The 72,089-nt window shown below is 36.7% G+C and overlaps 2 protein-coding genes across 3 annotated transcripts in view; one reads left to right on the top strand and one right to left on the bottom strand.

Annotated features, from left to right (window-relative positions):
* The window catches only part of SNX24 (sorting nexin 24), a 247,367-nt gene extending 237,063 nt beyond the window's left edge, over nt 1–10,304 (top strand). For both annotated transcript variants that reach the window (XM_069087816.1, XM_069087815.1), the window contains 4 exons: nt 2,313–2,407; nt 4,442–4,474; nt 5,012–5,076; nt 9,188–10,304. In XM_069087816.1, coding sequence (XP_068943917.1) covers nt 2,313–2,407; nt 4,442–4,474; nt 5,012–5,076; nt 9,188–9,258 — 264 coding nt within the window. In that variant the 3' untranslated portion in view covers nt 9,259–10,304. The remainder of the gene's footprint in view (nt 1–2,312; nt 2,408–4,441; nt 4,475–5,011; nt 5,077–9,187) is intronic.
* A 27,397-nt stretch (nt 10,305–37,701) lies between these two features.
* Nucleotides 37,702–63,716, bottom strand: PPIC (peptidylprolyl isomerase C). The gene is made up of 5 exons (XM_069087813.1): nt 63,508–63,716; nt 47,390–47,503; nt 46,687–46,780; nt 39,254–39,438; nt 37,702–38,373 (listed from the first exon to the last, which is right to left on the bottom strand). Exons 1-5 carry the CDS (start codon nt 63,622–63,624, stop codon nt 38,245–38,247), a joined length of 639 nt encoding a protein of 212 aa, XP_068943914.1. The 5' UTR covers nt 63,625–63,716; the 3' UTR covers nt 37,702–38,244.
* Nucleotides 63,717–72,089: the final 8,373 nt, after the last annotated feature.

The raw sequence follows: 72,089 nt of genomic DNA, 5'->3' as shown, positions 1-72,089 counted from the left end.
GTTGATACTTGATTGAATTAATTTTTGTTTTTTTTCTCAAAGCTATGTTGTATTATAAATAGAAATGAGGGATGGATATTTTATGTTGATACTAATATAAAACTTAGCTAAATTTAGCTAATTAAAGTAACCTGTATTGCCTTTAAAATTTACTTTTAGTTCTTTTCCAACAAACCTTTCCAGAGAGAACCCAGGAAACTCATTCCTCTCTACTGGATTGAATATTTATCTAACTGAATATTACCTCTCACCAACATAGACTTCCTTCTACCTTCTTTGGCATTTTCTTTGTAATTCTTTTATGGAAAAAAATGGCAGCATGCTCATTGTACACTAAAAAGGTGAATATACTAAAGTACTTTTATTAGAAGCAATTGTCACTATACCTTACCTAAAATAATGCAGCCATACATTATTTCTCATTTTTAGATTTCGACCACAGAGTCCTACCCCTTCATTTAAAAAATGAGGAAACTGAGACATAGGGAGGATTGGCCCAAAGTCTCGCAAGTAGTAAGTGACTGAGATGGCATTTCAGCCCAAGTCTTTCTGACTCTCAGTGCAGCACCCTATACATTATGCCATGCTGTCTTTCATTGAGAAAATCAGGTTTGTAGAAACTAGGCTAAATTCATTCTGGGCATGTTGCAACGATGTGGGATGGTGTTAAAAGTATAAACAGATTTTCTTTTTGCCTGTCTTCTCTCATTAATGATCACATTCTGACTGTAACCAGTGCATTGTAAGCCAATCCATCATGAAAAATAAATAATTCACCTTGTTAACATTCCCTAAATCTTTGATTAATAAAACCAAAGTAGCCCTCTGAATACGTGAGAGATGTCTTTTTACATACCACAGTGATGGATGACACATCTAGACATCCTGGAAATGAAGTAGTTCAGGTCATTTAAAGTGTCCCACACTTGTTATTGATTTAATTTATTTTAAAAGGTGAGGATAGAGATAAGAATGTTATGCTCTACCACCCTCAAAAATAAGATTATTATTCAAGGTAATTAAGTGAATAAAGTTTTCTTGAGTGGATGATTTTGTGATTCTGCCACATTATGTTAGCTTATTCAAGTAGGTGTTTTCTAATGTACTTAAATGGCTATCAAAAAATAAAAATAATAAACCTGAATCACTGCAATTTGTCACAAATAATACAACTCTTTGAACTGAATGCATACAGCAGATGCTAATATTTTTCAAGGATGGTTGATGAACTTTGGCTGTTGAAGATGTAAATTTTGGTAACATTAAATTCTATGCAATTTGGTTCAATTTGTGTAATGTCTCTTTCTCTCTCTCTTTTTTTTTTTGGAGGGGGGGCAGCAAGGGAATGGGGGTTAAGTGACTTGCCCAAGGTCGCATAGCTAGTAAGTGTGTCAGGTGTCTGAGACTGTATTTGAACTCAGGTCCTTCTAACTCCAGGGCTGGTGCTCTATTCACTGCACCACCTAGCTGCCCCCAATTTGTATATTCTCTCTGTGTTCTCTAAAAGTTATATAAAATCCATATTGTAATACATATTTCTATTGACTTTCACCATAATTTTAGAGGAATGTGCCTACCCTAAATATCAATGCTACAGTATATGATAACAATCATACTTAAACATTCTACTATTCATTCATTCAGACATTCATTAAATATTTACTTTATTCAAGGCTGTTCTAGGTACTTTCATTTCATGAATCATTTTGCCTTTGTCATTGTGTACCTAACAATGCCTTGCACATAGTATACTATTAATATAAATTCCAATCAGGTATTGTGTGGAGATATTAAATGTTTAATTGCACAATGACAAAGGCAGAATGCTTTAATGACTGAACAAATTGATAACTAAGAGGTTCAGACTGATTTGCCTGACAAAAATATTTCTAGGCTTGGCTGAATTTATAGTACTCTCCCATGATCATTGTATGGAGTGTTTGTTCAAATGGAGGCATCAGATAATGCAAATCCAGTAACCTGAGCAAATCCATATTAATTTTTCAGTGTTAAGTTTAGTTTTGTCTAATAGTACTGCTAGTTTGTAAGTCTTAGGGGATTTCTTGGAATACCTCTTGATAATTATGTAAAAAGGAGTATCTGTGAATCATTGGGATTCCTGGTGGTTGAGATGGACAGGAGCAGTGTAAATTGAATTTGCAGGCAGTAATACTTGTGAATCTGAAAATGGTGAATGGATAGAAACTTTTGTGACTTTGTCTTTTAAGAACGTTACCTGTGATACTTGACCTATGGTTTCTTTCTTTTCTTTTTTTTTAATGGCTTATGGTTTCTATATTCTGCTTGTGCAGGCTGTCATTTTGGAAAATGAGGAGCTTCCGAAATTATTTCTTGATTTTCTAAATGTACGGCATTTACCCTCTCTACCAAAGACAGAAAGTTGTGGGTAAGATTTGTCTTTAACATACTCAATGTGTTTTTGAAGTATATTTCCAATCATGGGATTTGGCAAAACAGTATAATTAAGAAAATAATTTGAAACTATAGAATTTTTCAAATTAGACACTTAGGTTCATTTTAGAGTGTGATGTAGAGATGTATGTAGTTAAGTTTGATTTTCCCAGAAGTTCATTTTAGTGTTTCCCTTTTGCCTCTGGGAGAGCATTAGCAGTAATCTGCCTAGAAACAGAAGGGGAAAGGATTTCCTTTTCCACCTGTGTTATCATCCTATCTTCGTTTACCCCTAGTTTTTTTTTTACAGTATTCAGTTTTATTTTCAGTTTCATCTAGATAATGTGCTGACCCTTACCTAAAGTGGGCCCACCTCCTACTGCATGGTGGTGACAGGACAACTGGTTTTGTACAATTTTCATGAGTAGAGCAAAAACTCGTGGATGTCACAATAAGGATCAACTGCATTCATAACGTAAACTCTGTAGCGCTGAGTTTCCTCATCAGCAAAGTTAGAGAGGTAGACTAAATGACCTCTAATGTCTCAGCACTAAATCATATGAAATTTATAAGGATACCTACTCTTTCACCTATGTTCTTTTGAGGTTAGATAGTAGCCCATTACCCACTCAGGATGTAGAAGAAAAAAATTGTTCTTTTGCCCCCTACATGTAATTAAAGACCTCTTAAGAGAGATAGCCATTGAGTCATGCTTATATTTGGGGAAGAATTTGACCTGTTTCAAGGTAATTCATTCTTCTACAAAGAAGACGTTAACATGTTAGTTAATTGAGCTAATGTCTTTACTTGAAAGGGCAGCTAGATGACTCAGTGAATAGCACTGGGCCTGGAGTCAAGAAGACCTGAGTTTAAATCTGCCCTCAGACACTGACTAGCTGTGTCGTATATTTGCCTTAATCCACTAGAGAAGATAACAAGCTACTTTACCAAGAAAACTCCCTGGACAGTGTGGTCCATAGGGTCACAAAGAGTCAAACACAACTGAAAAATAAAATTTACTTAAGCTTAATTATTATGGTCCCTTAACTGCCTCTTTTCCTCTGTGAAAATGTTTAAAGAGAGAAGGATTGAGATACTAAACCTTAGATGACAGGTGACTGGATGGTTGATATCATAAGTAATTCCAATGAGAATTTGAAACAACCCAGATACTTCATAGCTTTGTGACCCTGGTCATATCACTTTACCTTTCTGGTCCTCAGTTTCCTCATCTCTAAAATGAGGGAGTGTGACTTGATAACTTTTAAGATTCCTTCGGACTCTGTCTATGGCCCTATGACTCTCATTGACTATCTTGATATAACCACTCAAGTGACCTCCTGCCCAGATAGCTATATTCCCTAGGGTGACCCAGCTATACCTGTCAGTCATCATCAGGCCTAAACCATCATTTATAAAGAAAATCAATTGTCAAAGTCTCTATAAATCCAAGCAGGGCAGACAGATTTGTTTTGATTAACCCATGCCCATTGGATAACTCATTGTAACAGGAATGTTGTTAAATCAGAATATTGTACCTGCAAGTCTCCAGTAATCAACAGAGGGAACACTAAACAAATTACAGAGGCTTTCACGACTTTATGCCTTTGTCCATATGCCTCAGAACCAATACCTAGATAGTTTTCTTTGAGTCATGTATGTTTTAGTGTACATCACCAACCAATTACAATAGTTTACTGGGAAGTTGAAGTCTGTGTGTTAATATATTTTCATTGAGTTGATAGATATATCATTGTATCTCGAAAACTTTACAGAGAGAATGTTTTGAAACCATTTGTTCTTGACCCAAACCCATAATTCGTAAGTATTTCCAAGTAATTCTGTTAGGCAAAAATGAAATTAAGTCAAACCCCATTGTTTAGGGTCCAGCTGTGTATTGAAAGTATTTACTTATTTGATAAATTCCTTATTCTGTTTAAGGGGTCTCTTCAGTGCTCTACAAATGCATGCTGTTATTCTTTAATTTATGGACAATAATCTGTTCTCTCCATGCTTTTTATTTTTATAGCTCTTTTGAGGAGACAGAATCTGAAGAGTCTAGGTGAGAGCTAATCAAGTATTGTGTAAATTCATTAAAGGATTATTATTTACTTAAATATTTTAAATGTTGATGACTTACTTTAGTATCCTGATACTTGGTGGTGTTAGCATACTATTGGTCCCTGTAATAAAGACACTGAAATAATTAGTTATATATGAAAGAGTATGGATTCCTACATCATTACATGCAGCTGACAAAAATACTGATTTGCCAGTTACTTATGCTGCAACAGAGACAGTTTTGTGGTGTTTTGTTTTGCTTGTAAACTTTTTAATACTAGTTTATAATAAAGATTATGTGTTTGTTTCAAATTGCATAGGCATGGCAATGTTAATTTGACCTTCCTAAAATTAAACTTGTTATGTAGTTGGAGATATGTCTGTCTGTGTTATATATAATATGTATGTATGTGTATATATATAAAAAAATACCCTTCCTGACATCATTGCAAAGCAGTTTGATCACCTCAAAGCTAGTTTGTAGTATTTTCTGTTTACTCTCCCTTGATGCTGACATTCCTGTTCTTGACCTTTCCAGCAAACTGTCCCACCAGCCAGTGCTGCTGTTCCTAAGGGATCCATATGTCTTGCCTACAGCCAACGGTAATCAAACCTGTCATGTGTTAACAGCTCTTTACTGATCTGACCATGCACCACATAAACCATGTTTTTAATACAGGACTTACAAAATGACATTGGTCCAGAGCCTAATAATCTGACAATAAAGTAGTGCTTTTTGTATAACAGACATTTAGAATACAAATTGGGGCAGATCTTTTATGAGAAAGTCATTTTCTTCTCTAATAACAATATTATGAAATGCAACAATTAACTAAAACTAATTATATTATTTTATTGTTTTAAATGTGGTTAACTATGGTTAATTTCATTTTCAAGTTTGAAATAGAAAGATATAGTTATTTTTAAATGTGTTACTCCTAAAACTTAATCTCTATATTGCAAATGCACCGTGATTTCCATTTAGATAATATTTTCATATCATTGGTAGCCTTTAGGGTTATTTTTTTAAGAATTCATTTTTAAATAAAATTCATTAGATTAATCACAAGCCACCACCAATTTCAAGAGGATTTGTCAGAAGAAAGAATTGCCCTCCTTCATTCATCTGTGTTAGGAATTGTTTAAATTCTCAAATTGTCCACTTAAAGTGCTTTAATAATAATACAGCACTTTATAGTTTACAAAGCTCTTTCATATTCATTATCTTGTTTGATCTTCACAACAACCCTGTGAATAATACACATATAATTATTCCTATCTATTCCTATGAGGAATTAGAAGTTCTGAGAAATTGCTTGGCTTGGCCCTGCTTGCACGTGCTGGGTAAGTGACAGAACGAGAACTGGAATCCACGTCTCCCGCGCACTAATCCAGTGTTTGGGGAATTAGAAAAGTGTCCTTTTCATAGTTAGGTGGCGCAGAGTAGAGAGCACCACACCTGGAGTTTGGATGCAGCCTCCAATGCACACCAGCTCTGTGACCCTGTGCAAGTCAGTCAGTTAACCTCTCTCAGCCTCCCTTTCTTCATCTATAAAACGGGGGTAACAATAGCACCTATTTCACAGAGTTGTTATGAGAATCAAATGAGGTAACATGCACAGCATTTTTCAGACTTCAAGACACTATGTATGCGTGTATAAACATAATACATATTTTATATGTATCTGTGTGCATATATGTCTGTGCATGTGTTATGAGTGTGTACGTACACACACAAGCTAGTATTATTTGATATAATCTATATCTGGCATGTGGCCATCTAGAAAGAATTGTTGCTACCTTACCTTTATCAGCATCTCTGCACTTCTTCCAACTATGTTTAGGTCCAAATGTTAGCAATGTTCAGACTAAGAGCCCTATAGTACTGTGTACTCCATCCTGGAGTAGTACAGTTTCCTGAGTGAAGTTAGACTTATACTAGACTTGAAGAGAGTGTAGGACTCAGACTGGCAGAGAGGCATCATGAAGACATTCCCAAAAGAGCAAACAAGTGGAACGAAGGCAAAAAAAGTAGGAATGAGTATGCAGTGTTAATAAGTCTGTTAGCAAGTGCTTGCCTTCTTCATATTGAAGAGTGGTAGAAAATGAGGTGAAATCAGTAGTGTTGGACCAGATGAGGGAGGGCCTCAAAAACAGAAAATTTAGGTATCCCAGATTTATTCATAGTTTTATTCAATAATACTATCATTTGAATTCTTGGTCTTAAAGATATATTGTTACTGACGGATATTTCAACATGTCCAGCTTCATTAACCTTACAGAAGTATAAGCAGGAAAAAGAACTACTCAGATCTTCAGTATTCAAAGTAAAACTTTTCTCAGTCATAGTTTCATGTTCAGCCGTGCCTTAAAATTGTTTTTACAATCTTGCCAGAGGAAAACGAATGAAGAAATAGCTCTTGACCTTATGAACCCTTAAATATTAATAAACACACAAAATTAATAATAATAACTAGAATTTACATGGTGCTTTCAAATTTGCAAAGCACTTTACACATATTATCTTGTTTTAGCTTCACAACAGCCCTGGAAGGTAGGTGCTATTATTCTCTTTTTACAGTTGAGGAAACTGAAGCTGGCAGGGTAAGTGCCCAGGGTCATGCAGCTAGTACATGCCTGAAGCAAGTTTTGAACTCTGATCCATATAACTCCAAATCTACTATCTAAATCCAAATATATAGTTCAACAACTATACATTATTGTATTATTATAGAGAGAATATTCCCTCTGGATTAAAAATCATTCAAGTCATATCTTTTTTGTATATGCTTTGTTTTTTTTCTAGGTATTTTAAAACCTTTGAAGCTTTAATTTAGGTCAAGCATCTCTTATTTTAGAATAGAATCTCTTCTTTTGCCAAGTGCAATAATGATGCCAGAATATTTATCTGTAAAAAGTGGTTTTTAGAACTTATTTATAGAGGTTGGCACTTAAATATTAAAGTACTCCTAAAAGCAATTTTTCACTAATTGTTAAAGGAAAAAAGAATTTTGAAGATTGGGTGTATTTAAAAAATTATTGAACTGTATAAAACCTTGATAACTAGAGTATGTCTATAAACAGATATTCTGATGATACACATATTCTGTAAACTTAAATTTTATAAATTATACAAATATATAAATTGTATAAATCTGCTTAACAGGGAGAATGTAGAGGACACTACTGCTGTCTTCGAATAATTCACAAACTTAATGATACTGTCCCAGCTCCCTGCCCAGTGACAGCCCTGGGGTCAGGATTTGTCAGGGACTGTGGCTGAACAAGTTTCATGGTAGTAAATGATCCCCTCCCAACTTGGGTGTCAAATGGTTAGAGATCTGTAATAGACATATTCACATGGAATAGATGTAGACTTGAGTCTAGCTCATTAGCTCAGATTGTTACTGATTTAAATATACATGTATATGTGTGTGTCACTCCAACTAACACACACACAAACATACACACAAACATTTGCACCCCATAGTGAAAACAGATAAACATAGAACTAAAAGTTTCAGTCGATTTTGTTGTCCCAGCCTTCCTGCATGAAAGAATTCTGATGTGAATCAGAACTCGGTGACTAACAAATACCACTAATGCTACTTCTAATTTGCTTTTTTCAGCTGGAAATCAAGCCTCTTAAAGTTAGAATTTTTTTCTTAATACCTTTATGCCTTCTGGTTGACCAGATCAGAACTGAAAATCCTGCAGTTCAGGGTTGTGATTTGATCCAGTTATCCTATAGCAAAAATAATTTTAAACTTCCCATCAGGAATTTATTTCCAAGTATTATCATACTTCTTCAGGTAGCATGAAGATATTTACTATGAATGACATAGTTTTTCTGAGAGCAACAGAGTACAAGAATGAGAGGTCAGAAAGACCTGGTTCCACATCTAACTTTTGTGACCATAGGCAGGTCACGTCACCTTCCTAAGCCCCAGTTTCCTTGTATGTGAAATGGGGATTATAATACCTGTCTCACCTACATCACAATCTCCTATGGACTACCATGTGTATGAATGGATTTAAAATGAAAACTTGAGGCTAAATAGCTTGGTTTTCTTGTTCACCTAATCCATTCATATTCTACCTGCTCTGGAAAACAACATGTAGGAAAAGGCTCTAGCAGTGAGTTTCCTTTGCATCTGCTCTGGAAATGTGGCTGGTTTTTCAAGTATGACAGGTTGACTTTTTTAGGAAATTTGCCCTTTTAAGTTAGGAAGACAGGATAGCATCTTATTGCTCTAAAGAAGCCTATTTGATAGCACTAGCATCCTCAAAATGACTTGGACTAAATGCTGCTGTAAACCACAATGGAAAACCTGCTCTGAAGTATTCCCAGTAGAAATCTTGGAATTCTTTCAAGTATATTGAGATTTTGTTAGAAATTGAATTGCCAGTGTAATCCATCTTCCTTGTGAGAAAAGATTCAGATAAAGAGCTGGAGCCCAGCAGCATTAAGTATTAGAACATCCCTTAAATCAATAAGCTACAAATCTGGTGGCGCATTCATGTAGTGCCTAGTGCTGAACTAAAAGTGGCTTTAGTGCTGAAACAGCATTCCTAATAGCTCATCCTGAACATGGATAAACAGGAGACGGATGCCATTTCTTAAATTATAGTGAGCCTTACCTTGTTTAGTTTTTTCCAAAAAAATGTTGTATTGATGCACATGAGAAATAAGTTTTTTTCTTTTGTTTTTCAGATGATTTTCCAAATGTAGTTATTGAAGGCGTTCTCCATGGGATATTTTACCCTCATCTACAGCCCAGGTAGAAATCCTGTGTGGCTAAAGAAGCTGAAGCAAGTTTCAAAGTCTTAGTCAAGGAAATCGATATCTCCCAAATTACCCAAACTCTGTGACATAATAGCTATAGTCATTGCTGAAATTCATAGTCCCAGCTACATGCAGGGAAGTGGATGTTTCCTTTGAAATTGTGCTTTTTAAAAATAGAAATTGAACTTGGGGTTTGGTCAGCAAAGGCAAAATTTTTAAGAAATAGGATATAGCAGCCTGCCTAGAAGCACATAAAAAGGAGGCCTATGGAGAATGTTCTTAGGAATGCTGCCTCCTTGAAAGCTCTTGTGCAGTATGAATGAATTCTTGTCTGCATCAGCAACGCTGTAAGTTAAATGAGGGCCACATACTGAAGGCTGAGACAAACTGAGACTGACAGAATAACTTTGCAAACTTTGTTTACTTTGGGTTTTGCAATACACTAATCTTGTTACCTTGGGATTTTCCCAGCTGACTAAAGGTGTATACTGAAGAGCCGGCACCAAAAAAGGTTGTCACAGAAACATTGGGGCAAATAAATGTGAGAAATTGGTTAAACTGGAATTTGAGAGTAACTTGAAAATATTAGCATATTTGTATTGGCTCTCCCTGTCTCCCCTCCCTGCCCCCCACTCCTCAACATATCCAGTTCCTATTTGATTGGTGAAAAGTAAAGGCATATATGCTTGCCACCTGAACTTGGGCATTTCAGCTGAAAATTAAATAGCAAATACATTTTAAGGTGGTTGATATTAGTAAGCTCCTGGGTGGCAATGTATGTAGAAACAAATTTAGAATTCTAACTAATGAACTCCACTACTGCTAATAATAGTCTAATTGCATAAACTCAAGACCTGCCTGCATTTTTAAGATAAATTATACAAAGGGCATTTTACACTGCTTCACAATGAAGACAAGTAGAATTGCCAAGTAATAAAATAACATCCATTTAGAATAACAGGCTTTTCCAATGTTGGAGATATACTAAAATAGTTTGTATATTACTGAATACTGGGCTGTAAAATAAACTTAAGATACAAGAAAATATTTGAGTTGATCTTTTCTGCTTGAAATGTGAAAAGTATTTTATAAATATATTTCCACTTGTACAAAATAAAAGTCAAGTTACCTTATTGTACACTAGGGACAGAATAGGTGCTCATAGTTAGTGATTGACGATGCAGTGACAGATTTACAAATAAAGTCCCAACAAGCTATAGAGGCACAGAAGCCAAGCAATCTTTTTTTTTTTATAAAAGTAAACTTAAATGTAGCCTTATAGACTTTAATTAGTATAATTGCAATTAGCCTAAATTAATTATAAACTATAGATTTAAAATTACAAAAATGTCTATAAAATGTCTAAGATTTTAGAGTCTTCTGCTACTTCTGGGTTTCATTTGGAAAATATGACAAAGTCCATCATGGAAAGGAGTATATTTTGGAATAATGTGAGAGGTAATAAAAACTGATGAAGAAAGAGATGAGGTAGAGATAATAGGAGAAGAAGGAAACTAGGAGAGAAAAGAGATAATTTGATGGGAACTTTCTTCACTAGCTCTGGGAAGCTATGCTATCTTCCACATGCCCCTTGCTTCCATACTGTGGCCATCACTAAGTAACATCCCTCTTCTAGCAGCATTCTGTTATGGGCTTATGATCTGTCTCTTGAGTTTCTCATCTATTTCCTCTTTCTGTTGAGGTGAACTATGGTATATTCATTTATCAAAATGACTTCTGTCACTCCCTCCTCACCCAGGGTTCCCTACCATGTTTCTTCCCCTCAGGTTCCTACATTTCCTCACATGAGTATACTTTCTGAATAGATAATGCTACTTCATCCCTCATTCCTTTTACCTATCTTGTCTTCTTTTGAATAAAGTATCCCCATCCAGAGCCATATTACAGGCATTGGCTTCATCCCACAAAGTCTCAGTGATACCTGTGAAATCAAATTTACCTCCTTGTGTTAGAACCTCTGGTTCTTTTTGCATGTTATGTTGCCTAATCCCTACATGTTTGTGTAGAAATATTTGAGCTCCTGGGTCTTATTTCTCCAGTAGATTGTAACCTCAGTCATCCCCTCTGACATCTTCAGCCTCTCTCTTTCTACTGGTTCCTTCCTTACTACCTTCAAATGTGTCGAAGTCTTCCTTATCCTCAAAAATCTTTCACTTAGACCCTCAAGCTATCTTCTCCGTTTCTCACCCAAACTCCTTGAAAACGCTGTCTACATTTGGTGCCTCCACTTTCTCTTGTTCACTCTTCAACACTTTACTCTCTGATGATTGAGCTTCCTCGCTCAATTGAAACTACTTACTCCAAAGTTACCAATAATCCCTTAATTGCTAAATCTTTTTTTCTTAGTCCTCATCCTTCTTGATCAGTTTCCTGTATTTGATACTGTTGACCACACTTTCTTCCTGGACACTCTCCCCTCTCTGGGCTTTCATCATACTCCTCCGACCTGGTTTTCTTCTTACTTTGTCTGATCACACCTCCTCAGTCTTTGCCGACTCATCATCCATATTGTGCCTTCTAACAATGAGCGTTCCTCCTATGCCCTCTTCTGTATCTACACTCTCATTCAGTAGCCTCATCAGCACGTGTGTGGCTAATTATCATTCCCAATGCTTCCTCTAATATTTGGTTCCACATAACCACTTGCCTCTTGGATATTTAAAAATAGAACTCCTAGAGACATCCCACATCCAAGATGTCCAAAACAGAACTTGTTATCTTTCCCTAGACTTCCGTATTTCTTTCAAAAGCACCGATGTCCTTTCAGTCTCCCAACGTCATAACCTCAGCATTTTCCTCTGCATTCTCCTCACTTGTCAAGCTTTGCTGATTTATAGTGCCTCCTATCTCCCATCCAATCCTCTCTACTCACACAGGTGCCACCTTAATGCAGATCTTCGTCCCCTCTTACCTACATTACTGCAGCAACCTCCTAATTGGTGTCCTGCTATGCCCTACTCTGTTCTGCACAACTGCTGTCAATATACCTTTTCCTTAAATACAGATATAACCATGCTCTTTCTTTATACAGTCAACTCTAGTGACTTCCTATTACCTGTAAGAGAAAATATAATCTCTGTTTAGCTTCACAACTTGGCCCCAGCCTGCGGTGACATTGTGATATAGCTGAGCTCTTTCCTCTGTTCCTCACTTACTGTACTCAGTCACCTATCTCTGGACTTTCTGCACTGGCCAGCCCCATATCTTGAATCTACTATCTATATATGCCATATAGAATCTTACTTTTCCTTGGAGATACATTCTGCATGAAGCCTTTCCTTATTCTCCCCAACTGCTTGTGCTCTCCCTCCCAAGCCACCTTCTATTTATATACTCATTTTTGTGCTTGTCTCCTCCACTGGGATGTCTGCTTGTTAGTAGACATTGTTTAATCCTTATATCTCTTCCACTTTGCTCAGTGCCTGGCAAACAGTAAGTGCTTGATTGTTTGTTAATTGACTCGTTACAGGCTCATTTCTTGCATTTTGTCTCTCATGAACTTCTGGGTATCTCAATCATTTTTCTTCTTTCATTATCGCTATTCACTATTATATCTTGATTGGTAGTAAAAGTTTTTTTTTTTTCCTTCCTCCAGTATTTTTGACAAGAAAACCCCAAACAGGGTCACAAAGATTCAGACGTGATTGAAACAACTGAACAGCAACAGGAAGATCATTGGGAAAAGTAGTTTAAGTTGAGTTATGAGATAAAAAACCAGATTGCAAAGGTTTGTCATAAATGAGAGGTCAGAAAAAACACCAACGAGTATAATCAGTTTTTTCTGGTTTTGGTTGTGGAAAGAGATTTAGGATGAGAGCTTAATGGGTAGATTATGTTGAAGTTTTATTTTTGTTTTTTACTCAACGGGGTTATTGGGAAGTGTTTGTAAACTACAGGGAAGGAGCCAGGAGATTGAGAGACAATATTGGTGGAGAATGGGGAGGATTGAAGGGTCAGAAAAGCAGAAGAGACATGAGGAGATGACGTATACAGCCCTGGTAGAGGGCTTGGCAACGAAAAGAGAGACTTGTTCCTTCAGGACTGGAGCAAAGAAGAGAATGGGGATGCTGTTGAGGGGATTTGATGTGTAGAATAGGGCTAAGTAAGAACTCTCATAGTTTCTTTTTGTTTTGTTTTGTTTTCTGTAAAGTACGTGGCAAGTACCCTTGGTGAGGAGGGCTGATAGAGGTGTCTTGAAAGAAAGGAAGATTTGGAACATGTGGTGGAGAGTAGAATTAGGGAAGAGTAAGAAGACTGGCATGCCACCATAAGGACCTATTTGAGATTATATAACAAGTTTTTTTTTTATCAGATTTAATCTAATTATTATTTCAACCATTGACATTCAGTGCATGAAATAGGACCAAAAGTAAATGGTAAATTTGTTTTACTTATCTTTTTTTTTAAATCTCCATCTTTACAACTACATTTTCCTTAGCATTTTCTTCAGGTTCCTACCCCTTAATTCTTTTCTTTCGTCAGAATGAGAATTTCTTCAACTCATGTTGTTCTTCATCTTGACCTCGTTTTCTGAAATTTCTTCTCTCCTATACTTAGCCTCAGTTCCTCTTCACACATCTGACTCCCTTAAAATCACCTTTTTATTTCTTTCTAATTCAGCTCAAGTTCTTATTTCAATTCCTGCTCTTTTCCTGAAACTTTCTGAAACCTAGTCTTATCTATTGTTCTTTTCCAAATATTCCACATTTTTTTCCCAAACTTCATTAAACTTTTCCTACCCAAATTCAACCTCTGACCTTCCTCATAAATCCAAATGGCTGCAAATATTCTCAAGTCAGTCAACCAATATTTATTAAGCATTTACTTTGGTCTAGGTACTCTGCTAAGATATATAAATATAATTACAATAACACTTTAAGGAAATAATAATTGAATTAAACAATTGGAGGAATAGTCATTACTCATGTTTGGACTGCATCAATATAATAAAAATTAAAATACTACCTAAATTTACAGATTTAGAACTATGCCATACTTCCAAGGGAGTAATTTATTAAGTTTGACAAAATAATAAGGAAATTCATTTGGAAGAACATAAAGTCCAGAATTTCAAGGGAAATAACAAAGAAGCAAAAGTGGTATGAAAGGGAATAGTACTTGCAAACGTCAAATTAGAAAGAAGTTATCGAAACTTTTTGGTTCTAGTTAAAAATAGAAAACTAGACCAGAAATAAACCAGACAAGCAAGAATCTGAAACAATTGAACCCCGAAAATTCAGTAGTTAAACATGAGATATAAACTATTTGGGCAAGGACAAACTATTAGTGATAAGTTCTTAATGAACTGGAAAGTGGTTCGAAAAAGAATATTTAGGACATTGTCTCATACTATATGCAACAATAAGTTCCAAATGGATATTTGATTTATGTATAAAGGTTTTCATCATAAAAACAATTAAAAGATAAATTATTTATATGTGTATATATATGTATATGTATAAAATATACATAAAGAGAGTATTATATATATTCATAACTGTGGTTGAGGGGAGATTGTTAACCAAACAAAGAATAAAAATCACAGGAAATTGAAATTACTCAGTAATGCCTTCTATCCAATGAGGATAGATATATCTAGATATAGACTACATACAAATACACACACACACACACACACACACACACACACATATATATATATATATATATATATATATGTATGCTAAATATATACAAAGTGTTTAATGTGGGGGCCAGGGAGACTAAGCTTAGTGAATCGGGAAAGGCAACATGGAAGGTAGCCCTTGAGCTGAATTTTGAAGAATATAAGACAATCTAAGAGGGGATAATTAAGGTTATATGTTCTAGACAGAGGGGACCAGTGCAAAAGAATGGATTAGGGGATAGAATGCCATGTGTAAGGAATAGCAAGAACAGGAGTAATGTATAATAAGTCTGGAAAGGAATTTTGGGGACAGGTTACAAAGGGTTTTGAGCCAAAGCAAAAAAAATTATATTTTATCCTGAGTGCAATAGGTAGCTATTGGAGTTCCCTGAATAGGGGAGTGACATGGCCAGAAATTAGAACTGGGAAAAATTACTTCAGTAGCTATGTGGAAGATGGATTACAGCAGAGGGAGACAAGGCAAAGGGACCATTTCAATAGTGTAAGAGAGACATTATCAGGGCCTGAACTAGAGTAGCATCTGTGTGAATAGAGAGAACAGATGCAAAATAAGTTGTAGTTAAAAATCTAAAATTTACCTAGTCCAATATGTTAACACGTTTCCTTGTTTAAAATGCAATAGGCATTTGTCAACCATGAAAATCCGGTTAAAATAACTTTGCTCTTTAGTTTCAACAAAATAATACTAGAATAAAAGTCTATAAAATAATATTGCTTCTGAAGTGAAATTGTAAGTTTCTTTCAACAGGCAGTTTAATGGAAAACATTCCTGAATCCTTTCCTGACCCCAGGACCCTTTTAAAATTCAAATCACCAAACCTACAGAGTACCAGGTGGGTTATGCCAAAGGTGTCTGCAGAGGACTTCCCTGGTTCCAGCTACTGCAGCACCCAGAAGACAATCTTTGCTCCCCCTGCATAGGTAGAAATAATAATAAGATTTGGCAAATATATTAGTTACGTGGGGAGAGTGAAGAGTAAAGGATAACATCAGAGTTACAAACCTGGGAGACTAGAAACATGGTGTTGTCCTTAAAAGAAGTAAAGAAGTTCAAAAGAGGGGAAAGTTTGGCATGAAAGATAATGAGTTCAATTTTGGAGATGGTGAATTTGAGAGGTCTATGCAGGAGGGTGCTAATGTTAGCTCACCCTCGTTTAAGAATTGATTTTACACTTTGGGAAATTCACATGTCATACATATACAAATCAGGGTTTGATTGGTTGTTTTGCTGATTGTCTAGACTTAAGGAAGTAATAGAGAAAATGTTAATGCAAGTTAAAATTAATATTCAGAGAGGTGGTACCCACTCTGCCTATGGGGACATACACTTTGAAATGTCCAGTAGACATATGAAAATGCACAACTGGAGCTAGATATATCGATCTGGTAGCCATCAGCATACAGATGATAATTAAAGCCATGAAAGTTAAGGAGAAGTAACTAAATGAGGAAGTATAGAGAGAAAAGAGAAGAGCGGCCTGGAAAGATTCCCATAGTTGAGAGGTGTCATATGAATGATGAATCAGTAAAGGAGACTGAGAAGGATGGTCAGAGAGGTAGGAGAACTAAGAGAGAGCAGTGCCGTGAAAGCCAGGGGAGAGGACGGTCAGCAGGGTCAGGTGCTTCAAAGAAGTTGCGAAAGTTGAAAATTGAGTATCAGAAGATCACTGGTGATTTTGGAGATAGCTATTTCAGCTGAGTGATGAGATTGTAATCCAGATTGCAGTGGGTTATGAAATGAGTAAAAGTAGAAGCAATTAATTGCTCAACAATAGCTAATAATTGTTAAAATTTATATAGTGCTTACTTTGTGCCAGGCGCTGTGCTATAAGCATTTTATAATTATTACTTCATTTGATCCTCACAACAACCCTGGGAGGTAATGTCGTTATTCTTATCTACATTTTATAGATAAACTGAGACAAGCACAAGTTAACTGATTTGCCCACACAGCTAGTTAGTCTCTGACACCAGATTTAAACTCAAGTCTTCCTGACTTAGACCTGGCTCTCTAACCACTCGCTTGGCCAGGAAAGGGAGGCAGGCTATGTGACAATAGCTTAAGGGTATAATAGGATCTAGTAGTGAGAGGTTTTTTTTGTTTTTCTTAGGCTAGGCCTGTATTCCAACATGGTCAAAGACAGAAATGTCCCAAATTCACCAAAATACTCATAGCTACATTTTTTAATGGCAGGAAAGAACTGAAAACAACGTAAATGTCCATCATTTGGGGACAGGGTTAAACAAATTGCTGTACATAACCTTAATAGAACTTGAGTACATCACTAGAAATGGCAAGTGTGAGGAATTCAGAGAAATGTGGAAAGATATAACTGATACAAAGCAAGTTGGCAAAATCAGGAAAACTACCTCCAATAGCTATAACACTATAAAGGAAAAGGAACATGAAACAAAACTGAGCCTTTTATAATTATAATGACCAAGGCTAGACCTAGAGAAGTAAGAAAATATGTCCTCCTCCCTTTAGTGCAGGCATAGGGGTCTAAGTCTGTAGAATCTATGCAATAGCATATACTATGAAACATGATCAATGTTGGCTTTGCTGAACTCACTTTTTCCCTCTTTTTCTTTCTGGGTAGGAGAGGGTCAAGGGCTATGTTAGGAAATGAACATACTATTAAAAACTAGAGACGTTATTTTTTAAAAAGACAAGGAAAAGAGAAAAATGGCATTTACAGTGATTCCCTTTTTCCTGTTCAAATTGACTCAGTCTGGTATTAAAAATACTGCTGTTATCCTTCACAACTCATTTAAACACCCACCTCCCAAAAGCATTCTCTCTTTAACTCCATCTTTCCTTTATTCTTGCTTTACTTATGCAATGGCTTTTAGAATTTATTTCTATCTTTCCTTTACATACGTACAATGATTTTTATTTCAACAGTTATAAGTAATTTGATAGCAAGAATTGTATTTTGTTTTTGATGTTTTCTATACCCAATAACATGTACAGTTGCTCAATAAATGTTTGTTGACAAGGCACCAGTGTTTAAAAACTTTTACAAACATCAGATTTTCCCTGAGTTAAATGTAAATGTTTCTTAACAGTAAGCTTGAAGATCACTCATCTTATTCTGGGCTCCATACAAAAGCTCTTATAGCAGTTATGGTATTGAATCAGTTTTTGGTTCTCTTTCCTCTAGACAGAATTAATATTAATTTCTCTTTCATTATAAGTGGCACTGTAATTGAGGGAATGTAGATTGTATAATTGAGAAGGGATATAAAAAGGACGAAAAGGAGGGGAGAAGTAAAAGCATCACAGCCCCACTTTCCAAAATCATTCTAGGCAAAGGGGTTGTCCTAAGCCTGTGGTTACACTTACAATAAACTTAGAAATACTAGTGTAAGGTAGAAGGGGGGATATGATCTCCCACCCCTATATAAACACAGAATGGAATAATACATGATGAGGTTTTAACCTGTAACCATTACACATCTGTGCCCTGTGACCCTTTATATGGTTTGAAAGTTTTTGAATGTTTCTAGAAGAGAACCAAAAGATTGGATGAACAAATAAGCTGGTCCCAGTCCTGGATGAATTTTAGCAGTTCAAGTTCGAATTTGAGATTTGGAAGAATCCAGACTTAGGAACATTTTGTGGAGGAGTCTCCTGGGGAGACTTTCCCCTTCCCAACCATCAGCAAAGTCATCAGAAGTTTAAATTCTCTAGGTCATGGGAATATACTAAATATACCAAGAAAAACAAAAAGAGAGATTGTATATGAAACTGAACTTCAGACATGTAAAGTTTGTTTTGCCTTTTTTTTTTACTGTATACAACTTTTTTTTTATAACAAATTCAGCATGATAGATGCAACACTGCTCTGCTTCTCTGTGTCTTCTCCTGAATTTCCTTCTACTTGCTTTTCTTTTTTCTTTTTAGTTTAATTGTTGTCCAGGTTAGTATTATGCATCTGATACAGTGGATCATTCAGAGCCCAAAGGGTAAAATTTGTCTTTTACTAAGATCATATCCCAATACCCTCAGGTAGATCAGTTCTCATAGCAATTAAGGAAGATATAAAACCTACTGTCAGGAAATTCAAAAACAGCTGGCAAGGAGGTTCCCTAGAGTTTCAAGATTAGATTCTTCCAAAAATCTAAAAATTACACTTTTATTCATCTTACCCAAAGGATCCACAATTGGGATAGCAAATGTCACCCAACTGCCCTACATGTGCACCACAATTTTCTGTCTTGCAACAGGTCAGTTGGTGTTATGAGAGTATAGTGGGAGTTAACTCCCACCTCTTACGTTCCACCCACCCACAGCAATTGTGGATGTTCTTTTTTCCTCCCCTTTGTTTCAGATTTATTATCTCTACCTACTTATTTTTACCAACTGTCCCTTCTCCCCACAAAAGAAAAAATACAAACCCTCCTTTGAACATTTAAGCGTTGCCAAGCAAAAGAAATCCACACAATATTCATGTCTAACCCATTATCTCTTGAGTGGTGAAGCTGCAATTGCACTCGACCTGAAGTCAGGAAGAACTGAATCCAAGCCTAGATTTAGACACTTACTGCCTGTGTGGCCCTGGACAAGTCATCTAACCTCTGTCTGCTTCAATTTTCTCATCTTTAAAAGGATAATAACACCTACCTCCCAGGCTTGCTGTAAGGATAAAACGAGGCAATTGTAAGGTACTTTGCAAACCTTAAAGTGCTATATAAATGTTTATTGTTGTCATCATTATCATTATTATTGTCATTGCCTCTCTACCAAGAGATGGGAAGCATGGTCCATCATCAGCCTTCTGGAGTTATAATTAGTCATTGCCTGGATCATGGTTATTAGTCTTTCTCAGTTTTTCTATCTTGTGTGATAGTCATTATCTTAGTTGTACAGTTCTTCCCAGGCGTCTCTGAATCCATCCATTTCATCATTTGATGGCACAATAATGTTGTTATATTTATATATCATATGTTCAGCTATTCCCCAACTAATGGATACCCACTTTTCCCCAATTCTATGCTACAACAAAAAACGTTGCTACAAATACTTTTGTATATAACGCTTCACTCCCACCCAACCCTTTCTTTAATCTCTTTAGGATATAAACCTGGGAGTGCATAATTGTAGGATGTACAATTTAGTGACTTTCTGAATCTGGTTATAAACTAATCTCCAGAATGTTGGACCACTTCACTGCTACTGTTCCTGTCCCTTCATAGTCCCTCAAATAATTATCATTTTTCCCCCTTTTAAAAAATCTTTGCTAATCTGATGGGTGAGAGTAGAAACTCAGAATGGTTTGAATGAGCATTTTAATGATTGATGATCTGTTGCATTTTTTTCTATTGTTGATAACCTGCCTTTCTTTTGAGAACTGTTTGATCATATCCTTTGACCACTTATCTTATGATGAAAAGCTCTTGTTCATATATATTTGTATCAGTTCTCTCTGTTTTTTGGATATCAGACTTTTGTCAGAGAAACATGTGACAAAGAGTTTTTTTCCCCATTAGCTTTTTTCCTTTTAATTCTAAATACTTTGATTTTATTTATTTTATTTACAGAACTTTTTAGTGTTATAGAATCAGATTTGACCATTTTATCTCCTATGATTAGCCCATTCTTTTAAAATCTGGAAATTCATTTGAAGTTGAATAGTTTCATTGAACCCCTACCTAAAATATCATTTTCAGGTAATTTCACTAAATTTCTTGAAGACCTGGAAAACTTTTAAGGACAGTTAAGTCAGTTTTAAATAGAATTTAATTAGTTTGCTTTTATTCCCCAACTGTTTATCAAAATGATTTTTCTTTAAACAAACCAGATCACTCTTTTTTTTTTCCCTATGAATCATAATACACATTGGGCACAGAAGTGGAAAATCAAAGCTTTTTTTTTTAATCTACCTAAGCCAGGGAAAAATTCACAAAGGTGAATTAACAGTATTATTGAGATTAAAGTGATAGGAAGGTTTTGGTCATTTACAATTCAATAAACATTTGTTAAGTGCCTAAGATTCTCTACTAGTCATAGGAACACAATGGGAGAAAAAAGCTGTAAGATTGAAGACAGGAGCTGTTTAACTGAAATATGGAGCAGCAGTGGTTTTCATGAGATTCTCACATTCATCTTCTCTAAGGAAATTAACATTTGTTAATAAAATAGAGTGGTTATTGGCTCCATAGAACTGCTGATTTGCCTAGCGGACTGGAGCTTAGGGGAGCAATTAGGGCTGGATGTATAGATCGGGGAGTCATCTGCCTAAAGATGATATTTGACTACATGGGAGCTGATGAGATCCATAAGAGAATATGTAGAGACCAGAGCCATGGGAAACTTTTGGGGTGGGACATGGAGAATGGTCTGACCAAGAAGACTGAGGAGTAATCAGCCATAGAGAAGAAACAAGAGAAAATGATGTTACAAAAACCCAGAAAGAAGGGAGTATCTAGGAGGAAAGGGTGACCAGCTAGGTGGTTAGAATGGGTAAAGCCCTGGTCCTGGGCTCAGGAAGATTTCAGTTTAAATCCTTCCTTAAACATTTATGGACTATGTGATCCTGGGTAAGTTACTTAATTTGTGCCTGCCTCAGTTTCTGCAAATGTAAACTGAAGAAAATGGAACCTACCCCACAGAGTAGTTGGGAGGATCAAACAAGATAACGTGTAAAGCACTTTACAAACCTTAAAGCACCATAGAAATGTTAGCTACTATTTTTAAATGCTAATTATGAATAGTCTTCAAAGAAGTAAAGGATGAGAAGTAGAAAGGAGAATGAGAATATGGGACATAAATAAGGCCAGACAGAAAAAAAAATGGATAGTTAATTCTTTTTTTAATGTTATTTTCTGTTGTGAATTTCACAGTTGTCAATAATGAATATTTCGGTGCTAATGATAAGAGATATGATGCAGATCTTTCCTATCAAGGAAAATATTGCCATGATGGGGAATTTTTACTACCTGTATTTCTAATGGAGAACTTTCTAGTAAAAGCAGAGCATTTGATAAATTCTTGACTTGCCAACGAGCTAGAAGATAAAGAAAGAAACAAGGCAAACTACTATTCTTGTCCTGATTCTGGCCAATAAAGAGAAACGTGAAGTGTTAATGAGATCAATCTTAGGAAGCTGTAACCATGTGGGTGATAGGAGCAGTATTATCTTCCAGTCTCACCCATCAGGGGGTCTGGGCTAGATTTTCCTAAGACCGTGCCCCATTGGCAATTTTTGCCTTTCTTGGTATCCTCAGCACTTAGCAGAGTGCCTGGCACATAATAAGGGCTTAATAAATACTGACTGCTTCTGCAATCCAAGCCAACGTTACCACCTCTCTGTTTCTCCCACATGACACTCTGTCTTCCATCTCCATGCCACTGCTTTCCTTGGCTATCCAGGTCTAGAAAGTGCTCCTTCCTCACTTTCCATCTCATAAAGTCCTTTTCCTCTTCCCATATACAATTCAAACACCACCTTCTATTTCAAGCCTTTCCTGATCCTCCTAACTACTAATACCTGCTTTCTCAAGCTACCTTGCATTTGACTATCTTGTATTTGTTTTTTCTCTGTGTGCTTACATATATGTTTGTCTTCCCAATTAGAAAGTAAGTTCCTTGTGAGTAGGGATTATTTCACTCTTTGTATTGTTTCTCACACATTGTCTGGCAAGATTGAATGATAATATTGCTGTTACCAAACCATACTATCTGAGAATTTGTTATAGATAAGAAGAGAATACTGAGCAGGCTTGTGTGGACTCAAGACATTGGTAGAACAGACTTCAAGGAGTTCAGACAGAATAGGTAAGATTCTGTGGCCTGAAACCATGAATTGTAAGTAAACTAACAAGAGATATAAGACTTGAAGGAACAAAATTCCACCGGTGAAATTACAAACTTTTGATGAGCAAAAAAGTGTTGAGATTTATGTGGAACTTCTAATGCACCTGTATGACCATGTCATTCTACTCAAAATCTTTGTCATTGTTGGAATTGTGTGATGAAGGTGGTGTTTTAGGACCCAGAGGACAATGGAATTCCCTCAAATACCCCAATAATACTGCAATAATGTAACAGGAGGAACAATAATAAAATGAAAGAGAAACATCTATAAAACCTACTTCATCTATTCTTGGACTTCACAAAAAGGCTACCGGAATTCTGATGAAATCAGCAGAGGAAAGACAGAGTAGGTTTAAGGCAAAGCCCAAGTAGGTCTGCAGTAGGAGTCAGAGTCAGAGAAGCACACAAATAACTCAAAGGAAACCATGTCCAAGATGGAACAGGAAATCAGACCATACCCCAGGCAGTGCAGCTTTGCATCTGGGCAACCCCACCCAGGACACAGCAATCAAGGGAGCACCTCAAAATTGAAGCACCCACCCTCTCTCAGCAGGTCTCTCTGTATCAGGGTAGTACTCTTCAGGCTCAGAACAAAGAACAGAGTCAATTCTGGGCTCAGAACTGTGTAAGGAAACAGAAAAACCAGGACTAAAACCCATGTTGAGATGCCAGGATATTGAGCCAAAATACAGGAATACTTGCAGAAGGCAGGACCTATGATTAGCTACCACATCCAGGATCAAACTGAGCCAAACACAAAGCACCAAAACAGAAACCAAGGCTGGACATAAGAACAAACAGATGTCAAAGACAACAAAGAAAAACTATGAACTGAGAGAAATCCAAAAGGTAAATCCAGAAAAGAGTAACTATACAACAATTCAGAGAAAAAAATACCCTGGTCACAAATACTACAAGAATATGTAGAAGAAATGAAAGTATTTACCAAAAAAAAAAGATATTATAAAATATAGGTTGGAGGAAAGAATGGCAAGGAAAATTAGGAGCTTAGAACAGACAATTGTAAAGCTTACCCAAGAACTGAAATCAGATTCTATGAGACATCAAGAAATGGGTAAAAAAAAACAAAATAAAAAAAGTAGAAGCAAATGTGTATTATCCACTATAGAAAATTGAACTGAAAAGCAGATCAAGGAGAGATAACCTAAGACTTATCAGACTACCTGAAAATCATGACCAAAAAAGAGGGCACTAGATGGCATAATTCGAAGAATCATGAATGAAAACTCTCCAAATATATGAGAACCAGGAAGCAATGGGAAAACTAAATCCACCAGTCACTTCTTGAAAGAAACTCAGAAATGAAAATCCCCATTAACATCATGACCAAAATTAAGAACTTCCAGGTCAAGAAAAAAAATAGCCAAAACAAGAGTGCAAATAACAAGGAGCCAAGATCATGATCACACAAGAACTAGAGGCTAAGGAATGTAGAGCATAGAGTGCAATGTTCCAAAAGGCAAAAGATAATAGAACTTTAATGAAAAAAATATTACTTCCAAGTATTCTCAATGAAATGCCAGAACCAAGTAGAAACTATAAAATGCATGTACTCCAGGAATCAGGAGAAACCTAGAAAGGTAAACACATTTAATCAATTGTAAAGGACTATATGATGATGAATTGTTTACATTCTAAGAGAGTGATTAAAAAAAAAACAAATATCCTCTCAGAATTTTAATATTTGCAGGACTTAAAGAGAAAGTTAAATAAGACAGAGGACCTAGAAGTGGTTTTGTTCCATTCTGATGCCCCTAGGAGAAGGAAATGAGAAGTGAGAAGGAGAAAGAGAAGAGAGAATTTACTACCTCCCATAATAGGAATGCATGAGATAAAAAGTATAGAAACATAGAGGAAGGAGTGGAAGCATCCCATGAACCTCACCTTCATCTGAACCAAGAAAAGGAAAATAAAATACAGAGCTTAGTGTAGAGCACATTGAATACAATGGGGCATGGGAAAGTGAGAGGGAGGGTAGGTTAGGTACTGAGTACTTCTAAGCAAAACAAACTCCAACATTAGAGGGTGGAGCATGAATAAAAGAAAGTAAAAACCTGTGATTGGGGCAGAGAAAGGTAAACAAAAAGGGGCAATAAAGTGGAAACATTGCATAATGTAATGCATTGCCAGGATTTAACAAACTTTCTAATTTGCCACCTGCTTTTTTAAGAGGGCTGCAGGGAGCAAAGAGAGGAAAAGGTATCAGAGGACAGGATGGGGGAAAATACACAATTAGCAATCAACTGTGAAAATGAATGGGAAGACACCTAAAAAGTGGAAAAGGACAGTAGAATTGATTAGAAAACACAATCTAACAATATGCTGTTTGCAAGGAACATATTTGGAACATAATTTTAACAGTAAGGATTTTGAACAAAATCTTTTATACTTCAGGTAAACTTATAAAAGCAAGGATAACAGCCATGATTTCAGAAAAAGCAACAATAAAAATCGATACAACAAAGAGATAGGCAAAGAAACTACTATATGATTAAAGGCACCATGGATAATGAGTTAGTATCAATATTTGACATACATATACTGAGTACAGCATCTAAAAACTTAAAGGAAAAAAGATAATAGGATTTTAGTGAAAAATAATAAAACTTTAATATTGGGGAATGTCAATGTACTCCCTTTCAGACATAGGAAAAACTAATTCAAAAAAATAAGATAAGGACCTGAAGAGAACTTTAGAAAAGTTGGAGGTTATAGCTCTCTGAAAATTACTAAATAGTAATAGAAGTTTACATATTTCTCAGTTAGGAATGGTGCCTTTACAAAAATTGACCCTGGTTTGGGGTGTTAATGCCTTACAGAAACAAATGAGGAAAAATAGGAACAGTAAATACATCCTTTACTGACCGTAATGAAACAAAAATTACATTCATTGAAAGACTTTTAAAGACAAGTTAAAGATTGCATAAATCCTAAAGAATTAATGTATCAAAGAACAAATCACAAAAACAGTAGAAAATTTCATAAAAGAAAATTGCAATAATGAGACAACACACCAAAACCTGTGGGGTACAGTTAAAGCAATCCTTAAGAAGAAATTTATATATCTAAACCCTGCGTATGTCATGGACTTCTTATCAGAATTAAATTTCTTTTTTAAATTTATGGAATAAAATAAGTATTTACCTAAAATAATGTTTTTAAATGCATAAAAATAAATAAGATTTCAAAGGAAATCAATTATATTGAGTTAAAGACCTTGAAATCTAGTCATGAACCCAGATTAAATATCCCTTCTCTATATTCTTTCATCAGCAGAAGAACAAATCAATGAACTAGGAATTCAATTAAAAAAAAAAAAACTAGAAAAGCAACACAAAATCCAAACACTAAAGTAGAAATTTTGAAACTGAAATGAGAGAATGACAAACTTGAAGAAAGTAAAACTGGTAACTATTGTTAAAGTAATAAAACAGATAAATAGCTAGTGGAGTGAAGAAAGAGAAAGGAAAAAAATAAGTGTCAAAAATGAAAAAATGAGAATTTATGATTGAATATGAAATAAATGAGACTATCAGAAACGGCCCAATTATACACAATAAAGCCAGTAATTTAAATGAAATGAAGTTACAAAATTTAAAATATGCATATTAAAATAGAGTATTTTAATAGTCCAATATTAAAAAAAAGAAATTAAACCAGAAATAAACTCTCGAGGACAATGCTCCCAGGGACAAATAGATTTACAAATGCTTTCTATCAAATATTCTATTATTTTCATTACTGCATAAAGTTTTGGTTAAAATAGGAAAATAAGGGATCCTTCCAAACTAATGCCTATGATATAGCCACAGTCTTGATACCTAAACCAGCTAGAGACAAAGCAAGTAATTTTTAAAAGACTAATATCTCTAATGAATATTAACACAAAAAATAAATAAAAATAAAAAACCTAAAAGATTATATGCTATAAGCATTTTGAATTTATACCAGGAGTTCAAGTGGATCCATTATAAAGTAATGCTATAAACACAATGAACCATAGCAATATCAAATATAATAAAAACCACATTATCATATCAATAGAGGCATTTAAAACTTCTGAAAAATTCAACACTGGTTTTTAAAAGCATTAGGAAACAAATGGCCCTTTCCTTAATATGGTAAGTAGTATTTATGTAAAATTGAAAACCAACATCAAATATTATGGAGAAAATACTTTCAAATAAAATCAAGGGTTTGGCAAGGATGTCCATTATCACCACTACTATTTAGAAATTATTGCTGAAGCAATAAGACAAGAAAAGGAAATAGAGGAAATAAACATAGGCAAAAAGGAAAAAAAAAAACTATCACTTTTTGCAGCTGATGGTCTATCTAAAGAACCCAAAGCAGTCAACTAAAAATTATTTGAAATAATAACTTAAACAAAATTGCAGGATATAAAATAAATCCTAACAAATCAATATTTCTGCATATTACCATCAAAATCCTACAGGAAGAGATAAAAATGGAAGTTCCATTGAAAAAATAACCTACAGAATGTATAAAATATTTCAGCATTTACTAAGACATAAACAGGAACTATATGCATACAACTACAAAATATTCTTCAGAAATGAAGACCTAAATGGTTGGAGAGCTATTAATGTAGGGCTAGAAAAAAATTATAGCAAAGTTCATTTGGGGGAGCAAAAGGTCAAATATCTCAGGGAAATAATGAAAAAATATTGAAAAGATATCCAACTAGAATCCTAAAAATGATCTTGTACAAATTAAATAAAAAATAGGTCAATCTGTGGAATAGATTGAATACAAAACAGATAGAAACAAATAAACATAGGAGCAGAGTTCAGTAAACCCAAAGAGTCTAGCTATGGCAAAAACTGCTGGGAAAACCAGAAAGCAGTCTGGCAGAAACTAGACTAGGATCTCACATCTTATACCAAAATAAGCACCAAATGGATATAAGATATATATAAAAAGTCTTATCATAAATTAGAGGAGCAATACACAAAAGCCAAAATTGACAATTTTTGTTACTTGGAATTAAAATGGTGTTGCATAAACAAAACCAATACAGTTAAAATCAAAAGGGAAACAAGGAACTGGATAGTGGAAAAGAGAATCTTTGCAACATTTCCCTGTGCAAATGAGGGTACCTCTTCTAATATGCAAGAGTTCCCACAAATGTGCCCTCTGCCATCATTATCAGTTGATATAATTTAGCCAACCAGACTTAAAGAGAATCTTTGCAGCAATTTTCTCTAATAAATATCCCATATACAAGATACATAAAGATTCCAATTAGAACAAGATTAGGACAAAGATTCCTTAGAATAAGAGCCATTTCCCAATAAATGTTCTTCAAAGGATATGGATCAGCAGTTTTCAAAAGAATAAATCTGAATTGTAAACAGCCAATAGGTCTCAATCACTATTATTAAGAAAAATGCAAATTCAAACAACTCTAAGGTTCTACCTCACACCCATCAAAATGTCAAAGATCAGGAAAAAAAATGGTTAAGTGATGGTCAGTGGGAAACTAGGCAAATTAATGCATTGATTTTGTTTGCACAAAATTTTTCAATTCCATGTAATAAAAATGTTTCATGTTTTTGTCTGTGAATTGGTCTAGCCATTCTGAAAAGGAGTTTGGAACTATGTCCCAAAAGTCACTAAACCATTCCAATCCTTTTTCCCCCAGTGATACTGCTACTAGGTCTGTATTCTAAAGTGATAAAAAGAAAGAGCAAAATGATGGAAGTAAATACAAATAATTACAGCAGCTCAATGTTACAGCAAAATTTTGGAAACTTAAGGGATGTCCATCAGCTAGGCAGTGATTGAATAATTATGATATTTGAATATGATGGAATATTATGATGCTATAAAAAATGATGAAACCATTTCAGGGAAATCTGGGAAGATTCTATGAACGGATGCAGACAGAAATGAGCAGGACTTGGAGAGCAATTTATACAAGAACAATATAGCACTTGTTCACTTATCCATCCCAAATACCACCCACACTGGTGAGCTGGGTCCATGAAGCATGACTACTGTATCCCCTGCGGACTCTAGAATTATCCCTATGGGAATGAGGGTGCCTCTTCTAACACTCAAGAATTCCCACAAGTGTGCTCTCTGCTGTCATTATCAGTTGATATGATTTACCCAGCCAAACTTAATTAGCTTTTAGAAAGGGGTGTTTACCAAGGTGATAGAATAAGAAATATATCTCCCCAAAAAAGTCTGACATACCCTCCCAACAGTACATACAGAATACAGGAGAAAATGGGATGAAGATTAGAACATGTGGTAAAAGTAATTTCATAGCTCCTAGAAGCCCTTTTCACTGGAATCCTAAAGATGTTCCCCTTAGGTGTGGTGTCTTTTTGGGGAGTGAGGGACTCCACATAGAGTCTTGAATTTGCATTCATCCTATCCTTGAGTTTGTATTCAGGATATCCTATCCACTTGAATTAGCATTTCTGTATATTCCCAACAAAATCCAGCAGGAGATAGAAACAAAAGTTGCATTCAAAATAACTATAGAATGTAAAAAATATTTGGGAATTTATCTACCAAGACATTAGCAGGAACTACATGAATCTGCCCCCAAAGCTCATGAGGTCCTTCTCCACCCAAAGTGGGGTGAGAGTTAGAGGGCAAGACCAAGACTGAAGCCAAGACCCTTTTCCCTCTTCCCTAATCAGTTCCTTTTCAGGGATGGCTCTTCTGCTAAAAGCTCAAATCTTAGTTCCATCTAGCTCCATGGCTTTACACAAATCTCAGAGGATATAACTAATTCCCTCAGACTTACTCTGGAACCTAGGAAGGTGTCCAGACCTTGTTCATCTCTAGTGAGTAACTGAGATTTTTCTCACTTGATGAATAGATGAAGGTCTAGTATCTTGACACTTGCATTAATTCAGGAAATGTGATTAGATCAGACACTCATTGTCACCTTCTTACAACATTATAAAGGGGGGAGGGGGAGGCAGAGGAGAACTTTGAAAGACTTAATAACTGATTAATGTAATGACCAACCAGGATTCTAGGAGACTCATGATAAAGCATGCTACCCTACCATCATACTAAGCAATTTCCAGGTTCTTATTGATACATCTTCAAATATCCTAAGTTACCTGTGATAGGATCACTAATCTACCAGAGTTCCCCACCTCTTGTATGTCAGGGTACTTCTTTCCCTAAAAGGAAAGAAAGCTGTTCCCAAGATTAATTAGCCTAGGGGCTAAGGTTTACGCTGTGTCCTGGTGACTTCTGGCCATAATGAAGTATCTTCCCAGTCACCTAAGTATAAAGGCAACCCACCTGGAGTTTGTCTTTTCTGATTGGTTGGATGACCTAGGGTCACACAAGTCACTACAACTTTTCCTGTTGACCAGACCCAGTTCCTTATGGAATCAAGGGAACACATCAACCCAGACTAAGTGCTACAGTATCCTTGTTTAATATCTTTTTTATGCTATGGCTAAAAAAACCTCCTATTGTTAATTATTGAATGACATGTACTACAAGTGTCTCATTCAAATATCAAACCCAAAGTAATAAGGAATTAGCTTGAATCAGACCTACACATTACATTCTCAGTTCTTCAATCAATTCACATGATCTACTCCTCCACTTCACCTCAGCTCTGTAAAGGTGGACATACCTTTAATCTTGCCATCACCCACATGTATCCTATTTTATTCACCAGCTCTGAGATTCATTTATCCATGGTTTTTTTATGGTTCCATCTTTATACCTTATGACCCCCACCCCTGTGCTTCATGTCCACTATGACCTATCTTCTGTCTTCCCCTCAATTGTTTCCCAGATCATCACCATTATATGGGTTCATTCTTCTTCCTTCCCTATCTTGACCAAAAACACAAGTAAGCCAACTCTATTAAACATTATTCTCTGTCCACAAATCCCTTGCTCCCTTATCCTATTGTAGATTGTCCCTTGCCAAATTCCAACCTTGGATTACTTATACTACTTGCCTTCTTTACTCCTTGTCATGTGCTATTGAGGGAACTGGAAGAAATTATTATGCTCCCCTTCAGAGGTGACGGTCTAAAGATACCTAATAAGGCATGTATTTGTGGACATGGCCAATTCAGGAGTTTCATTTGATTTGACTATTTATGTTGGTGTTGAGGGCTTTATTTTTCATTGTTCTTTTCCCAATGGGGAGTGGGTGGGAGGGTAAAGAGAATTAGGAATAGGATAATAATAATAAAAAGGTTAAAGAGGACAACTGTATTAAACATAGAAAACAGACCAGAAGGAAAGCCATAATGAATCACAAATAGGATAGCATTGAAAGTTACATGTTGAATTTATTTTGTATTTACATTATGTGTTTAAATAGCATATAATATATAATTTGTTTCTATACTTAAATTAAATATTTAACAATAAAAGCATGCTGTACACAGAGACAGTTTCATATATAATCTTTCCTCTTCTCTTATTATGGAACTATACATTTTATTTGTGTTTAAGTTCATAATAAAACAAAAATTTTAAACAAAAATTGCCTAGAACTGTAGTCTTCAATACTTTTGGTTGTCTATTACTATCAGTATAAAAAAATTTGAGCAGGTTCCTACAATGTATATATATATTAGTTATTAATTATATATCTACCATGTATTTAATATTTTATTATTACATATTTCATTTTATATGTGTGCATGTTAGCTACTACTCCACTAATAATTGTGATAATTAAACTTATACAAAAATGGAAAATAAAAAAGGATAAGATAAAGATGAAATAATATTTAAAGTTAGAGTAAATAAGAAGCTACTGAAATTCATTGATTACGCAAATGACATGGTTAAACTTGCATTTTAGGAAATCACTTTGGTTAACTGTATGGACAATAGATTAGACAGGGATTGTGGATTGATTGGATCAGAGAGACCATTCTCCCCAGGGATTGAAATGATGTAAGGGAGTGTATGTACTTAAAGGTTGGGGTGAAATGTTTGCACATCTATTCTTTCTATAACTTCTCTATAAATATCCCTTTGTAAAAACTAATTGATATTAATTGGCTAAATGATACTGGGGAGCTAATCATTAGGACAATTAATGATATAAGGGAGATTCTGACTGTAACTAGTGATAGATAATGGGGAGGACACCTTGGACTGGGTGCTTCAACCAAAGCATTAAAGAAGAACCCATAATCCCTTAAGGGTACCTTCACAAGGGACTGTAACTAGCCATGAACTTCTGGTGACCTGATGTGTTAGTTCCAGGGTATACTGCATTAGGACCCCCATAGTTTAAAAGACTACATAAGCAAAATCAACATATCAACAGCAGCTAACTGGCCATTCAACATTCCAGACTGATAGTCTTTCACATCTCCAACAAATGGAGGGAAGTGCATTCCCCCTCTTCTCCAGAAGGGCTAGGTTTTCCAATTTACCTTTCCAGCCCTATTTCACAGTACTCCCCTTCATGAACCCTGCATTCCAGTCATATCAGAATACTAGCTTTTACTAGATCTGTCATACTGCATTCTCCTGCTTCCATGTATTTATTCAGACTTTTGCTAATGTCTAGATTACCTCCATTTCTGTCATTGTTATTATGATCCTTCCTTGTTGAGATCACTCTCCCTAAGTGTAGACTTACCTTGGGTCATGCGTAGTTTTGTAGGTAGCGGATTTCCCCTTTTCTGTGATTAATTCCTATCAGGCAAGGGACTTGGCTCACACAAATTAAACTCCTACCATTATAGCAATAAAGAGATAAAACAGTAGATGCTTCTAGGGAGCCAGGTAGGCTAAGCTGTCAACCAGGCAAAATCTAAAAAGATGAAACTTGATAGGAACAAATATAAAGCCCAACACATAAGTTTAAAAAATTAATTATATCAAATTTTAATATAATTACCATCATATTGATAATATAATTATCATTATTATATTATTATAATATTATATTACAATAAAATTACAATATTCTATTACATATAGAATATTAATTATATGTTATATAATATAAATATATTATATAACATATAATAATATTATATACAATAATGATAATGATATAATTATCATTATATTATTAATAATATAATTGTTATTATAATTAGACACAAAAAGGGAGGAATTGGTGGCATCAGTGGACTGTGGGATTAATGTGAGTTCATTGTGTAATATGACTACTAAAAAAGGTGATGCCATCTTATCTACGTATAGTTTCTAGCATGTTGGAGGTGATAGTACCATGAGTTCTCTACCCTACTCTGAGCATATCTGAAGTAGTGTCCAGTTCTGGATGGTACATTTTAGAAGTATTTGCTACCTAGAGTGAGTCCAGAGGAGAGTCTCTAATATAGTGAGAGAACTGGACTCCATGCCGTATGAAAACTGTTTGAAGGACACAAGGATATTTAATCTGCAGAAGAGAACTTTTAGCAAGGGATGTGTAATCTGAATGGGCACAGTAGTTATCTTTAGTTCTTCGAAGGATTGTCATGTGAAGGATTAAATTTGCTCTGCTTGATCCCAGAATCAGTGATATAGTTAATGGATAGAAATTACGGATGTAGATTTTGGCATGGTACAAAGGAAAACATCTTCACTATTAGTAAAATGGATTGCTATAGGAGCTGAGAATTCCCTCTTAAAAGAGGCTTTTAAATGGTATCGGATAACCACTTATTGAGGATATTGTTGAAAGGCTTTCTGGATAAAAGATTGACCAGTAAGGGTTCATTCCTTCAAGCATGTGCAATCTGTCCTACTTTGTGTCAACACATGTGAGTGCTTGGGGACCCTGCTTCCAGGTATAGGTTAGGATGGAACTACACTCTATGTCAGAGCATATATGGGAGCTCTGTATTTCCTGTTCCCTTTCTAGAGTATAATTAAAAATCTTCTTAAACAATTCTGGAATCAGAACTGATTGTATATACAAAAGGTTCCTAGGGCTTTTTTCCCTCTTTCCCTCTGGTTACTAAGGTTAAAATAACCCTTTTAGCTCCAGAGGGCTTGTGGTATTCTAAAGTCCCCCCAAATCTCATGTGTATAACCTCATAGGCAACCATGTGTTTGGAATGGAACCCTTTCATGTTTGACCCACTTTCTTATTATTATTATTTTTGCTTTTTGGAGGGCAGTTGGGGTTAAGTGACTTGCCCAAGGTCACATGGCTACTTTTTGTGTTAAGTGTCTGAGGCCAGATTTGAACTCTGGTCCTCCTGATTCCAGGGCCGGTGCTGTCCCAACCCATTTTCTTGTATGTACCTTAATCCAAATTTTTTACATAGTAACCCTTCTACTTGTTGAAATAGAGAATGCAAGGGGCAGGTAACAGAGACAATGAGGTATTAAGAATTTAAGTGGTTGCATTCAGAGCTTGAAAAGAATGTGAAACATTAAGTAACTCACACTGATTATTCAGATTAAAAGGAATTCAAAAGTATAATTGGCACATTTACACCTTATAAAGTGATTCATCTCTTTCTGACTTAAAGAATGAGAATAAAGGAAGTGTAAAGAAATTTTTATACTTTTCTGAGTAGTGGATAAATTTCTCTATCAACTTCATAGAATTTTAAGGTAGGCCATTTGCTAGCTGAAGGATCAGCCACTTCCATGGTACCCTGAAAAAGCAACCATAAGTCAGTTATCTATGGCAGTCAAGAAGAAAACTAGCTGGAGGAATAAACCAGCTCTTGAGAGGAAAACACTTTCACCTCCTCCAGAGTCAGAAGGGAAGAGGAAGGATTTTCCCTGTTTCCCTCTCCCACTGGAAACAACATCTTGTGGCAGAGCAACTTACCCAATAGTAGACTCCATTACCAGAAGAAAGTAGGCCTAGAGTCCAGGTGCATGGGAACTTGAGCAGGGACATGGAACCTAGTGGAGTGATACACGCAGCAAAATATTGTGAAGACATCATGGAGGGGTGGGTGGGCGGGGCGCAAAGGGCCCAGCAGTGCCGGGGATGTGGATTGTCTTGGCCTCATGTATTTGTTATGTGCGTGATGCTCTTCCTGGTGAACCCTACATGGGTGCCATTATCCCCACCATGCTCTTGTTGTCTGGGCGATAGTGTAACCTAGCTTTATGATGTGGAAATAGTTTCTTATTATTACTGTTTGTGATGTGACAGTATAGGAAATGCCTTTACTTTGAGCTGTTTGTGTAAAATGGCATACTGTTAATGGTAAATATACCAGTACATCAGCAACAGTTTTAGAAATACAGACCAAGAGAGTGCCCTACACCTGGAATAATCAGCCTAATTTTTGTGTGAGTTGGGGGGATGGCCCTAGAGGTCAGTGTTACATATAAATAAGAAAACTGAAGAGCATAATTCCGTACAATAGTTATAATGCACAAATCAAAGGACTTCGGTTAGAGTGTATGATGTCATCTTTTCAGAGATTCAAGGGAATTCTGAAAGAATGTTATACTGTGTAAAAATCCAAAAATACTAAATGCTCTCCCCCTTCACGCACATTAAGAGGGTACCCCTTTCAGATATGGATAGTGTTGCTGATGGGAAAGGATGAAATCAAGGACAGTTGTCAAAGAAACAGTGAAAACAGTAGCCACTCAGAACAAAATGGTGAAGATTGTTGAAGTTTCTTGTTTCCCATCACTGAATTTGGAAATTGATTTTATGAGGACTTTAAGTTAATAGCTACAAAATCCTGGTCCCCAGAACTATGGAACCTTGGAACAATATATGTTACCTAGTTGTATTGTAGATGTTAGAAATGTGAATTTTGGTTTATCACCATGAGATAGAAATGAATTATCACATTGGAGAGACCCTGATTTGGACCAGTAAGGTAGCTGAGCTTAGGCTTCCAGAATATTCAGAACTCAGAAGAACTCACCAGAATGGAGCTAAGAACAGGGCTGAACTTGGAAGATCTGACTGAAGGAGGAAAGGTTTTACTTGTACTTCAACCTACTGCATGAGAACTGGAGATACTTCAGGGCTTAATCATGGTAGCAGACCTAGCAAAGCTCTGTAGGTCCTTGGCTTAGGGTTTCTACTTTTGCTAAAAGAGAAAAGCACTAAGTCCACAGCATAGATGACACAAAGGAAGCAGCCAGCAGAGGTACCTCTGCCCCGCAGGATAACAAAAAAGAGAAGCAGCCTCACTCATTGATGAACAGTCTCTTCCTGATAGAAAAAAGAAAGGAAATCAAGGCCAGTAACTCAGTGATGTAAGTTGCCCTGAGCACATATTCCCTACACATGTAAGTTTGGCCCAGTGTCCCCCTTCAGACACTGTTTGTAAAAAAAACCCCATAACACTCTGATAGGCTTTCCTATGTATGTATCAATGGGATAGTGTGTCCCTCTGGCTTACAGGCTAACAGGAATGTCATTTCTATCATTTGTAGCAATACTAATAATTGTCTCCTGCTTAGTAAATGTTTCTGATTAAGAGTTACTGGAATTCATCTTGGCTTTGTTAAATTAGTTGAAGCACACTGGATGGGGCTCAGGAGATAGAGAGTATGATAGTAGGAGTGTATTCCTTCTACCAAAGTTAACCCTTGAATGCTCTAAGTTCAAGGAGTTATGGTGGGAAGGGTGAGTTGTGATAGTAGCAGGAGGGCACTGAGACCAGTTTGAACTAGGTCAGCAGAGCCAATTATTCAATTTTCATTTTGTGAGCACATATTACTTAGAAAACAGAAAATACTACAGTCTAATGCTTGATTTATTGTTCTGTTAATTGTCTCCCAGGGGTGGGGAACCTGCAACCTCAAGGTCATATGTGACCCTCTAGGTCCTGAAGTGTGACCCTTTGACTGAATCCAAACTTCACAGAACAAATCACCTTAGTAAAAGGATTTTTTTCTGTAAAACTTGGACTCAAAAGGCCATACCCAAAGACCCAGAAGGCCACATGTGGCCTTAAGGTCACAGGTTTCCCACCCCCACGCCCCCGCCCCGGCTCTAGACTGTGACAGAGAAAAAGTTAATAATTTAAATTAAACTTAAAAATATGTCATAAAAAATATGCCGTGAGTATATTTTTCTCAGTCAGTCAGTTGTTAAATATTTACCAGCACATTCTAGGTAGCTGCTACCCCCTCTGAAACTTTCACTGACATGATAGTGTGAGTGCGGGTCCCGTCAACCAGTGAAACCAGAGAAAACTTAGAGACAAGGTGGGGAGGGGCAGGAAGTGCAAGCTCTGAGGTCTCCTCTTGGATCTTACTGATGTCTGTCCAGGTATCAGCTCTTCTCTAAGCTCAGCTCTGTTATGGACTTTGCTCTGCCATTCCGTGAGCCTTCATTTCAGCTAGCCTTTTGGTCCAAAAGAGGTCTCTTTGGTGAGATAATTCACATCTATCTCATGGTGATAAAACAAAATCTGCATTTCTACCAAACCATAGCTAGTCATATACATTATATTTATTATATTAAATTTAAATTTAATATAATAAATAAATTAATTAATTAATATATAAAATTAAAATATATATTAAAATATATATTATTTGTCCCAGGTATCAGGGTTTCTCAGCTTTTGACTTCCAAGCCCTCATGCAGTTTTGATGCTGGAAAACAAGACACATCAACCACTTTTCTCTGAGTCTCTTTTCTCTGTGGAGATAGTTTTTTATTGTTTCTCCCAGCTATCTTCATTTCTGCCCTTTCCACTAACAAACTAAATCTGTAATGGGCAGATCAAGGACTGTGGACAGTATGTTTCCTTCAAATTATTTTGTTGTGCCAGTATTTTTGGCATACAGTATAAGCAAAATGACTCACTTGTTTAAAAGATAAATTATAATGAGAGTTCTTTGCATTATTTTAAGGCACTTAAATATTTCTTAATTTAAAAAGCAAAAAAAAAAAAGCTGTTTATGGCTTCAGACACTTGACACACTTATTAGCCATGTGACTTTGGGCAAGTCACAACCCCAATTGCCCTCCAAAAAGGAAAAAGAAAAGCTGTTTAATGATACTTTTAATGTACAAATTATCAAACTTTTTATTCTTATAAAAATCCCTCTAACATACATTGATTTTATTCTTCAGCTGAAAAGAACTTGTACTTAAATATAAGACCAACAATGAGGCTTTAAAATATCATGTTGATAACCTTTGCACACAACACTATAGGCCAGCATGGTGGTTGTTATCTTTTTGGCTTATCTCTACAGACTTAAAAAAATCCCCCATAACATTCTGATAGGCTTTCCCCACACCTTAGTATCATACAAAGCTCTCCATGTCAAAAATTCCTTAGTAAACAGCACTAGCAGTAAGCCCATATTTCTATTATTCTTTCTTGGCATTCTTCTAAGTGCCAAGTTGCTGAAATGAACATTTTTTTTTAAGTTCTCTGCTTATTCTGTGCTATTGCTTTCTTTTTGAACAAATCTGCTGTACATTTTTATGGGGAAAAAAATGAAGAACAAAAAAAAGTCACTCTAAATACCCCAAAGTTTCCCCTGGGAGTTAACATCAGTTTTGTTCTCTTCTTCAAGTTGTTACCAGTCATTAACTTCAACCACAAAAGGGTCTTTTACATTTATCTTGCCACTATTTGTAATCACACAGTCTGCAAGTGGACGGTCATGCTCATCTGTTTGTTGGAGTTCTATGGAGTGAACCACAGCCTAGAAAAAAAGGGGTAGGGCAGGGAGGGAAGAGAGACAGGTTGATGTACTTTCAAACCAAAGTCTGGAAAAAAAAAAGAATCACCAAAGCTATCACCTCAATTCAGAGAACACAGATGGTAATAGGCAGGTATCTCCCGCCTGACATAAAGTTGCCTTATGCTTTCCAATTAAAAAACACTTGGTTTTCATCAGAGTGAATTCTACTTGCATGCCATAACACAACTTGAGACTGAACAGGGGGCTTCAACTCATGATGGTGACTTAATAAGCACACTGCAAGTTAAGTACAAACATAAAGTAATGGAACAGGGAACACGTTTCAAAGCAAAATCATCAAAATAATTGTATTTCCTAAAATATACCAATGGGAGGTCTGAAGGGTAATTTGAAAAATTAATCTGCCCACTTAAAACTGGATTTGAACACCGTAAACAATATCAGCTACAGCTCATATAAATCTATGATAAATAAAGAGTTATAAAGTGAGTAGATTAATCATCCTGAATGTGAGCTACTCCCAAGAATCTGAATAGGCTGAACACATTCATGTTTACTCTTGAAATAGAGATAACTTTTGAAAACCAGTCTATACGTATGATGCCAAAGCCATTAACATCTTTGAAATGAAAATGCAGATTCTTTCATTACAATGCATCTTCCATTCTTACTTTCTATATGTCTCATAAAGTGCTCAATGGTCTTTAACTTCAACTACTATAACTTCTTCATCACTTTCCACAATTAAAGTATTATCTGCAATTTAATCAGTTTCTCAAGAAAAAGTCAAATGAGGTAGATAAATTTACTTTTAAGCATGTTTAAATTAAATTATATAACATGACTCATTAATTTAATGCTTAAAAAAATCTCCAATTACCATTCCATCAATGACTTTTCCAAATACTACATGTTTTCCATCCAACCAGCTAGGCTTGGTCATAGTAATGAAGAACTGAGAACCATTGGTATCTGGCCCAGAATTTGCCATGCTGACCCATCCAATGCCATAATGCTTAAGCTTAAAGTTCTCATCTGGAAAGTTGTCTCCATAGATACTAGTACCTAAAACAGACAAAATCAAATGAAGGTAAATATATCTACATATATGATATAGGGAAGCATTTTTTTCTTTGACAGAATGTACTAGAGAGAGAGAGTCAAATACACTCTATATGGAGTTGCCAACATAAAACATTGGGTTCTTTTTTTTTTTGGTTTGGTTTTAGAAAAAATGATACCTGATTTTTATTTTATGATCAATAGCCATTCTTTAGACATGAAAATTCATACACAATTCTTTATGTGTAGATCAGTTTTTAACATTAGTTATTAAAAATTAAACATACAACATATATCCTCCCAAATCAAAAAGCAAAGAAAACTGTAAATAAATTTGTCCCCCCTACTAAATTAAAAAAAATCTGTGTTGGGTGCCATTTTGTATAACACAGTTAATTTAAACATTATGGCCTCAGTTGTACTTTTAAAAAAGTAACAAGAGAAAATGAAATCATTGAAGACTTTTAAGCTGAAGAACTAGGCAGTTTTTTCAAACAGAGGAAGCATTAAATATTAGTTATTCAAAAATCCATGTCTAAAAATATTTAGTTCAAGTCACAGAATTTTTCTCAGTAGAGATATGCATAATTAATTGCTTTAAATGATCATGTTGAAGGGAAGAAGTTCCTTTAGTTTATAACTTTATTGACTTTGACAGAGAAAAGAACAAGAATATAGTTAAGAAAGTGGAAGAGGAAGAAAAAGAAAAATGCAGGAATGAATCAGATAGTAATTGCATTTGCTAGAAAAACTATCTCAGTAATAGAATGCCATATTCTTTCTTCAGAAGATGCTAATTCCAGGTTACTGTTATTACAGCATGGAATCAGAGGACTTGGGTTTGAATTCCATCTCTGCCATTTGCTACTGGTGTGACCTTGGGTAAGTCTCTTAATCTTACTGAACCTTAATTTCTTCATATGTAAAATGAAAGATTGGACTAGATGACCTTTAGTATCCTTTTCTAATATACGATCCTATAAACCTGTTTAATTTTCTTGGATGTAGTGTCTAGATCCAAATGTTTTGTTGTTTATCTGAAAGTATTTAGAAGATCTACATAATTGGGAAACTAGTTATCATGGATTTTGATATGTGCTTTGTATGCATTTTTAGAGTTTTGACAAATTCTCCCACTGGATGTATCTGGTCATAGAATATGGTGACATTCATTACTTTCAAGTAGAAAGATACTGTCACTTCATTTGTAAACCTGATTCTGTATTTAAGTATTTTCAGCATCGTTCTTAAATAATCTGTTGTATCCTCTGATAGATTTTTTTCTGTCTAATATAATTTTATTTTGTCATCACTTAAATTTTCAAAGTTGGGGTTTATGGGCAAAAAAACCCCACATATTCAATTTGCTAAATAATTACTTAATTCATTTTTTCTTTCTGCTAGAGTGGTATTAATCCTCATATGACTTGATATTCTTCCGAATTAGATGAAATCACACTGTGTGGTATGATTTGTCATCTTGGGTTGACATCAAATCAGAGTTTGAATAGAAAACTTTTGGCAGACTGTTTAGCAAGAGCCTGCTCTCCCTCTAGATGATGCACTCAATATGGAATGCTTGTTAAAGCTCCTCAAAGACTTCACAATGCTGCCTATAATCTAAGAAAATTGAAAAAAATTCTTTTCTTTGCATAGTAGTGAAATAACAGTGTCCCTTATCTTCTCTTGAAACTTCTTATCTTCTGGATGCTGTATTGTATTGTACTTCATGGCTAGGCCCTCTGTATGACCCTAAATCCTTCAGGATGCCTTCTGTATTTACTACTATATTTAACTGATTATTAATTTTCTTTTCAGATTCTGTAGCCTGGGAACTTTCAAAATCAAGGGAAGAAATTGATGCCTGTTCAAGGTCTGTGCATGTGAAAACTTTAATTACATTTCCCCATGTTAAATTATCTTCAATACGAGAGACTCTTTGGTCCATAAAATGTCCCTAGGGGAGAGGTGAAAGTCAACAAAAGGAGCCCTTGCACCTGTCACCTGCCCTGTGTGAAGCCGTGCCAGGGGGTGACAGCAATAATAATAAGAGAGGACAGGGGACAATAGATTGTATTGTAAAGTACATTTTTAAGTCACTTATTTGGAACTCAACACATTTTCTCAAAAAAAATGATGCTATACAGATATTATACAAAAGAACTTAAGCTCTCAGAATGACCAAAAGAAGCCTACTCTAGGAAAGCTTCAGGTATGGTCCCTGGAATGGACTGTGTCTGCTTCTCAAAAAGCTCCTCACTAAGTGCAGATGGCCCATTACCAGTCAACGGCCTACCAGGTGGTGAATCATTTAGCTGCTGTTATGAAGCAAAGGAAAATTAAATATCAGCCTTAGGCCTATGAGGCTCCCTTCTGGTGGCAGACTGGTGGAAAATTAAGAGAGAAGATGCTAAGAAGCACATCATTTCCACATAATCTATAAACATTAACTAAACTGTTAGATACTTAGATATAATACTGCTGTTCAATACTGCCAGAAGAACAGAACCACACAAATGTGAGTGAAGCTGTAGGATGCATATATGTGAGGGCCAAGAGGATCCCCCACAGCAGCTTAAGCCCAAGTCCCACCTTGTGGGGAGCCAAGTGACTGCCACAATGACACTGGGACCCTTCCAGCCTATTAAATGGGTTGTAGTGGCAACCCCTTCACCAAAGAGTTTCGAGGCGGGTGGAGATGGTGGAGGGAAAATAACAGCCCTATGGGCCTCATAGAGGGGCTGTATTGAAGCAGCCAAGAAGCAAGTGACATTTTGGATGGTATTGAAAGGGCTGAACTCCCAGGTCTAAGGTGGAGATGGCTCCTCAGCACTGTGCTCCAGTCAAACTGCCTCTGGAACATTCTGTTCAGTTGTGCACACCACAGCTTAAGAAGGCCTTTTGTAAGTTGAAGAGCATTCAGAGGAGGGCCATGAAGATGGTCAGAAAGCTACAACCTTTATTAAGCACTAACTACATGCCATGTTACTGTGCTAAGCATTGATAGAAAAAAAGGCAAAAACAGCCCCTGCCCTCAAGAAGCTTACATTCTAACTGTGGAGACAAGATGCAAAAACTACATGCAAACAAGTTATACACAAGGAAAAATGACGCAAATGATGCTACGCTCAAAGAGAAGGCACTGACACAAAGAAGGACTGAGAAAAGAATCTTGCAGAGGACAGATTTTTAGCCGACACTTGAAAGAAACCATGAAAGCCAGGGGGCAGAGATGAACAAGGAGAGCATCTTAGACATGGAGGGACAGTCAGTGAAAATTCCCAGAGTCAGGAGCTGGAAGGTCTTATTTGAGGAACGGCATGAATCATGAACGGCACATGACCGCAGAAATCATGAAGAGAACTAAGATAAAAAGACTGGAAAGACAGGAAAGGCTCAGGCCATAAAGGGCTTCAAAAGCCAAACAGAGAACTTTCTTTTTGATCCTGGAGGTATTTGGAGCCACTGGAGTTTACTGAACAAGGCTATCACCTGTACTTTAGGAAGATCAGTTTAATAGGAGGATGTATGTATGAGGGTGGTGGAAAAACTTGAGGCAGGAAGATGGGGGTCTGCACAGTGTAATGTCAGAACAGGGAAAGGTCATACGTGTTGTAAAAGAAAAATGAACAGAACTTGGCAATATGGAAAAAGCAATAGTGAGCTGGGCATTACACTTCTCAGGTTGTGAGTCTGGGTGATGGGGAGGATGATGATGGGCTTGAGTCCAGATTATATGAAGGTTGATTGAAGGAAATGAGAATATTTAGCCTGGAGAAGAAGTCACTCAGTTGTGTTTCCAATGCTGTTGTTATCATATGCATTGGTCTTTTGATTCTACTCATTTCTTCATCAGTTTATACAATGATCATTCATGACTCCAAAGGTCTGATGATGAAAAATGCTATCCATTACAGAAAGGTAATATATTTAGATTACAGAATGAGATATGGGGTGTGTGTGTCATATACATACATGTGCACTGAATATACATATGTAGGACATATAGAGCCATTTAGGGAATTTTATTTTGCTTGATTATGCATTTTTCTTTTTTTTTCCAATGGGGTGGAAGTAGGGTCAAAGGGATAGAGATAGATTTCTATTTTTTTTTTTTAATAGATAAGTGAGGATGTTTTTGAAATGTTGTATGCATTTTTGGGATGTGGTCACTATTATTAGTTTTACTTACCTGTTTTCCTTTTTTTCCCTTTAAACAAGAGATATATCAAAAAGTGAAAGTAGGGGTGGCCAGGTGGCTCGGCAAGTAAGAGCACCGGCCCCAGTGTCGGGATGACCTGGGGATCGAATCTGGGCTCCGATATTTAGCACCACACCCAGAAATAACTGGCCGTGTAACCTTGAGCAAGTTACTTAACCCCAATTGCTTTTTTTAAAAAAAGTGAAAGTAAATATATAAAGGTGAGTAATTTAAAAAGAAAACACATCAACAAAACTTTCCAAAAGAATAAAATACTCAGTAGGGGCATGATAGCTGTGTCCATGTATTTGAAGGACTGCCATGTGGAAGAAGAATCAGATGCATTCTCTTTGTTCCAAGGACACAACCCAGGAACAATGAGCAGCAGTTATAAAGAGGCAGATGTGGCTTGATGGAAGGAAAAGAACTCCCCACCAATTAGTCATGTCCAGAAGTCAATCAGGCAGCTCCCTCAACAAGCACCTCCTGGGCTCTCTTGAAGCAGAGCTGGATGACTACTTATCAGGTATGTTATAGCAGGGCTCCCTTCTGTGTGTGTACCAGACTGGACAAGCTCTGAGGTCCCTTCCAACTCTCACAGTCTGAATTTTGACAGTCTCATGATAAAGGAAACCAAAAATTAGAGGAAACTGCATTTAACTGAATAGGTGACTCAAGGGTTCTCCTTGAGGAAGGAAGTAGAGTTACTAGACTTGGTCATCTCATATTGCCATTCTCATGACAAACACAAGTAAAAAGACCATCACGAAGATAATTTCTGATTGTGAACTAAGACCTGGTGAGGAATCACTAGCAGCTTTACCTGAGGTCCCCACAGTAGAGAAGACCCTAGGTGAAGCAGGGGGTGGGGAGTAATCTGGTAGTGGGAAGCAGACACCCCATGCACACCCCCTCACTCTCATGCAGCATTCTAGAGACAAGAAGACATTGAAGATAACTAGGCAGTGAGAGTGGAACAAATAGGAACATGGGGGAAAGGAGTATCTAGAAAGGGAGATGGGAATCATTTTTATAACAGATCACAGTGGGATTCTGAATACCTTGAAGGAAAAGGAGCTACTTTAGAAAGTTTGAGCTGTTAGACTGAAGCCTCAGGCCACCAACTCTATTGTGTCTACTTCCCTGTGAGGTAGGGGGAAAAGATATGCCCCAGATATCTGCCCTCTATTGTGATCTCACCCTATCCCCTTTAAAACAAGCTAATAATAGTGGGGATGAGGAGTGGTGTCCAGGCTGGTCCTTCCTTGGAGAGTACCATAAGTCACATGTCCCAATGACTCTAATTGCCATATGAGGGAATTAGACATTTTATGAGTTTCCTAAAAATCTGGAGCCCAAGTGACTATAGCACCAGAATGCATATAGTTAAGGGACAAGAGAATTCCCCTCTGTTGCTGAAGCCCAGGTCCCACCTTGTGGGGTACCCAAGTGACTGCCAAAATTATATCGGGACCTTTCCAGCCTATCAAATGGGTTATAGTGGTAACCACTCCACTGAAGACTGTCAAACTAGTTGGAATATCAAGTCCAACCCAGGATGGGGGGGGTGCTAGAGGGGAGATAAAAACCCTGTAGGCTCCATAGTGTCCAAAATAAAAGCCAGCAGCTGTATGTCACTTGTGTATCTGTCTCCCTAAGGGGACCCTTCCCTGAGCAATCCAATTGGAACAATATGGCTAGTCAAGCCTGCACCCAGCAAATTCCCTCAATAGCATGATGCATCCATGCTCAAACTGGCCATGGAAATGAACACACTGTGCAGGACCAGACCCACTGGACCCTGCTTCACCCAAGAAGAAGCTAAGGAAGTGAGCGCTAGTCGCACTTCCTTTCACCTCCATTGCCACCCAGAAGGTCAACCATCAGGGAAGATCTCTCAGGGGGTTACAGTTACCATTTATTGACAAATGGATTATGTAGGCTCTCTTTCTTGACACTAGGACCTATGGTAACAGCTATAGAGGGGACCCCAGGTGAGGAAGGGAGTGGGGAGCAATCTGTGAGAAATCGGTTGGTGAGAATAAATAGTTCCCAGGGGCATGGGACTGGGGAGAGCATTGTGGATCATGTCTACTGCACAGTCTGCCTATAAAGACTGGTGGGAAAAGAAGTGACTACACGTAGGAGGGAGGATATTGGGCTGGTAGGAAGGCAGTACCCTTGTTGCTTTATTATTTCCATAGGTAATATTGGACACTAGATGGGAACCAGTGGAGATGCTCTGATTTCCCACTTTTTCAGTTTCCACTTGGTCTTTGATCTTGACCATAGTCGGTCTATACCTAAAAAGATCAAAAGAAAGAAGAAAAAGACCCACATATGCAAAAAATATTTACAGCAGCTCTTTTTTTGTGGTAGCAAAGAAGGAGAAATTGAGGATATGTCCATCAGTTGGTGAATGGATGAACAATTTACCATATATGTATGTGATGAAGAAATTGAGAAGATATGAGGAAATAGATGATTTCAGGGAAACTTGGGCAGATTTGTATAAACCGACAGAGAATGAAGTAAACAGAACCCAGGGGAACAATTTATATAATCACAACAATATTGTAAGGACAAACAATTTTGAAAGACTTAGAATTCTGAGCAGCATAATGACCAACTATGACTTCACAGGTCTCCTGATGAAACAAGCTATCCACCTCCTGAGAGATGGAGAATTCAGAGTTCATATTAAGGTGTTTTTTTGGTTTTGTTTTGTTTGGACAAGGACAATGCAGGAATTTGTTTTGCTTGAGTATGTGTGTTCATAATAGGGGACCTATTTTCTTGTTTTTACAATAATAGGGATGGGGAGGAAGGGGAGAGAAAAGGTAAAACTTTCTGAAAATAAAATTTAATTCTGAAAAAAATTAGTTTGAATGTTGGTTTGAACAATAATTGGTATTGACAATTGCAAGTCTGTGGGTTCAAGGCTGAGGCAAAACTCATTTTTTACATTATGATGAGTAGGAAAAGCTAAAATTAAAAAAGTAAAAAATAAAATTAAAATAAAATAAAAAAATTTAAAAAGATAAAATTACCTCCAGTGCCATCTCCAGTAGTAAAGTCTCCTCCTTGAATCATGAAATCTTTAATCACACGATGAAATTTGCTTCCTTTGTATCCATATCCTTTCTAAAGAGAAAAATTTCAACTGTGTATACAATAGTTTTAAAGTACTTAATAGATAAACTATAGCATTCAGAGTTATGCCTGAAATAAGAAAATAGCTCTAGACCTAGATGAGCTAACTAGATTCTTGTGATGATATATCAAGAAAAGAAAACCAAAAAAATGACTTTAGCTGCCCTTGCTATTTAATAGTTGTGTGACTTTGGACAAATCTCCTCCTCTCTCCAAGTTTCAGTTTTCTCATTTGTTAAGTGAGGGGGTTAGATTAGACAACTCCTAAGGCCCTCTATAGCTCTGACTCTATGATCCTATGAAATGCTAAGCTATGGAAGCCAGACCAGTACTAATACAGGACTCAACCTCCAAATTACTTTCCTTGATTTTCTCTCCCTCTTGCTCCACCCATCCCCCATTGACTTAACTCCTGGAATCCAAAGTACCAAAAATGCCTTGAAACCACAAAAATTAAAAAGGAGGAACTGCCCAATAAAAGAGTCACTGTTTCTTTGCAGCTACAGTTTTAATATCTATTCAAAGGCATATTTTTATTTTGAATAGTGGAAGTAAAATCCTAACTTGTATATGGTTTGAAAGAAAATAAACCAAACATACTTCTCCAGTTGCCAGAGCAATGAAGTTCTCCACAGTCTTGGGTACAACTTTGCCAAACAAGCCAATTACAATTCTGCCTATGTCTTTATCTCCAATTCTTATGTCAAAGAAGACCTGTACATGTTAAAGGGCAGAGTAAAAGAACATAACACAGAAGAACCATATGAACACAATGCATAAAAATTATACCTCAGAGTTAAACACATAGACATTTTGCTTAGCGATAATATAAAAAGAGAATGTCCTTTGGGGGTACTTAATTTTAATAACCTAAAAAAAATCTATACAGTTTAAAATCATGGCATTTTAAAAAGAATATTTCATTTTATGAATGATTTTAAAGACTTATTTAATACTCAGATTTGGCCATAGTACAATCACAATATTCATTCATTCTTTTATTTGCTTATTTATAAATTTACCACTTATTAAGTGCCTACTATGTGCAGAGACAGAGAACATTGTACAAGGTGCCAGGGAAAACCAAAACAGGTACTTGCTAAAACTGTGTTTTCATAAATCGAAGAATGAAAGTTAGACCTAGATGTTATTTTCTGTTTTCAAAGGCAGTATATCCAAATACTGATGGGAAAAAAAATGCTGAGGAAGACAAAAAGAGGCAAGGCACCCACAGCAATCATCCAGACACACTTCTTCATTTTTTGTAGCTTTCAACGATGCCAAGAACCCAATGGGCATTCAATGAGCATTTTCTGACATTTGGACCACAAGAGCCCATTAGAACATACCCTTCAGAATTGGATGGCCACTCACTGATACAAACACAGCTGTCATTTATCCTCAGTTTTCTGCCCACAGTACAGCATGTGCTATTATGCTGTTAAGTGTTTAGATGGCATTTCTTTGGAATCATATAAATGTTGACAAAACCATATACCTATTGAATGTGTTAAGACAGAGAATGAGTGGAGGAGGGGAACTAATAAACGTGTTTCGTCTATCAAAAATGAAAGAAAAAGGACAATTGAAACTTTAAAAAAAAATTCACAGAAAAGAACAGAAGGAAAGACAGGAGGAAACAGAGACAAGCATGGCAGTTTTAAAAGTTTCATGTTGAATTTATTATTCAACAGGTAAAAAGCAAGCTACAGACGAAAGATATTTGAAGTTTTTTTTTTATACTTCTATTCCTGTTCTATTTTGTATTTGGAAGTGGAATTTTACTTGATGCTTCCTAAGTTTAGAATAAAAAAAAACCTGAGCCATTTACCCAAATTACACAATTAATTTGTTCTCAGTGGTTTCAAAGTTACAAAAATGGAATTTAGCCTTACTCTTAAACATTCTAAAAAGAAAACAAACACACATTAGTTGGCAAGGTACTTTATTAGCGATAAGACATTCTTTGGATCTAATAAATATTTTGGACATTTTAACTGTTGGATCTGAAATGAAACCATATACACTTTCTTTTGTGTAATCATAGTATAACCATGATTTGGAGACAGAATGCTTGAAAAGGCCAAGGAGTCAAAGGGCATTCTATTAGTGAGTTTAGATTATATGAACCAATTTACTGTGTGAATGTGTAAAAAAAACATTCAAAAGATGGCTTTAAAAATATAAGAAGGGTTGTCAAAGAAAAAAGATGTCTTACAGTTTAGAAAAATCACTAAGTAAAGACTGTCAAGCTTTGCTTACAAGACAAGAGCTCCTGCCAATACATCAGTGCGTCTGTCACAGTATGATGTGGTATTTAGTGTTCTATGTGGCATTTTACAATTTTTACATGGCCAAAGCAGCAGGAAAGTTATTATTTATATATAGCTTTATAGAACTCAAAAAAATGAAGATCCTGCCCTTCAGAAGCAGCAATCCAGCTACAATTTAGAAAAAAGAGCCAAGCATATTGTTAGTATAAGACAATTTTACAAATAGATGCAGTTTCTAAGAAGATATAGATTTTTTTTTAAAGTACTATGAGGAAACTGAGCAAATTGTAAGATTCTTGGAGTAAGCCAGGTAAGTTAACTTAATTCAAAGTAAAAAAAGGAGATTATGAAGATTCGATTTTTAGAAGCTAAGAAAATCAAAGCTAGGGGACTGCCATGCTGCTTTAAGAGTTGGCTGATTAATTGATCAAACTTCTTGAATAAGTGATGAGGTTACCTTCTGATACCTTAACTGGGGGAACAAATGTTTCAATTGTTCCAGTTGACTGAAGACACTGGGTCTTACTTTGTGGGCCATCTATAAAATAGTGAGACAGTTTGGGGACTAGAGAGTTGGGCATCAGGAAGCTTTGGGTGGAAATCTTCCTTCTAAGCCCCTTAAAGAAAATTGATTAAGGTGGGGGGTTGAGGAGCAGCTCAGTCTCAGCCTCAGTCTCTCTCTTTTGCTTCCACCTTGTCAGGAAAACTTTGTAAATTTTGAAGGACCAAAGAATTTGGACTTTTTTTTATTGGCATCCTAGTAGCAGAAAATTTCTGGGACAGCAGTGGTTGGCATCAGTATCTACATGAGAAACCAAGAAAAGACTGTATTCAATGAGGAAACACCTGTTCAAAGTTCCACAAAGTGCTCAACATAAAAACTACAATATACCTAAGGGAAACTTTTATGAGTAACCTGTGAAAAGGAGAAAGGGACTCCCAGCAGCCAGAAGCTATGAGATACTACTTTGCTATATGTGTTTGAGTTTGAGTCCACTTTCCCCTGGACTCTACATATACCTGGGACAGACTTTGATGTGTATCACATAGTCTTTGGGGGGAATTGTACAGTCATTTTCAGTTGTGTCTGACTTTTCATGATCTTATTGATTTTCATGGCAAAGATACTGAAGTGGTTTGTCATTTCCTTCTCCAGCTCATTTTATAGATGAAGAAACTGAGGCAAATGGGATTAAGTGATTTGCCCAGGGACATACAGCTAGTCAATGTCTGAGGCCAGATTTGAACTCAGGAAAATGAGTTTTCCTGACTCCAGGACCATCATTCTATGCACTGTGCCACCTAGCTGTTTGTTCTTACTATACCACTTTAGTAAATACCACTAACTGAAAGCTAATTAAGTCTGGCTGATTACTTGATTCTCACTGGATAATTATGAGAGAAACACCTCTGTTGGGGGGGTTTGTGAACTAGATTAATATCACACTAGAAAAGACACCTGTAATCCCTCAGGGCTATCTCTAGAAAACTGAGGCAGTAAGTAAATCCCCCAAATTCTGGGGACTTGACCTGCCAGTATGAGAGGAGGTTTGGGAGAGTGGCTCCATAGCACAGGGTAGGCTGGTAAGTGGCACTTCATTCCTTTCTCTGAACTCCTAAGACGCATGCTGTACTATGCCATTCTTCCACTGAGTCTTGCAGGTTATATCTTTTCTCTTGTTATTTAACTCATTCTAATATTTAACTTTTCCTGTGCATATGCTTATCTTCCAAAATGGATTATTAAGTTATTCAAGGGCAAGGGCTTTGTATCTCTCCTACACAGGCATGTAACAGGACTGGTGGTATATTGATGCTTTGGCATAGCTTCATTTGCTGTTTGCCTTCTGGGATTCATAGTCCCTTGAGAAGAGACTTGGTGGGATTGGGGGGAGAAGATGGTTTGAAGCTTAGAAAGTAACAGTGTTGAAGATGTGATTTAATAGAATTCCAGACCATGCCACTGAAGACTTTAAATTTATTACTCTAAGGCTATATATAAGCATAGCTTTGGTACTGTCAAGCCTAGCAAGGTATCAGATTCTGCCTGAAGTCCCAAAGCTAGCATCTTTCTGTACCATTTGCCCAGGCAAATGCAACTAGAGTGTGTGGCTTTCAGAAGATTCACCAAGTGCCTGGAAATTTCTGCATTTATTAGCGTACATCTAGTTATTATCCAGTTTGTGAGTAAAACAAAACAAATGAAACAAAAAACAACCCTTTACTCAGTTACTGGCTGGGGGCTGAGCAAAGAAATGAATGCATTTTTTCCTCTCTATTATTTGGGAGGTAGGACTAAGTAGGAGATTGAGATTTATGAAGGTGAACATTAAGTGAACTGAAAACACGATATTCATTGAAGTCTTTGTATACTTGTATCTTTTCAAATTATCTTGAATGATAAATATATTGAAGAACATAATGAATGGAAAGAGTCAGTGAGATGAGGGCAAAATGAGACATGAGATATTATTGAATGACTTAGATAAAACCCTATACTAAGGTAAGAAAACAACACCATCCATAAAAAGTCAGATCCGAAGGGTGACAATCAACTTCTAGGAGAACCTGGTAAGGCACAGAGAATTTTGCAGATATGTTGAGTTCTCTGGCAAGAAGTGGTATGTACCACAGGTGTAATGGGAATGTAAATTTTAAAGATCTTCCCTGCCCCTAGGCTAAAGTGCACCTGGAGCCTGGGGTGGGAGGCTTGTTTTTCAGTAGATACTTCTTGATTGGCCAGTGGGTCCAGAAGGTTGTTACATTCTCTGAGCCAGGAGAAGGCTATATAAGCCCTGATGTGTAGCTTTGTTTTGGGGCTCACTTTGAGAAGTGTTCTGTGATTTGACATGGATTCTGGGAAGCCGTTGTCCAGAGCCCCCGGCTTTGAAAAACCCAGATGTTGAAAACCAAATGTTGATTGGGTATGGATGTAATGGTCGGACAGTTTGAAATCTGTCTACTTGATCTGTTTCTGTCTTGATAATTGTCTGTATATTCTGAAGTTCGGGGTGCTGACCTCTTTCCCCTGAACTAGGTAAATGATACATATTTGACTGATTAAAGTAAGCTTGTTAACCCATTTTGAGTTGCTTTCCTTTATCAAAGCAGATCCAAGAACCTGTGTGAGCAGCCACCCTGGGGACACTGGGGTGCTTGCTGCTACCCGTCTTTCCCCGATAATAAGACACTGTCTTATTATTTTTTTGGACAGAAAAACACCAGAGGGCTTATTTTCAGGGGAAGGCTTATTTTAATGAACATTGACAGCAATTTTAATAAACAGGTAAATGTGAACAAAAAAATGTACCTTTATTCAATAATGAATTCAATAAAGAACAGGATGACGCGCTCATTGCTGCAGCTCTGATTGGATGCAGCTCGGAGCGCGGCGTGCGTTTCACCCGGGGGGGGGGGAGACGGTGCATACAGAGGGTACTGTAATGTAGTGTGTAGCGCAGGGGATCACCTTCACTCAGTAGCAATCTCAATAGGGCTTATTTTGGGGGGAGGGCTTATTTTAGAGGAATCTTACACAGTAAGGGGAGGGCTTATTTTCGGGATAGGTCTTATTATCGGGGAAACACGGTACAATAGACTAAACATACCTCATTGTCTATGCTTGGGAATACACACACACATATACATATATACACATGTGTATATATGTATATATGTGTGTATATGCCAAACATCTGTGTATCAGGAACTCCCTCCTCCAATCAGAGAAACAATTATCTGTAGTAGATATCTTAGAGTTACCTGGGGGTTCAGAGAGGTTCAGTGACTTGTCCATGATCACATAGCTAGTAAAAATCAGAGGCAGAACCTAAATCCACAGCCTCCTTATTCCAAGATCAGCAGTCTATCCACAACTCCACCTTTTCCTCCTCTGAAATAGGAAATTATTAACTGACAACTACTTAGCTTTTATCTATTTGTAATTCAGAAGTTAATAATGTATCATTTTCCCCATTAAACCCCTATCAGAATAGTAGGTCTCAGAAGAGGAGGCAACAATGGGCCACTTTACTAGATTTAGGAAAGTAACTTTCTCTTTTTCATGATTAAAAATTAGCCTGTAGAAAACTACCCACTTAACTCCAGTTGCCCTACCTTCCCTACCTTCCCCCTCCAAAAAGCAAAAAAAAAAAAAAAAAAAAGAAAGAAAGAAAACTACCATGTGTGAAACAATGCACAATGTACAGAATTACAAAAACATATGATACACTGTGTCTGTTGTCGAGGTGTTCCCAACCTAGTAAGAGATATAAATGGCTAATAATAAAAACAATGGAAGAAAATTTGCGAAAAATGCCATATATATGCTACAGACTGAAATCATTTGCATATTATTTGACATGAGTCATTTTGTTATGGTTTCATTTTAGGAAAGCAATGATCATATATTTGTGCTTTTGATACTAGGCTCATTCAGGATGTCTGACCTTGACCACATGGTACCAAACTGATTTGGTTTCCCAACTTTACTTAGTTCTCCCACAGTTGACTGCTAGCTTTCCTTTCATTGTTCTCTCTGACTGAATTTTAAATATGTAATTTTTAAAGGGTAGTATGTATACCAAGGGAATGGGCAGAAGGTGTAGCTCTTAAAGAGCACACTTCAATGACATTAAAGATTTTTCAATGTTGAATGATGTGGCATTTCAAGGATCATTTGAATCCACAATGACACATATCAGTCTTCATGAAGCACAGATGTAAGTGAGGTAGAAAACCCAAAACACCAAGAACTGACAAATTATGGTGGCAAAACTAATTAATCCACAGCAAACATACAAAGGCCTTCAGAGGGACCTGGCAGCTAGAAGATTATTTTCAATTCTCTATAGTATGGTATCAGCTTCTTTAGGCAGAATCTGATACCTTGATGGGCTTGACAGTACCAAAGCTACGCTTATATATACATATATATATATGTATGTATGTATATATATATACATATACATATATATATATATATGCTTATATAGCCTTCTTCTTTTGGAAGAACATGGAGAAGACCAGTTTAAAAAGAAACAAACAACAAACCCCTAGTTTTTAATGACTTATGAAGAAAACACTTACTATGGTTAAGATAGTACAAAACCTACAGTATCCTTGGGGAAAAGTAATTTTTACAGAAGAAAATCAATTTTTCATCCAAGTCTATATCAAACCATTGTTAGAAGTTCAGGTGAGCCTGCTGGATTGGAGCATCTTAATTTGACTGTAAAACATTCACTTGAAAAATGTTGGGATTTTTTACTTCCAATGAGCCTACAAATTTTGTCCCCATTGAAGGAATGATGGAAACATAGAATTGTACTAAAATTACAGAAATTCCTAGGTGGTGCAGTGAGTAAGAGAACTGGCCCCAGAGTCGGGAAAACCTGGATCAGTTCTGGCCTCAGATATCTGTTTGGAGTTCAATGATTAGAATATAATGCATATGTAAAAGAGCAATTGGTGATAAGATAAGGAAGATAGACTGAAACCAGATAACTGAGGGCCTGAAATGGTAGACAAGGAATTTGTGTATTTGTGGTAGATTATGAGTAATCATTGTTTTAGAAAGATTTATCAGTTTTGCAGGATAGATTAGAAAATGGATGAGACTAGGGGCAGGAAGACCAGATGTGTTACTTCAACAGCTGAGGTAAGAAGCATTAAGGGCCTGAACTGGCATGGTTAACAAGAAGACTAGAAAGGAAGGAAAGACAGACGCAGTCTGCTGGACAAGTCACACATCATTGTCCTTTATTTCCTAATCTATAATGAAAGAAATGATTCTTTCTCTCATATTAATAACCAATTAATAGTGTGGGGGGGGGAATCCAGGTTTTTCTCCCCATTACTTCATTCTCTACTAAGTCAAATGAACCTCAGAAGAACAGGGCTGATGATGAGATTGTATTGACATTCTCCTCAATCTTGTTGAGACCCCACCCAACTGGGGAAGCTTAGTTTTGATTAAAGAGTAAAAAAAAATCTAATCTAGGTAATTCCAGTCTACTGTGTTCTACTCAGGCAAGCCTGAGTGGAGGTAGGTCTCTTAGTCTAGATTTTCAAGGTTGGGGGTGGTCTGAATAGAAAGAGTAAGAGTGACATAATCAAAGTCATATCCCCCAGCCTTTCATTAGAATAGGTTCATCTTTCATTATAATATTCATTTTCTCATTAAATATTAATTAATCAGAGTTGATTTCTGTCAGAAACACACATTCTTCCAAGGCTTCCATGAGGTGTACTTCAGCTTATGAGATAATGCCAAATGACCATCCTTTATTAATTTTTCCTAGTCATGATTAATAAAACGATTACCAAGAAATCGTCTCCCAAACCTTTTTTTCCAATTTATTTGTTTTTAGTTTTCAACATTCATTTCCACAATATTTTGAGTTACAAAATTTCTCCCCATATTTCCCCTACACCCACCCCAAAATAGCAGCCTACTGAATACCTTTTCCCCCAATCTGCTCTCTCTTATATTCTCCCCCACCCCCTCCCCAACTTTCTAGTAGGGAAAGATGTATTTCTATACCCCAGTACCTGTATATCCTATTTTCCAGTTGAAGGAAAAAAAATTTTTTTTTTAACATTTGTTTTTAAAACTCTGAGTTCCAGAGTCTTTCCCTTCTTCCCTCCTCACCCACTTCCACTGGGAAGACAAGCAATTCAACATAGGTTGTACATGTGTAGTTATACAAAACATTTCCATAGTAGTTATATTGTGAAAGATTAACTATATTTCCCTCCATCCTATCCCACTCCTTCCCCACTTATTCTATTTTCTACTTTGACCTTGTCCCTGTTCAAAAGTGTGTGCTTCTAACTACCCTCTCCCCCAATCTGCCCTCCCTTCTATCATCCCCCTTCTTATTCCCTTCCCCCCTGCTTTCCTGTAGGGTAAGATACCCAATGGAGTGTGTATGTTATTCCCTCCTTAAGCCAAATCTTCCACTCCATTGTAAGTGTTCTCTTTCCTCTTTTATATGAGATAATTTACCCTAATCTATCTCTCCCTTTCTCCTTCTCCCAATATATTCTTCTCTCACCTCTTAATTTTATTTTTTAGATATCTTCCCTTCATATTCAACTCATCCTGTGCCCTCTGTCTATATATACATGTACATGTATTTGCACCCACTCACATATACATTTATACACACACACATCCTCCTATACATACATATATATGTATGTATATGCATATATATTCCCTTCAACTATCCTCATATTGAGAAAAGTCTCATGAGTTACAATTATCATTTTCCCATGTAGGAATGTAAATAGTTCAACTTTAATAAGTTCCTTATGATTTCTTTTTCTTGTTTACTTTCTCATACTTATCTTGCTTCTTGTATTTGAAAGTCAACTTTTCTGTTCAGCTCTGGTTTTCTCCTCAAGAATGCTTGAAAATCCGTTATTTCATTTAATGACCATATTTTCCCCTGAAGCATTATACTCAGTTTTGCTGGGTAGGTGATTCTTGGTTTTACTCCCAGCTCCTTTGACTTCTGGAATATCATATTCCAAGCCCTTCAATCCCTTAATGGAGAAGCTGCTAGGTCTTGTGTTATCCTGATTGTGTTTCCACAATACTCAAATTGTTTCTTCCTGACTGCTTGCAGGATTTTCTCCTTGACCTGGGAACTCTGGTATCTGGCTATAATATTGGTAGTTTTCTTTTGGGGATCTTTTTCAAGAGGTGATGAGTGAATTCTTTCAATTTCTATTTTGCCCTCTGGTTCCAGAATATCAGGGCAATTTTGCTTGATAATATCTTGCAAGATGGTGTCTAGGCTCTTTGTTTTGACTATGGCTTTCAGGTAATCCAATAATTTTAAAATGATCTCTCCTGGATCTATTTTCCAGGTCAGTGGTATTTCCAATGAAATATTTCACATTACTTTCAATTTTTTCATATGTTTGGATCTGTTTTATAGTATCTTGATTTCTCATAAAGTCATTCCAATTACTCCAATGTAATTTTGAAGGAATTATTCTCTTTGGTGAGTTTTGGAAATTCCTTTTCCATCTAGCAAATTCGACTTTTTAAGGCATTCTTCTCCTCATTGACTTTTTGGGCCTCTTTTGCCATTTGAGTTAATCTACTTTTTAAGGTGTTATTTTCTTCAGTATTTTGGGGGGTCTCCTTTAGTAGGCTTTTGATTTCACTTTGTCATGATTTTCCTTCATCCTCATTTTTCCTTCCAATTTTTCCTCCACTTCTCTTACTTGATTTTCAAAATCCTTCTTGAGCTCCTCTATGGCCTGTAACCAGATCATATTTTTCATGGAAGCTTTTGATGCAGGAGTTCTGACTTTGTTTTCCTCCTCCAGTTCCATGCTTTGATCCTTTCTGTCCCCAGAAAAGGATTCTATGGTCTGTTTTTGCTTCCTCTGCTTGCTCATATTGCCAACCAATTACTTGACTTTTGAGCTCTTTGCCATAACAGAATTCTGATTACAGAATGGAAAGAGCTTTGTTTCAAATCACTGGGGTTTTTGCAGCTGCTGGAGCTATTAAGAGGGGGCCTTCACTGCAGCCCCCACAAGCTCCTGCACACTGGCCATACACCCCAGGACCACCACCCAAGACTGCAATCCAGATCCAAGCAGGTCAAAGCAAGAACAATTATCCTCTGAATAATCACTTGGTCCCCCTACAATCTGCAGGCCAGGAGCTCTGGACCAGCCACATGGCAGCAGCAGCAGCCGCAGCTCCACCACTTCTTGCCTCAGGGGCAGGGGCTGGACCAAGCTCTTCCTTCACCCTTCCAACAGAGTTCCCCACTGACCTTTTATTTTCTCTTTGGCATGTATGGGTTGAGAAGTCTGGAAACCACCACAGTGCTGGTGATTCACTCTCCTGAAGTCTGCTCTGGCCAGTCTGGGCCCATCCTGGGGCTGGAACCATGGCTCATGGTGGACTGCGCTCAGCTCCCAGTGTGCTGCGATAGACCTTTCCTGTCGGCCTGCCATGCTGCCTTCAATGGGAGATTTGTTTCTCTTTGTCACTTTGTGGGTTCTGTAGCCTTAAAATTTGTTTAGAGTAATTTTTTACAGGTATCGGAAATGGTTGGAGCCTGAGTCCATGCCAAGTTGTGCTTTTACTCCGCCATCTTGGCTCTGCCTCCCAATGCAGTCTCCTAAACTTTTAATAAATTACCATAAAATGAAAGGGCTGGATTAGATTACCTCTAAATGCCCTTACAGCACTGGGTTATGATACTGAATTCTAGTCCTATATCACCAAACTGAATGTTGGCATTCTAAATTCAACAAGTTCAAAAAAGAAAATTCTCTCACCCTATTCCCCTCTAAACCTCCTCATTTCAGTTGAACATACCACCATTCTTAACTAACCAATAAACATTTATTAAGCACCTATTATGTTCCAGGAAATTAGGTTTATTCTTTTTGAATCACCCTTACATGTCCCTAAGCCTCAACATCCAACCTGCTGCCATTCTTGTTGATCATGTCAACCCCCATACTCAATAAATTCCAGTGGCTTCTTATTATTACCAGGATCAAATACAAAATGTTCTGTTTGGTATTCAAAGCCCTTCATAACATAGCCCCCTCCTATCTTTCCATTCTTCCTACACTTTACTCCCTGACACTCTTTTTTTTTTCACTTTTTGGAAGGGGGAGGGCAAGGTAATTGGGGTTAAGTGACTTGCCCAGGGTCACACGGCTAGTAAGTGTTAAGTATCTGAGGCTGGATTGGCCATTGCTCTATTCACTGAGCCACCTAGCCGCTCCCATGACACACACTCTTTGATCCACTGACACTGCATCTCTTGAGTCAGCATTTTCTTTGGTTGTGTCCCCCATGTCTGGAATGCTCTCCCTCTTCAATTCAGCATACTGACCTCCCTAGCTTCCTTTAAGTTTCAGCTAAAATCCTATCTTCTACAGGAAACTGTTCCTAACCCCCCTTAATTCTAGCATCTTCCCTCTTTCATTATTTCCTATTTATCTTCTATATAACTTACTTGATTTGCATGTTGTCTCCCCCATTAGACTGTAATCTTTAGGGCCTTAAAGAAAATAATGGATGTTACTTCTTTTAAAAAGGTCACTAGGAAAACACTATGGCAGAAGCTAGGTATAGACCAACATCTTACACAATATACCAAGATAAAGTCAAAATTGATACATAATTTAGACATAAAGGGTGATACTATAACCAAATCAGGAGAGCAAAGAATAGTTTTCCCGTCAGATCTATGGAGATGGAAAGAATTTATGATCAAACAAGAGATAGAGAACAGCAGGTGATATAAAATGGATAATTTTGATTATATTAAATTTAAAATATTTTGCACAAACAAAACCAATGCAACCAAGATTAGAAGGAAAGCAGAAAGCTGGGAAACAATCTTTACACTAAGTATCTCTAATGAAGGTCTCATTTCTCAAACATATGAAGAACTGAATCAAATTTGTAAGAATACAAGTCATTCCTCAGTTGATAAATGGTCAAAGAATACAAACATGTAGTTTTCAGATGAAGAAACCAAAGCTATCTATAATCATATGAAAAAACACTATATCACTATTGATTAGAAAATGAAAATTAAAACAACTCTGAGGTACCACCTCACACCTACCAGATTGACTATGACAGAAAAGGAAAATGATGATTGTTTGAAGGGATATGGGAAAATTGAGACACTAACGTTGGTGGAGTTGTGAATTGATCCAACAGTTCTAGAGAACAATCTGAAACTATGCCCAAAGAGGTATAAAACTGTGTATACCCTTTGATCCAACAATACCACTACTAGGTCTGTATCCCAAAGAGATTTTTTTTTAAATAGGGGAGGGGAAAGACCTATTTGTATAAAAATATTTACAGCAGCTCTTTTTGTGGTAGCTAAGAATTGGAAAGTGAGGGGATGCCTATCAATTGGGGAATGGCTGATAAACTGTGATATATGATTGTGCTATAAGAAATATGGAGCAGGATGATCTTAGAAAAACCTGGAAAGACTTATGTGAACTAACCCAAAGTGAAGTAAGCAGAAACCTGAGAACATTGTACATAGAAATAGCAATATTGTATGATGATTAATGACTTTGGGTATTCTCAGCAATACAATGAACCATGACAATTCCAAAGGACTCGTGAAGAAAAATGCTAACCACCTCCAGAGAGAGAACTGGTGGAGTCTGAATGCAGATCAAAATGTAGTACTTTTTACTTCCTTTATTTTTCATGGGGTTATTTTTTTTGGTCTATGCTTTTTATCACAACATGACCAATATGGGAATATGTTTTGCATGACTGCACAAGTATAACCTCTGTCAAACTGCTTGCCTTCTCAATGAGGGGGAAGCAGAGGAGGGAAAGAAAAAATTTGGAACTCATAATTTTAAAAAAAAGTTATAATTGTTCATATATGTAATTGGGAAAAATAAAATAGTATTAAAAGTTAAAAAGTTTACCAAGAGGACTTACATACCTCCTTCTTAAGTCTATAAAATATTTATCAGATTTTTTTCTACAAATACATTAAGGGCCTTCTTGATGACTATATGAGAAGGGAACAGGCAGGATTTTACAAATGATAGTTTGCAGAAAACTCCATTTTTACAGTGATACAACTAATTTGAAAAGTGCAAAGAATATAAAATGTATTTCTTATTTTTTGATAAAGTATTTGAGCTGGCAAAGCAAAAGCAACCTTAAGGGCTCTCCTTCAATAAGGTGTATTGGAAAAGACTGCCATGTATAAGACTTATTCTATAATGCCTTAGCGGGTAGAATTATGAGCAACTGGTGGAGGATGTAGAGAATTAGGGTTGATATTTATGTTAAAGGCACCACTCAGTTACCCAGGTTATTAGAATCATCTACTCTTTAATCTTCTCAAACCCCGAGCCTCTCCTCCCAACTCTAACTTCCTCCTCCTTCTCCCCCAGGCTCTTAAAGCTGTTATTAAGTCTTGCTTTCTATACATCTACATCTTTGGAATACATTTCCATCTCTCCACTCGGACCAATACTATAATTCAGGACCTCAATCACCTTTAAGCTGGACTACTACAAAGCTTAATTTTTTTTTTAAAGAGCAGGACTACTTCTAATCTCTGCTCTCTCCATTCCACAGTCATAAAGATGCCAAAATTATATTCCTAAAGTACAGATATACCAAGGCCTTTCCCCCCATGTCAATCTCTGGATCAGTCTACAACAGCTCCTTATCTCTAGGATAAATTCCTCAGATTGGCATTTAAAATCTTCAGTCTTCTTCCAACTTACCTTTCCAAATTTATTTCACATTGTTCCAGTCCAAATGACCTATTTGCTATTTCCTGAACTCATTTCTTCCTCTTATCTATCCCTTTGCAAAGGCTATCCTTCAAGTCTGCAATGTATGTGAAATGACGAAACAAATGTGTTCCCTCCTCACAGACACCTCAGAATCTTTAACTACCTTGGAAGATTAACTCAAGTCTTTCCAGATTCCACTGGTGCCAAATTATGGTACTTTTGTGTCTTCATTTATATTTGCTTAGTTTTTATGCATGCTCCATCTCCCATTAAGAATGGACAATGGGGGCAGCTAGGTGGCGCCCTAGAGTCAGGAGGACCTGGATTCAAATATTAGCTGTGTGACCTTGGGCAAGTCACTTAACACCAATAGCCTCCCTCCCTCCCCCCCCAAAGAATGTATGATCATTGAGAGAACTATTTTTTGTATGCTTACCACTTACTGAAGTGCCAGTTTTGCATAAAGTTTTTGACATATATCAATACAAATATTTTTTACATATACATGTAGCTGATTAGTTAGTAGGGGCTTAATGACTTGAATTGATATAAGGGAAAACTTGAGAATAATTAGAACTGTCAGAAAGTGGAATGGGCTCGGTGAAGAGTATCTTCTACTCCCTGTGTCTTCCTGAAGAGGCTGAATAACCACCTCAGTGATACTATAAAAAGAATTGTCCCTAAGGGTTAGGTTGAACTACAACACCCACTTGAGGTCCTTTCTGATTCTTTGCAAAAAGAACTAGGTAGAGACAAAAGCTTCAGCTTTCTTAAAGTGTAAAACAAAGGGGTTGAACTAGAGCACTATAAGTTTCCTACAAGCTCCGAAAATTTCTTGATTGCATGACGCTATTGGTTCTGTTGAGATCTGTAGTAGTGATCATCGGTAACTCCAAATACTGTCCGTATTATTCCTACTGTCATCATTACCACTTTCTCACAAACCTTATGCATATGAGGAGGCAAATATTTGTAACAAAATTCAGACCAAAGAGACTGTTTCATTCTTTTTACTTAAATCTCCAGATCTAGCACATAATAAGAGTTTAAGAACTACTTACTGATAGATTGACTACAGTGTAAGACTGGGACATATTTTATTCATTGTGCAAAACTGGCCTGAAAAATCAAACCATAGCCTGAAGCCATAAAGAGCTATACTCTAGCTAAATGTATATTAACCACATGAAAGACAACAGTTACTAAGCATAAGTATGTTTGTAGATGTAGGTTTTTGATAGCTGCCTTAACATTCCAAGAGGTAGAACTGATCTTTGACATGTTGATGCCTGGAACCAAATATTTTTGCTGTAATAGGCACCCTCCCAGTTACGTGAGGTTAGTGTTAGCCTTCGTTCTTATTTTTCCTTTCTTGTTCCCGAGTCCCAGAAAAGCTGTAGGAAGTGCTAGCAATGCGTTCTTCCTGTGGAAAAGGCTGAGTTGATTGGGAATACTCTCCCCATAAAAAGTCACGGGGCGGGGGAGTAGGAGGAGTATATTGGTGTCAACGTGTGCATGGCAGCTTTAGTGAATATAGGTTTTTGTTTAATAGGATGGAGGCCAAACAAAGTAAATACAAATTATACATGTATGTATGCACTTCTGTATGTATGTACTTGTGCGCACACACATATTTCCTCCCCCAGCGCACATCCCCCCTCCTTCAGCCTTTTAGCTTTGCCCGTCCCACTTTCCAGAACTCCACTCCTCACCCACAGCCATCTATCTCTGAGGGACCTCAGCCTCCAGCGGCGGCGGGATGCTGCAGCTCCCGACCTGCTCGCCTAGGTGTGCCAACATCAGCCGCGGGACCAGCGCTCCCTCCCGCCACTGAGCTCACGACTTAGCGGAGCGGGGCAGGGCCCGGCCTGTTGCAGCGGGCAGCGCCCCTTTCTCGGGACAGGACAGCTCCGGGATATTCCCCTTCTGCACTGGGCTGCAAAGAGGGGAGAAGAGACACCGCTCCTTTGCCCAGAGAGACAAAGGGCCGGGTCGGGGGTTTCCAGGTGGAGCAGCCGTACTGCGGTGCAGTTTGGGGGAGAGGGGAGCAGGGATAGGAGCCAAGTGGAGAAGGGAGGAGGAGGAGGAGGAGGTGGGCAAGCACTTTCTCTCAACTACGGACGCGGGGACCTGCCGCTCTTACTGCTCAGTCACCTTGGCGGTCACGGACGGTCCTCTTTTCCGGAAGCCCCCAGTCCTTGAAGAATGCACGAGGACGCAGAGCCCCAGAGCCAGGGTGAGGAGCAAGGGCAGCGAGCCGGCAGAGCGCATTTTGCAAGAGGAAGCTGCGAGCAGCAGCAAGCAACAAATGGAGCTTGGCCGAGTAAGAATCTGCGTCTGCGCATTAGGCACCCCCCCCCCCCCATTCCTTCTGAGCTGGCAGTACCCAAACCTCCGAGCGGGGCGGGGAAGGCTCCGTCAGATTCTATTTTCAAGTTCTGGCTGGGACTGGAAGGATGGCCTTTGACTCGAAGAAGGACTGCTCACTTCTCCACACGTTGTGCTTTGAAGTCCTGGTTGGAAAAGTGGTCAGAGCCCTGGCGAAAGCATTTATTTAGACCCGGCTGGATACAGACCCCTGTACCAGGTCAGAATACAAAAGAAATACTGGAGGCAGTGCTTTGGGATTTGGTATCAGATCGTGTTATACACAATTATACTGTAATCAAACTGAGGATGTAATGGAAAGGAAAGAGGACTTACCAGAAATTAGAATGAACAAAACCAGGAAGGAGATAAAAACTAAGCCCAGAAAGTGGAATTGGACACACCTTATAGTAACTAACAAAGAAAGCAAAAACAAAATTGGGCTCCGAAAGGATTCTGAAGTGTATTCTACCAAACATTTAAAGGGCAATTAATGCCTATGCTACTTAAGTCATTTTCAGTAATTGAAAAGCAAAGCACTTTACCAAACTCCTTTAAGGACACAAATGCGATTTTAATGTGTAAACTAGGAGGGAAAAAGCTGAGAAAGAGAACAGTAGACTAATACAGCCAATGAATATTGATGCAAAAGAATTTAAAAACTGAAAATAGACCCCAAAATTATCCACTGTGACCAAATTGAATTTATATCATAGTTGCAAAGTGGGTCAGCATTAAGAAAACAATAAGAAAACAACTCACCATATTAAGATACAACAAAAATCACAATATCAGCAGATTAGCAGAAAAAGCCATAGATCTCCCCCACCCCCATAACAATAAAATCTCATATCTAAAACCAAAAGTTAGCCTTATTTTAAATGTAGAAGTATGGAAAGTATCTATTACTTCCCCATTTAAAATAACAAATATAGTCTCTCCTTTTATTATTATTTGACATAGTTCTATGTTCATGATAGCAATGAGGCATGAGAAGGAAATTAAAGTCACAAATATCTGCAACGAGGAGACAAATTTATTCCTATTATCAGACAACATGAGGGTTTGCTTAGAAAATCCCAAAATAATCAGCAGAGATGATTAGTAGCTTCATTAAAGTAGCAGAATACAAAATAAATCCACAAAAATCATCAGTGGTTCTACATAGCAACAATAAAAACCAAAAGGATATGATAAAAAGAAATTCCACTCAAAACTGCAAAATGCACAAATTATCAGAGAGTTATCCTACTAAGATACTCAAGATACACATAAAAATAATTGCAAAACTTCTTTTACAGGGAGTAATATTCATGGCCCCTGGTTTGACAATGTCAATATAATAAAATTGATCCCACCTTTGTGCTATAAACAATCAAACCACTATTGTGGAAATAGGCACCAACTTTTCGCCACAGCAGAATCCAAGTATATTTATTTTATGGATTACATGTGGCTACATGGGAAAGACTCACTGAAAGTCTAAAAGTTGGGTTCTATATAACAAGAATCTCTCCAATAAACTATACAAAGAAACTTTTTTTATATATCCCTAGAGAAAACGGAATCAAAAGTATGGGGAAAGAAAGGAACTTAGAAGAAGACAGGAAAAGAGAGCATTGACATTGAGTAGATTGATACATCTCAGTCATTCATGTAATTAATTGATGCATTCAAACAGATCTTTCTTAATGGAGTCAACAGGACTCTTTAAGAAAGATAAAATGGTTAACAGATAATGAATGGGTTATCAAAAATTACACAGTTAATCGAGCAAAAGACTTTCACTGTTCTAAGGACAATGAATCTTCCCTGAGTTTTCTAAGGGAGGCATGGGCTAAGTCACTTACAGACCTTCATATTAATGCTATGCTTTTAAAAGAACAAAAGCTAAGTAACAGTACTAGTCCTTTGACCTTATGATTAAAGTATTATTTCATGATAGAGACAATGTGCCATGATGGGAGTTACTCTGTTTCTGAAGCCATGAGGTCTGGTCCTACCCTTTTCTAAGGCTGCCCAACCTCTTGATCCAAAACTCTGGATGCTGGTTTTCTCTAATGGGATATGTATTCTCTTTGTTGGAATGTGATTTAGGGTCTGCTGGCAAATATTTAACTGTCTAGGGGATGAGGGGATGGTGTAAAGGCAAGCACAAGCAGCTCTCCTGAGGACTGCTGCTGTGAATAACTTTAAGGTTCTGATCACATAATATAGTGAACTCTCTATTTAGCAGTAAACCAAAGCAAAACATTCATAGAAACCAAAGTACAACATTCACAATGACATAACATTAACAACTTATTACTAAAGTGTCCACATATTCTTAAACAATAAATACCATTCAGTAAGTGACAATCTGAATCAATCAATATAAAGTGCCAGTCTAAAGTCTTCTTTCATCTTGATTGGAGACTGCCTTCCAATCATCCTTAAGGAGAACAAAATACAAAGGTCTCTAACCCCTAGGTCATATTGTCTTAATCTTGTCAGCACTAAGTACCCAAATAAAGGGCCTCTCATCTTGACAGACTCCCAGACTCCATGGTGCCTCTTCCATGTTCCCAGCTCTTCCCTGAATTCACCCAACTGTCACCTGGATTCACAGTTAGGCAGCTCCCAGCTCCCAGTCCAGCTTCCAGTCCAGTTCCACAGCCAGGCTTAGCAGAGTTATAGCAATACTTACACACATTGCCAGCATTATCATCAATTCACTTTCTGCCTGTGAAATCAACACAGATCAACAGATAGGACTTCTGTCTGAGAAGTTAACAGAAATTATCAGTAAAGTCCCAGGACCTCTGAAAACATCAGTAAAACCCTCCTTCAGGACTTCTGTAAACAGACAGTAGGAAAGTTCTCTTTCAGGGCTTCTGAACCGGCAGCAAGGTCCCAGGGCTTCTTTAACAATAGCAACGTCCTCTGTCAGCAGACAGGTCTGACAAAGTAACATCAACACAGACAGAACAGACAGACAGAGTGCCAGCACCACAGGCATCCTTCCTCTCAGTTCTGCTCGGTCCCAGCTTGTGCTCCTGCATTTATATGGTCTTTTGTCAAGTTCCTCCCACTGTGGGCTTCACAGGTTCTGTTTCTAACAAAGACTTGATATAATCGCAGGCAGAGGCTCAAAGACACTTGAATAACTGAAACAAGGAGCTAAGTACAATTTGACTTGTCATTACAGATGGGGGGGAAGGAAGTACACATGACACACTTTAAAGTGTAACTTGTATTGTTCTCTCCATCAGTTTCTTAAGTCTAGAAATCAATAAAATAATAACTGAAGACCTGACTTACAAATCTGCATTTGCAGATTTCCAAGGTGTAAATGCTTACACTGAAAAATTTAATAATCACCCCCAAACTGGATTGAGCTGGTTCCAGCACACCTCTAGATTCAGTCCTGGGAAGCACAACACTTGCTCAAAGTGATCCAAGATTTTCATTTCCCATAAAACAACCCTGTATGAGTGTTTTATATCTTACTTGCAATGTTCACTTAGTCATCTTCCACTCTTTGATGTATCTCAAAACTTGACTGCTGTGCTCACTTCCTTTTTGTGGGGGGGGGGAGGGCACAGCTGTTTTTTTTTCTTATTTTGTTATCTCCATAAGGCAGGTACTAGGACAGCATGGTTCTCTCTTGCCCTCCCACATTTCAAAACCACTTGTTACACCTGAAGAGATGTCATGTGGCTACTCAGGTCCTGAGTGGTCTGTAGATAGCCTGCTGTGTCCTGTCCACAGTTCTCCTTGGAGACCTGTCCCTTCTTCCATTGACTTTCCTCCAACCCAGCCAAGGCAGACTCCCCATGACAGTCCTCATTTGTTTCCAGGGAACCTCCTTCACCAGCCCTTCTCATTACTAATTAGCCTAAGCTTTGCAAAAAATATTATTTTTAGGATACATATTTATCTTTTTCCTTTTCGAAATATCATATTCCAATCCCTCCTTTGATTTCTTATTGAGCTAGAGTAATCCTAGGCAACTGAAATTAATTTTCCTTCTAGCCTTTGTCTAGACTGATTGTTAGATTTACTATCTGGTAAATAATTTACTATCTGGAAATTGTAAAATGTAAACTCCCTAAACCTGGGAGTACAAGTCTTTACAGGATCAACATGCATATCCCTTATACACGGGTGTGCCCCAGAGTTCTGTATTGGTCCCTTTACTTTTCTCTACATTTTCTCTCTTGGTGATTTCATCAACTCAAATGATCTCTTTTTTGTTTGTGTGTTTGATTGTTTTGAGGCAAATTGGGGTTAGGTAACTTGCCCAAGGTCACACAGCTAGTCAGTCTCTGAGGCTGAATCAGGTTCTCCTGATTCTAGGATTGATGCTGTATCTGCTGCACTGCCTATCTGCCCTTCGAACGACCTCTTTGTTGTTAAATTCAATGGATTTGTCTTCATATCTTACTTTTCTTACCCTCATTCGACACTTTTGGCCACTTCTGTGCTTCAGGATCACTTTTCCTCACTACATTATCATGACATTGCTTTGTCCCGGTTATCAACTTTATCCTTCTACCAGTCAGACTCCTCCTTCTAGATCTCTTTTGCAAGTTCATTACTCATAATTGAGGCCATCCTGGTGGTTCAGTCTCAGGACTGGATACCAAAAAGCTCACTTAGCATCATTAAAAAGTTATTCAGGAAAGAAACAGCCTTTTGGTTCGAGTAGTCACATATCCTCTAATTTCTAAGATGTGCCTGGTCAGGAAGGAGTACTGACTCTCCTGGCAGTTGGGTCAAGTTTGAGAAATACACAATTCAGTAACTGGACTTTTATAACCAGGCAGAAAGGGAACTATATCAATATTACAAGCCTTAGTCTGCTGAAAAAATTCACTCTTGAGTATGGGCTCATTGCCTTTTAGGGGAAAACTAGAGTAGCCTATGGGGAGGAAACTCCTCCTACAACTTCCCACATCTTGATGGCAAGGTATTGGATCTCCTTCATTTGACCACTTAAATAGCCTAGGGGCCATTAATGGACAACCTTGACTGTGAAGATTTGAGAAACATTGGTAGCAATGAAGGAGGAGAAAAAATACAAAGACAATAAATAATGAAATATTCCCCAAACACAGTGCAATAACAAAGTGAGTGAATTTGGAGGATAATGAAAACCAGAAATATCAGGCTTCATTTCTCTTCTTTGGAAGGATTGAGTCCCAGATCTTAACAATCTGGTTCATATGGCAGGTGATGTCTGGGGTAGTTCACAATGGAGATCTCTATGTAAGGGAGTGATGATGATCAGCAGCTGTACTAGGGCCATAAGAGCCACAGTATAGACCAGAGGTTTCAAAATTTATTTGTTCTACTTTCCCCTTAAAAAAAAATTCTCAGCACCCCCTGGAAATTTACTTTCTTTAATTAACTTTTTAATGTTTTTTTTCTTGAAATATGTGTTGTTTCAAATTAAATATGATTTTAATAGCACATGTTAAATTTAATAATTTATTGTAAATTTGTGACCTTTTCCTGCATTGAAATTTTGATGATGCAATATTGTATCACATAAGCATATGATATTATAAACAAGTCATTTCGTATACATATTCCTGCTAATGCATGCTGGACTTCCTGACAATATGCAACACATTCACTGGCCAATATTTGCTTGTTAATATCTGTCAGCAGACTTGATGATTGATGGGTTATAACTTCTATGTTGTCTGTTTATTTGGAGAACACTGTAATCATTATGACTTTAACTCTGTTACATGACAGATGAAACATGTATGAATGGTTTTTCAAAATTTTCTTCTCTTCTTTCCTTATGCTTTCATCTCTTCTTTATTTTTATTCAATGCCCCCAATTGCACCAAAGGCTACTACCACCTCTTTGGATTGTTCCAGCACCCCCCAAAAGGTGATATCACTCACTTTGGGAACCTATGGATAGGTAATGAAAATTCTGGCACAGTCACCATTCCTCATCACAGGCCAGAATCATCTGCACTAAGATAACTAAGAGGTGATATGTCTTGTGTACAAACCTATTCTGGGATCAATAACCAAGTCAATACCAAGATTCACCTCATACCACCCACAACTAGAAATATATAACTAGTATCTACCTAAAATCATCAGCAAGCAGTTTTTATAATGAGAATAACCTAGAAAACTTACCAATAAGATAAGGAATGAAACAAGGATGCCCATTGTCACCAATATTATTCAATATTGTATTAGAAATGCCAGCAATAGTAATAAGAGAAGAAAAAGAAATTGAAGAAATCAGAAAAGGCAATGAGGTAATAAAATGATCTTTTTTTTTGCAGATGATATGATGATATACTTGGAAAATCCTAAAGATTTAACTGAAAAGTTAGTGGAAACAATTAGTAATTATAACTTAGAATGTCAATGGGATGAACTCACCCATAAAACAGAAATTAATAGCAAAATTAATTAAAAATCAGAATCCAAAAATATGTTGTTTGTAAGAAACACATTTAAAAATGATAGATACACACAGAGTTAAAATAAAGGGTTGGAGTAGGATTTATTATGGTTCAGCTGAGACAAAAAAACAAAACAAAACAGGGGTAGCAATCAAGATCCCAGACAAACTTGAACCTAAAGTAGATTTAATTAAAAGAGATAAACAGGAAAATTACATTATGATAAAAGGTACCATTGACAATTAAGGAATATTGGGGCGGCTAGGTGGCACAGAGAGTAAGAGCGCTGGCCCCGAAGTTGGGAGGACCTGGGATCAGTTCTGGCCTCAGATATTTAACACCCACACAAAAAAAGAAAAACTGGCCGTGTAACCTTGAACAAGTTACTTAACCCCAATTGCTTTAAAAAAAATTAAGGAATATTAATATTAAACCTATATGCACCAAATTCCATAGCATCTATGTTTTTAAAGGAAAAATTGAATTAGAAGTGAAAATAGTAACACTATAATAGTTGGGGACTTTAATCTTCCCCTCTGAGAATTAGATAAATCTAACAAAAAAATAAATAAGAAAGAAGTTAAGGAGGTGAAGAGAATCTTAAGTAAGCTAGATATGATAGATATATGGAGAGAACTGAATGGGAATAGAAAGAATGTCACTTTTTTTCTCAGTAGTACATGATACCTTTATGAAAATTGACATATATTAGAGCAAAAAAACTCTAACGTTAAATATAGAAAAGCAGAAATGTTAGATGCATTCTTTTCAGATCACAACACAATAAAAATTATATTCAATAAAGCACCATGGAAACACAGATTGAAACTAATTGAGATAAAACAACCTAATCTTAAAAAATAAGTGTGATAAAGAACAAATCATAGAAACAATAATTTCATTAAAGAGAATTACAATAAGGAGACAACATATTAAATCCTATGGGATGAAGCAAAAGCAGTAATCAGAGGAAAATTTATAATCTCTAAAATTTATATCTCTAAATATATAAATATATCAATAAAATAGAGAATGAACAGACAATGTATAGGGTATGCAATTAAAAAAAAACTAGAAAAAGAACAAATTAAAAATCCCCAATTAAATACCAAATTGGAAATCTTAAAAATTAAAGGTGAGATTAATAAAATTGAGTGTAATAAAACCATTGAATGAACAAGTAAAACTAGTAGTTGGTTTTATTAAAAAAATAATAAAATAGATAACCCATTTGTTATATGATTTAAAAAAGAGAGAAGAAAACCAAATCACTAGTGTTAACAATGAAAAGGGTGAATATACCACTAATGAAGATGAAATTAAAGCAATTATAAGGAGTTATTTTTCCCAATTATATGCCAATAAATTTAACAATTTCAGTGAAATGGAAAAATATTTGCAAACATACAAAATGCTTAGATTAACAGAAGAGGAAATAGAATAACTAAATAAAGCTATTTTGGAAAAAGAAATCGAATAGATCATAAATCAGCTTTCTAGGAAAAAAAAATATCAGGACCAGATGGCTTTACAAGTGACTTCCACAAAACACTTTAAGATCAACTAATTCCAATGTTAAACAATTATTTGGGATACTAGGCAAAGAAAGAGTCCTACTAAACTTCTTTTATGAAACAAGTTTAGTATTGGTACCTAAACCAGGAAGAGTAAAAGCAGAGAAAAAGTTATAGACCAATTTCATTAATGAATATAGATGCAAAAATTCTAAATAAAATACTAGTTAGGAGACAAGAAAAACATGTTATAAAGATTATATATCATGACCAAGTGGGATTTATACCAGGAATGCAGGAATGGTCTAATATAAGGAAAGCTATTTACATAATTGATTATGTCAATAACAAAAGTAATAAAAATCATGTGATTATGTCAATAGATGCAGAAAAAGCTTTTTGATAAAGTATAACACTCATTCCTATTAAAAAT

The sequence above is a fragment of the Petaurus breviceps genome, unplaced genomic scaffold (genome assembly GCF_028583685.1).
Source record: "Petaurus breviceps papuanus isolate PSGF00001 unplaced genomic scaffold, PetGlider_PUasm1.0 183, whole genome shotgun sequence".
In the NCBI taxonomy this organism is placed as follows: Eukaryota; Metazoa; Chordata; class Mammalia; order Diprotodontia; family Petauridae; genus Petaurus; species Petaurus breviceps.
The sequence above is the reverse complement of the archived record's forward strand: the minus strand, read 5'-3'. Positions and strand labels throughout refer to the sequence as shown.

Excerpts from the sequence above, each read along its gene's own strand:
- PPIC (XM_069087813.1), bottom strand. The coding sequence starts at position 63,624 with ATGCGCTCTGCCGGCTCGCTGCCCTTGCTCCTCACCCTGGCTCTGGGG. Across the intron at positions 47,504-63,507 it reads GACCGTCCGTGACCGCCAAG|GTCTTCTTTGACATAAGAAT; the intron begins GTGACTGAGCAG and ends TAACATGTACAG. Across the intron at positions 38,374-39,253 it reads GAAAAGTCATTGATGGAATG|GCTGTGGTTCACTCCATAGA; the intron begins GTAATTGGAGAT and ends CTTTTTTTCTAG.